This window comes from Miscanthus floridulus, chromosome 8 (genome assembly GCF_019320115.1).
Source record: "Miscanthus floridulus cultivar M001 chromosome 8, ASM1932011v1, whole genome shotgun sequence".
In the NCBI taxonomy this organism is placed as follows: Eukaryota; Viridiplantae; Streptophyta; class Magnoliopsida; order Poales; family Poaceae; genus Miscanthus; species Miscanthus floridulus.
Window position 1 is genome coordinate 159,909,589 of NC_089587.1, and position 72,089 is coordinate 159,981,677.

The window sequence follows — 72,089 nt, forward strand, 5'->3', positions numbered from 1 at the left end:
CATTGTTATCTTCTACAAATGGCCCTTTCTCTGGTGAATCTTTTGGTGATCACCACCGGAAAAATCTAGAGCATAAAAAGGTTTCTGCGGAAGATTTTTAGGGGCAGCGGAAGATCGGTGGCCCCATCGAAGCTTCTGGTGCTCCCCTTCGAAAACCTACGCAAACTCTTCTTTGTCGATCGCTGCCATGTGTCTACTCCTCTCTCTGGTGCCCTTCTCTTTTGTGTCACTGGAAGAATAGGTCATGGCCTAAAGTTAAACCGTTAAACCCACTGTATTCACTAGCAGAGCCTAAACTCTAGTGCCACCTGTTAGACCATGGTGGTTAGGGGGTAGCCTAAGCTTCAGTTCCTGCCCTGTAGGGGGCACAAGACTTTTTCGGTAGTTTCAGAAATGCCTACCAAGCCCCTTTCTCAAACCTTTTTCAAATGTGCTAACTCCAAATAGTGTCACATGGGACAACAACACCTTTAGCACTGTGTTAGCATTTTCAAAACATTTTCAAAGGTTTCCTCTTTCTTTTTCACCACATCACTATGTCTAACACATATGTAGATATTGGAGGTGCTAGGATTGAATTGGGTTCAATACCAAATCAACCTTGGTATTGAAATTGGGAACGATACAAATTCTGTTGTTTGGATGTTGAAATTTCGGAGAGGCGCGGATGTGAGGAAAAAGGGGTGCTGCACGTGAGGAACAAGTGGCAGAGGAGCATCAGGCCTCAGGAGCGTCGCCGTCAGGAGCCTCGGGGTAGAGGAGCGTTACCTAGTAGCGTCGAGGCGGAGGAAGACAGTTGGCGGCTGGCAGCGAAGGAGGGTGTGGGGGGTCATCAGGACAAAGGTGCGTCATCACCCAAGAGCGTCACCTAGGAGCGTCGGGGTGGAGAGGCTGAACTACTTGCCTGTAGAGAGGCTCTTCTTCTGACTATACAATGGATACCCACATGGTCACTATCGAAACTGATTGTTATACAATTTGTCAGGCCTTGAATTTACAAACTAAGATAACAGGTCCTGCCTCGCCGTACAAGTAAAGAAAACACGAGCACTCGCGGATGAGGTTTCAGGGAGCTGGGTTTGCTTTCATAAAGAGATAATAGTATAGGGATGATGATCGATGTTGTAGCAAAGCATGCTTATAAAGTTTTGTCATCAGCAGTGAGGCTGCGACATGTACCTGATTTTGATGTAAGATTAGTGGTAAATGATGTAACCTTTCCTGATTAATAAAGCTCAGTCTTTCTCGCAAAGGAAAACGTGTGGTCCTTGATGAAAATTTCCAATTTACAAGCATCTGGTCAACTTGGCCCTCGAACGGGTTTCAAGTGTGCGTGATTTCTGAGTTGAAGTCGTTCACGTGGACGTACGTTACTGTAGCGGATTGTGCTACGTGGTGGTCTACACATGTGACAACCTAGCCAAAGGTACGGTGCGTCCGTCTGCCTCCATGGAAGGTAGTATAAGTGGTGGGAGGTTGGACCAGCGCCAAATGCTGCTGGTCCATGCATGCATCATGCGCCGATGAATGACCACCAAACAGATGAACAAGAAGCACTAGTACAGGCAAGTGTATGCTGCATGCACATGAGCAGCCAGCCCAGCCATGTACTGTTGCCCTTTTGGCAACAACGTACGTAACGTGAGGACCAGGATCGGAGTGCATGGATAGAGACCAGACCCTCAAATAAACGGTGTGTTCATCACCGATCCCCACTAGCATAGCAAACCAAAACCACGGTGATTTCCAGGTGCATATAGCTCTGCAGGGCACGTACGTACTGCTGGTTGGTATATATAGCTCATCGACGCGCCGGCCCTAGTTAGCTGATTAAGGTCGAATGGACCACCCAGCCTCGCAACATGTACAGCACCTACATGCGTTGCAGCAACAGCTAGCATGCTAGTTGCTAGCTGCTTTGGAGCATATATCAAACATCGCCATGCATGTGGTCCGGTCATCCAGTGCCCTAAGATTGCCAAAGATTCCGGTCATGAGGCGCCGTACGTGCAAAAGCTTGTAGCCTTGCAGCCGATATATACTAGTATGATCAAAGTCAATTCAAATGACGCCGTACAAGTTCCCAATAGTCAATAATAATAGATACTCCCTCGGTCCCAAAATAAGTGACATGCATTATTCTTGTTTCCGAGGAGTCAAACGCTTTTATCTTAGATTAAATATATATAAAAATATTAATCCTAGACTTATATGGGAAACAAATGTTGCTAATATTTTTTACATATCTAGTCAGACTCATACTTCCAAAAAAATCAAAAATTCTCATCTTTGACTAAATATATAAAACAATTACTATAATATTTATAAGGCATAATTAGTATTATTAGATAGATTATTAATAATAAACTTATTTAGAGATACAAATATTGCTATTATTTTCTCTAAATCTAATTAAACTTAAGAAAGTTTGATCCATGGTTCTTATAGCGACAATTAAATAGGGACAGAGTGAGTAAAATATTTTAGAGGGCCGGCCCAGCCAGCTACATACACCACTTTATTAGTTTGTTTATTTTAAATTTGGCCATTGCTTCCGAATCCCAAGTCCCCAACAATATACTCTAGTCCAAAACCAATCTAAATTATGGGTCCCGATTATTTTCTGACGTGGGTTCAAATTTTCTGTTTGGGTGACCAGTGAGGACTCTAAAAATATACTTGGTTTGGCCTAGCTAATACCGTTGGAAAAAATAATCGTCTAATCAGGCGCGACTAAGACCAGTCTCAGTGGAAGTTTTGGCCTTGTTCGGCTGGTTATAAAAAAGCACTGTAGCGGCTGAAAGCTACTGTTCACGGCGGAATTTGTGAGAAAAAAACACTGTTCCGGCTGAAAAAAGAAGCGGATCAAGCCGGGTTTCATGTCAGCCGAACAAGGCCTTTATCTGACTCTCATTTGCATTAAATAGGTTGTCATATAGGTATTTTTTATGATATGGCAGTGTATTTAAGAAGAGAGAGAAGAGATGAGTTTCATATAGATGAAACTCTCTTTGCACGATTACCAACTCTCTATGAGTCATGAAATTAAATGTCTATAAAACTATAGAATGAGAAACTTTGTATTGAGAGTGGGTATTTCATCTAAGTTCTATTTTAATCTACATGGCATAGCAGTCTTGGAAATAATGCCATGAAACCATCCACTGAGACTCGCCTAAGGGCACTCAAAATGCAGAAACTAGATATTAATTGCACTGCCACATAAGCAATTTGTTGATGTGGCAAGTGATTTAATAAGGAGAGAGAGGAAAAATTCAAAAAATTAGGTCTAACTAAGAAACTGGGTCTTCACGGTTATCGATGGACAAGAAACTACTCGTAGCCCATTGGGAGAGCAAACATGGTTTCTATCACTACTTATGCCCTATACTATAGAAAATCTTGCACTGTGAAGGATAGTTTCTTGGTACGATATCCTATGCTATAGAAACTGTTGATAGTTTCTTGCATTGAGAGTGCCCTAAGAAAACGACAAGTATTAAGCTCTATCTATGCGACCAGTCGAGGCACTAAAAGAACCCCTTGACCTTGAGTTCAAGACGGCAGTGGTGGCGGTCTAGGATCCAGAGCCATGGGCGCATTAACAGACGCGGGTAAATGAATCGATCGAGATGAGGAGAAGATTTTGGGAAATGCAATCTTATCATCCTCGTTGACGACAATGCAAGTGTATTAGGCCCCATTTGGAACATAGCATAGGAAAAATTATAGGAATAGGAAAATTGTACGAATTGAGGTGCCTTGTTTCTCTAATCTCATAGGAATTGTAACCATAGAAAAAATACATGAGGAGGCCTTTGGTGGGCAAAGGAAAAACACAGGAATGTTAAAGGAATCTTAGGAGCAAAAATAATATTTCTTTCTTTAATCAACCTACTTAATCCGTTCTACTCCCTTGATTAGGCGCCACCAGCAACCATTAGTCCATTATGTGCTTCGTTCCTCGTGCACAGGATTTTTTTCATGAGCTCCAAGTGGATTCTTTTTTCCTCTAATTTTCCTATGGAATTGAAGGAAAAGGAAAGTTTCCTTTAAATTTTCTATGACCATTTCCTACCATCCAAAGGCTGCTAAAGGAATTCATTCCTATGGAATCTTAATCCTATGTTTTTCCTTTATTTCACCTCCATTCCAAAGGGGCCCTTAGCAGGGTCGTCATCGACGACAAGTGCATGAACCGAAAGGCGACGAGATGATGAATAATGGCAACTGCAAAGCTCATCCGGGGGGAAAGAGAATCATATTGGCAACTCAGCATGGCAAGCCAATTCGCAGTGACCGCGTGATGGTGAGACACAGGTGCAGTGCAGCTCCATCTCTCTCTAAGATCTGCTTGTTCTGACCCTCACCATCTTTCTCTTCCATTCATTATCTAAAAATCCTCTTCCATTCATTATCTAAAAATATTCCTCTTCCATTGCTAGATCCATTGTATATTTATATTTTGAGTAAAATGCATTGACGGTCCTTAAACTTGTTTAGTTGTGTCATCCCGGTCTTTAAACTCACAAATTGATCGTTTAGGTCAGTGGCCGAACTAGGATTTTGATTGAGGGGGTACGGACTAGCCCCGTTCGCGTGTCCTTAAACCCGACTTGATCCACTTCTTTTTTTCATCCGGAACAGTGTTTTTCTCTCACAAATTCCTCCAGCATTCCTCCAAACCATCCAAATTCCTCCAGAATTCCTCTAAGCGAACAGGCTCTAAAGTGATGTAGGTCATCAATACTAGTAAAATGACATAATGATATAATTCGATCACTAATAATAATAAAATAGTTGTAACGATATATAAATGGAACAAGTTATATGTTTTCATTACAGGTTTGCAACTAATTCTTAAACTAAATCTTCACAAGCCATTCCGCGACTCTTGGAAGCTTTTAATGACATCTTCATCGCTTACACATCAGAAAAAGTCACGAGCTCAATAAATGTGATCAAAAAATCATTCAAGTATATTGATCACCCATCTTGTTTCAAGGCTTGGTCTTCACATGGTTCATTGCTGAAAATACTCCGACACTTGAAGTAGCCATAGGTAGGATGAAAAATACTCTCTCAACACGAGTAATTTAAGCAACAAATAAACAAGTTTAAAGCGATTGTGCTTGTTTGTCTCAACAAGTCCAAGAGGGAGCTCACTAATATTCTGCTTATTGGAACCATGTGTTGTTACACACATCAACAACAAATACATTAAGTTGCAAAGAAAGTTAGACCAGATTTGTACTCGTCAAATCTTGAGGATATATAAAACTTTACAAGTTTAATACGTTTTTCCTTGTCATAAAAAGCAAAGGAAATTACTAGATTAAAAAGAAACAATGCAAAAAAGAAGCATGAGACTTTCTTTTCCTAGTCGGATGAACTAGCACTACTTCGGCTTGCTACTTAACAATATATTATACATATATAATGGACTAAAGGGTATACGGAGTATGTGCTTAGTATTTTTGCAGAAATTTTGGGGTACAGCTGTACCCCCAGGCACCTACTGTGCATCTGCCCTTGGTTTAGGTCCTCAAACTTGTTATATGTCATCCTACTCGCTAAATAAGCAAATCGTCCATTTAGATCCCAAACTTGGTTCAATTGTGTTGTCTAGGTCCATAATCTCGTAAATCATCTGTTTAGATCATCAATCTATTTTCAGGTCTCATAGCCAGTACGTCCAAACGGGTCTAGACCCATGCCCATATGCTAGTTAAGGTGGCATGCACTACCGGAGAGAACTACTTTGCCGAGTGTAAAATAGTTTGCCGAGTGTATTCCATCAGGCACTCGGCAAAGGCAGTCTTTGCTGAGAGCCAGACCCAGCGGCACTCGGCAAATAAATGTCGTCGGTAAATTTGCCTTTGAGATTGGCCGTCGGCAAAAATCTGCCTTTGCCGAGTGCTGGGCGCTCGGCAAAGATTGGTCGTCAGCAAAAAAAATTTGCCGAGTGCTGGGCGCTCGACAAATTTCGGCCATCGGCAAAGGTGGCCGGCGTGACAGCGGCCACCTGCCGTCATCCTTTGCCGAGCGCCCCGCCGTTTGGCACTCGGCAAAGAATTTTTTTATTTTTTTTTTTAATTCTTTGCCGAGTGCCACGTGCCCTGGCACTCGGCAAAGACTTCTTTGCCGAGTGCCAAGGGTGGCACTCGGCAAATTAATTTTTTTTTTGTTTTTTTGGTCCCATTTTTTTGTGGGGCCTTGCTACAGTAATTATATCTCCATTTCAAAATTTGGGATAATTTTGAGTTTTTTTACTATATTTCCTTAATTATTTTTGTTTCGTTGAATTTTTTCGAATATTCCAAATTTGAACTGCAGGTACATGCAATAATGGAATTTGGTCATTCAAAAAATGGTATTCATGATGTTTAGCGTATGTTGAGGCCGTATCCAGAAACTCACATGAAATTACGAGCATCTTATTGTCGTAACATGACGAGGTACGTGCGGGAAAAGTGTATTTAAATTATATAAAATCCACGACTTGCGGGAAAGTGTATATAAAATCCACGACATCTCTGAGTTTTAGGCATCTGACGTCACAACTTGCTCGAAACTTTCTCAATTTTTTACCACGGCCTCCGCATGTGATAACAAGACACCTCGACAAGTTTCGTGATTTTCGGACTTCGTTTGGATTTTATATAATTTAAATACACTTTCCCCGCAAGTACCTCGTCATGTTACGACAATAAGATGCTCGTAATTTCACGTGAGTTTCTGGATACGGCCTCAACATACGCTAAATATCATGAATACCATTTTTTGAATGACCAAAATCGATTATTCCATGTACCTGCAGTCCAAATTTGGAATATTCAAAAAAAATCAACGAAAAAAAATAATTAATGAAATATAGTAAAAAAACTCAAAATTGTCCCAAATTTTGAAATGGAGATGTAATTACTGTAGCAAGGCCCCACAAAAAATATGGGGCCAAAAAAACAAAAAAAATTAATTTGCCGAGTGCCACCCTTGGCACTCGGCAAAGAAGCCTTTGCCGAGTGCCAGGGCACGTGGCACTCGGCAAAGAATTTAAAAAATAAAATAATTCTTTGCCGAGTGCCCCTTTCTGGAGCACTCGGCAAAGGCCCAATAGAAAATGGGCCGCTGGCCCAAAATCCCCCCCCCCACCCCAGACCCTATCTTCTCCCCTTGCGCCCCGCACAACAGCCTCGCTCGGTCCAGCCGACGCTCCGCCGCCGCATTCCTCCCAGCCCACCAGCGCCGCCACGCCCGCCCGCGACACCCACGCCGACCCCGCCCGCCCGCGCAAGCCAACGACCCGAGGTAGCGGCCGCTCGCACGACGACGCTTGCACACCGCGCGCGCCCCCCACCGGCCACCCCCGGCTTTTTTTTTTTTCCCCACGGCGCCACCCAGCGCCGGGCCGCGCCACTCCGCCACGGCATCCGGCCCGCCAAGCCGCCACCCACCCGCCAGCGCGCCCACGCCGCACCCCGCACGCCCGCGCACGCGCTTGGCCTGGTAGCGCCGCCCGCACGGCGACGCTCGCACACGCGCGCGCCGCCGCGCCCCCCCGCCGCTCCGCCGCCGCCGACGCGCCCACGTCGGCGAGCCCCCCGCCACCACGCGCCCCCACCCCTACATCCCCCACCCCCGAGCACCCCCCAGCCCGGTCATGCCACCCGGCCGCGTGGCTCCCAGGCGCGCGCCGGTGCACCCATGCCGGTGAGCCCCCGCCACCGCATGCCGCCGCCGTCCACGCGTGCTGCCACCGCCGGCGCGCGCCGCCGTCCTCCCCTGCACGCGCTGGCCCCGTGCGCCCCCATGCTCCCCTGGTCTTGCCGCCGGCTAGGAAGAAGGAGGAGGAAGCAGCAGTAAGAAGAAGAAGGGAGGAGAAGAAGGAAGAAGAAGGAAGAAAAAAGAGGAGAAAGAAAGAGAAGGAAAAGGAAGAAGAAGGAGAAGGAAAAAAGAGAAGAAAAAGGAAGGAGGAGGAGGAGAGGGAGGAGGAGGAGAAGGGGAGAGGGGGAGATGGGGAGGAAGCCGAGGTGGAGGGGAGGAGGAGGTGCCTCGGTCGTCTTCTCCGCGTGTCTGTCCCGCTGACGCCCCTACCGTCACTGAACCACCTACGAGCATGGGCAAGGTATATCCACCCTTTCTCCTCTTGTCGACCTTCGTGCCATTGTGATGTCGGCCTTCGTGCCGCTGTGCTTATCGGCCTTCATGCCGTTTGTGATTGTCGGCCTTCGTGCCGTTGTTTTTTGCAGGTTTTGGAAACCTCCCCGTGCAGGGGAGGTGCTGCCGAAATTTTGAACTTATAGTGTCATGTTTCTTCTTTTGCAGAGCAGGACCTGTTGGAGGTGACTCGGAGGTCCCTGATCGTCTTCATCGGCGTCGCGGGTCTGCCTGCACTGCGTCGACTCACCACTAGCCCGCTAGCCTGACTTCACCGACACCCTAGGTATAAATCACCTCTTTTTCCGCTTGTCTGTCGTCGTAGATCGATGTAGCCCAATTAGGCGTCTCCCGTCCAAAAGAGATATCTTTGGAGGTATGCAGATCTTTGCATATCTGCGACCGTTTCTATTTTGGATTGTCCACGTTTTTTGGACAACCCGTGGATGCGTAGATGGGTTAGTTTCCATGGTCCGCTCCGGTCCAAGATGGTGTTTCGGCATCACCCCCTGTTGTTCTCCGGATACACACTCTCTCTTGCAGGACGTGTATCGGGAGAACAGCGGGAAGGTGCTGTCGAAATTCTGTCTGGGATAGGAGTGGAGCATGGAAACTAACCTTATCTACGCATCCACGGGTGGGATTAGGACCTATCCTCACCTATTAGAGAGTAGGGACACCGCGTAGATGCAATTGATGGTCACCTGTGGAGATGTTATATATGCTAGAGGATGGAGGACTGTCAGTCGATGTACACGGGCCAGACAAGTCAGGGTGATGCCAGCATTGAATGGATGAACAAGACCGATCGTTTCTTGAAGCGTGCATTTGGCAAGGCCACTAGATACCCGAAAATGGCTTTGTGTCCCTGCAGCAAGTGTGGTAACAGGAGAATGCAAAACCAGGAAGTCATGGGTATACATCTGCACAAGAATGGGTTTACGCCGAACTACACCCGGTGGGTCCACCATGGTGAAGCCGATTGTATGAGAGAGGAGGTGGTGAGACCACGCGTCGAGGCTTTTGATGCTGATGCCGGAGTAGCAGATATGGTAGATGACATTCACCAAGCACAGTTTGCTGAAGGACGTGAGGAGGCGGAGATGCAGGCAGCCGTAGATGTGTTCAAGTACATGATGGACTCGGCAGCGAAACCCCTTCACGCTCATTCTGAGGTCTCTCAGTTGGATGCCATTAGTCGCTTGATGGGGTTGAAGTCCGATTTGAACATGAGTCGAGAAGGCTTCGATAAGGTGTTGGCCGTGGTTGGCACCCTGCTTCCAAAGGACCACATGTTGCCGAAGACCATGTACGAGGCACATAAGCTCCTTAAAGCACTGAAGATGTCGTATGAGCAGATACATGCTTGTCTGAATGGGCGTGTCCTATTTTGGGAAGAACACAAGGAGGCAAAGTACTATCCGAAGTGTAAAGCCTCTAGGTTCCTGGAGGTAGAGTCTGATGATGGTGGTGGCCAGAAGAGGCAGCTTAAGATACCCGCCCGAGTCTTACGGCACCTTCCCTTTGTGCCGAGGCTTCAAAGGCTATTCATGACCGAGGAAACCGCAAAACAGATGGCGTGGCACAAGAATGGCAAATGGTACAATCCTGACAAGATGGTACATCCATCTGATGGTGAAGCATGGACTAGCTTTAATGACAAACATCGTCTGAAATCCAATGAGGCTCATAATGTACGTGTCGCGCTGGCAACAGATGGGTTCAATCCTTATGGCATGATGGACACCCCTTACACATGTTGGCCCATGTTTGTTATCCCCCTTAATCTCCCCCCTGGCATCGCCTTTCAATGACATAACGTGATCTTGACGTTGATAATTCCTGGACACCCGAGGAAGAATATGGGTGTGTTCATGGAGCCTGTGATTGATAAATTGATCAAAGCTTGGAATGAAGGGGTATGGACATACGACCGAGCTACAAAGCAAAGCTTCAAAATGTATGTCTAGTACCAATACTGGAGGAGGTGATAAACTTCACACAGCTATACTACACAATGAACCTTCCTAGCGTGCATAATCCACTCCCTCGCTACAATGCTGATGAGAATGAATCCAACCTCAGCCTTTTCCAAGGGCAACTCAGAAGCGCAAGTGGATCGACCAATAAGAGGTTGGATAATGAAGAGTGGCGTAGTATCATGCTATATGTGTTGCAGAACCTAACCAAGGTGAAGCCGTTCATTGAGTAAGTTCTCAACGAACTTGTTTGAATACGCCGACACTATTCTGCATCCAACTGATTCTTTCTCGTTTGCACAGGGAATTTATTCATGTATCCTGGCATCAACCAAGGGGTCCTACCCCATGGCAAACCGATACCCTTCTTTCACAAGGTCCAGGAGCAGGGAGGCCTGATTTCATTTCTTGGTTCAAAACAAAGGTATTGTCCAATTTACCTCGTACCTAGTTCGAGATTCCGAGTTTCGCGTACTTAGTCCGGCAATCTTTCATTCTTGCGCTTGCAGGCCCAAACCGATGCAACTATGAGTGAAGAGTTGAGATAGGTTGCAAATGGCTTCGACAATAAGGTGAAAGCTTATTCAGGTTATGATGTGAATGGATATCGCTTTCACACAGCAAGCTACGAGCGAGCTCGGCCCCATCGAAAAACCACAAACAGCGGAGTTTGTACTCCTGGCACTGATGGCCTCGAATATCATGGCATAATCGAAGAAATCTATGAACTTTCATTTTATGCTTCAAAACCTCTTCGTCTCGTCATGTTCAAATGCCACTGGTTCAATCCTCGACTAACGAAACGGAGCCCTAATATTGGTCAAGTTGAGATTCGACAAGATTCCGTCTATCAAGGAAAAGATGTCTTTATTGTGGCTCACCAGGCCGTGCAGGTTTATTATTTGCCATACGCATGCCAAGGCAACAAGGCTCTTAAGGGTTGGGCTATTGTGCACCAGGTATCGCCACATGGTAGACTAGCTGTCCCAAACGATGAAGATTACAACTTCAACCCAAACACATATGAAGGAGAGTACTATCAAGAAGATGGGCTACTAAAAAGGTTGGTGATAGACTTAACCGAGGTGATCGAAATGGAAGTAGACAATGAAAGGGTCAATGACGAGGAAGAAGGAGATGAGGTGAAAAATGCCAAGGACATAGAAATGCTTGAGCGATTACATTTAGACGATGACGATGAAGGCAACATTGAACCTTCGGGCAGTGTTGTTTATTTGGACAATTTTGATAGTGATGATGAGACATATGGTCCAGATAATCCCAATAATGATGATTACTTCTAATACATGTAATACTATGTTATTTTGTAATCATGTTTTGTTTATTTATTTAGCATCTATTTTTAACACATGTACTAATATGTCTTGTTTGTTTCTTTTTAATTGCAGGTGATTGAATAAAGATGGCGGGCAGTCGTGGGCCAAGGAACGTGAACTTGAGGTTCATGAGGGCACGCGATGCAGATCCGGATGCAGAAGAGGGGTCGTCGGACGGGAGGAGGCAGAGGGCCAGGAGCAGCGGTAGCGGCAGCGGCAGCAGGAGGGGCCGGCCTCCTCTAGTCAGGCCGCGTGACATGTCGAAGGAGGAGCGCCGTACCCTGGACTCCTCGGACGAGGAGGAGCTGGTTTGGCAGACGGACGACGAGGGAGACGAGGCACAGCAGGGCGGCGAGGCTAGAGGCACAGCTGGTTTAGACTCCTCTGCTGTGGCTAGGATCTACTTGTGAGGTCCCTCGAAACTCCTTGGGCCTCCGCTTCTTCCCCTACGCCCAGTGATCCGCCCCTAGGGGGATAGGTAAGTAACTTTAGATTTTATCACAGCTACTTCATATAACCTGTTGAAAATTGTCAGAGAAACTAATAATGTTTGTTAATGACTTGTGCAGGCACTGGCTGGTTGTGTCGCCTGGTGACTCACGCAACCCCAACCACATCCTGGGTCTTGTGTGCAGGCACTTTTACCCCGGCATTGTCACGCACAAGGGGAACACTGAGCTGGCCAAATCGTGGGACCACTACAAAGATGCCCCCGATGCATGTGGAGATAAGCAGGAGCGGGTGAGGAGAGAGTTCTGGGTAAGTCTCGCTCGCACAACTTTGATCAATACATCGCATTCATTTGACTTTTTTTGACATAATAAATTGATACATTGTGTCTGTTTGCGGACTTTTTCAGATGTGAAGAGGGACAGGAGGGCAGGGCGGAGAAGGTGATGGTGAAAAGTGCCAGGAAACGAATCACCGACATGCACTACGAGGAACGCCTCACTTGCATCGTCAAGTACTACGCCATGCACCTTGGTGAGAAGATCACCAAGACACAGGCAAGACAGAGGACGCTGACCCGGGAACAGTACATTGAGGTAAATGAAGAAGAATAATACTGATTCGTTTTGAGATTAAGTAGCTTTAATTTGGTCTTCTTACATCTCAAATTCTTTATGACATGTAGATGATTCCATGGTGCTGCGAGTCGTATCGGGACTGCTGGGTGATGATCGTGGACAGGTGGTTCACGGAGGGTTATATCCAGGACCACGAGGCGGGGTGGGAGCGGCGTATGGCAGCGACAGGCCCCACACACCATCAAGGCAGCCGCAGCCTCGGTGTGTACAGGCAAGCATGGGTACGTGAATTTTTAGTATTCTGACGCTCCATTCTACATGTTTCTTCTAATCATCTTGTTGTCTTTCTCGTAGTCGGCGTCACATGGTGGCCAGTCCATCTCCAATTTCATGGCATATGGTCTGGCCCGCAAGGGTAAGGCGATGTCCGCAGTCACCTTCACCTCGGATGACCCGCCCGAGTCCTACAGCATCCTGAGCGTCCACACCCGCATCAGTTCGTACGCGTCGGAGGCAAGGTCGGTCCATGGGCCAGACTAGGATCCGAGCACCGACGACATCGATGGGACGATGGTCATGAGGCTCGGACAAGGCAAGAAGCATGGGCGGTACTGGATTGGCGTTGGCACCCTCGAGCCCAGCGAGATTCCCTCCCTCTCCTAGATCCGAGCACAGACCCCGAGCGGAGGCCCGGCCATACGCCAACAGCCGTCCCCTTCATAGCAGCGGGTCGACGCACTCCAGGTTAGTCCCGTTTAACACTTCGTACATTGATCTTTAAATAACTTAGTTACCTTTGCATTACTGAAACATTCGATTAAAATGTTGTAGGCCGAGAACGAGAGGATGGCTCAGGAGCTGCGGGACCTGGCGGCGAGGACAGAGCAGGCCGAGCGGGAAAGACAGGCCGAGCGGGCCGAGCGGGAAAGGCAGGCCAAGCAGCTAGCGGAGATTACGACGTTCCTGCAGAACTTTGAGCAAATGCACAGTGTAGCTGTGCCGCAGTTCGCTCCACCGCTGCCGCTAGTTATAGCTAGTCCTGTGAGTATGAAACCAAATTGCTTCGACTAGTGCTTTCATTAGATGACCACTCTAACAGATGCAATCTCTTGTCCTTTATGCAGCCTCCGTCGGCGGGTTCGAATAACCCTTCTCAGGCGCAAGCAGGCGACGACACTTTTCCTTCACCAGGCACTCAGTTTCCTCCCCACCTGTAGTTTGTATCTCTTTTTCACCGCTTGATGGACATGTGATGCACTATGATCGACTATCGACTTGTTTCGATGGATATTGGACCTATTATGCTTGTGATGTCGTGTATGTGAGATATTGTGTGATCGACATGTGATATATATATGCGGTATTGCCTTTGTGATGAGATGGATGTGATATATATGTGCTATATTGTGTTTGTGATGTCACAGATGTTATATATATCTCTTATATGCTATGTTTGTGAATATAGAATAAAAAAAATAGCCTCTTTGCCGAGTGCCGCCCTGACTGGGCACTCGGCAAAGAAATTACAAAAAAAAATTAAAAAAAAACTTTGCCGAGTGCCGACCTGGCAGGGCACTCGGCAAAGAAATTATAAAAAAATCTTTACCGAGTGTCTCCCCGGCAAGGCGCTCGGCAAAGAAATTTTGAAAAAAAAAATAAAAAAATCTTTGCCGAGCACCTCTGACATGGCACTCGGCAAAGCATGTGCTAACGGAACCGGCGCCGTGACGATCACTTTTCTTTGCCGAGTGCCGAGATTGCACTCGACAAAGACTTTGCCGAGCGCCCGATAAAAGGCACTCGGCAAAGAATTCTTTGCCGACGGATTTTTTACCGGAGGCTCTTTGCCGAGTGCTGCACTCGGCAAAGGCTTTGCCGAGGGTAAAGTAGCCTTTGCCGAGTGCATTAGGCACTCGGCAAAGCGCCTTAATCCAGTAGTGATGCTGACATTTGTGGCCTCATGTTAGCTCCATATCCATCTCCTCCCTCCTATCTCTCTTGTAAGCTCCCTGTCCTTCTATTCCATCGTGAGCTCACAGCTCAAGGGCGGTGTGGCTTGGGAGGCACAGCCAGGGCAACGCTCGTCCATAGGGGCCCGCTCTGACAGGGGGCTCGACGCGGCTAGGGGCACAGTTAACCGTGAGGTCCTGGGACACGGTCAGGGCTGGTGTAGAGCTATTTGAACTAGCTGTGAGACTCGAACGTAGATTATATTGAGAACCTAAATAGCCGATTTACGAGTCTAGGGACCAGCATGACACGACCAAACAAGTTTAAGGATCTAAACGAACGATTTGTAACTTCAGGGATTGAGATGACACAACCTAACATGTTGGAGGATCTAAACAAGTGATTTGTGAATTTAGAGATTGGTATAACATAGCCGAACAAGTTTGAGGACCACCAGTGAACTTTACTTTTCTATTTTTTCTTCAATTAGAGGATGATGTGAGCTCCAGATGTTCCATTTGGTTCAAAATTGATGTGGTGTTGCCTGATTGAAAGGGATTGAGTTCATGCTTACTCAATCTAGTTGATTGTATGGATTCGGAGCTGAGCATCCTCGCTCCTTTATGCCGGACAGCATATGCTGCGGGACAAGGAGGTTGCAGCTCATAGCTGGCTTTCTCTTCCGGCTCATTTGGAAGATGAACGGCTTCAAATTTAGACAAGGAGGACGGGCTATTTCCCGTCCAGTGAACCAAGCTGTGGCTGCACGTACTACAGCAGGTTTCCATTCTGGCATTTATCCAACCAACATTTAATTTTATAGGGGTAGGTAAGAAATTTCAGTTGTATTCTTGTGCAGTAATAGTTTCATTCAACCGGAAGCTGTGTTTATAGTTATAGGTGTAAACAACCACAAAGCATCCAAACAGCGCGCCAACCCAACCTAGCTATATGACATCGCTAGCCACGCTGGTTGGTTCTTGACAAGCCATATATATCAGGAACCTACCAGAAACATGTATGAAATTAACTTTCGGAGTACACTGGATATAGAGATGTTCGTGCATGCACGTAATCATTTGGAATAGAATATTTCCGAGCAGACCAGAGACACCCTCTAGACATACATACATCACGCTAGCTGTTTCAATTTTATCGTCGTTGCTTCCCAATCCGACAGGTTGCCATCTCGTACATATGGACGTGATACATCACTAGGGCAGCTAAAAACATCACTCTATATATATGGCTCTTGTCTAAAGTAGAATGGTTTGAGATGAAATTTCAGAGTACTTTTCTTACACGTACTTACAGGGACATTGCAAAACAAAAGGTGCAGGTTCTGTATGGGACATATTGCATGTTGATGGATTCTTAGGGCCTCTCCAACAAGCAACAATCTAGCCCAGCTACTAGCTATATATTAGATGCCAACTCATCCACGCTGGTCTCACATGTAAGAAATTTTTAATTCCTACCTTCTCTCTTCTTTAATACTATGTTGAATCTATGCTGCTAGGGAGAGAAGTGCGGCTTCGACCAACCACCGTGCTTGCATTCTTCGGTGACGCGCTCCTAGCTAGCGACGAAAGAAGCGCTAAGACGGACTCCAACGACGGTAACCCAAACGTGACACGTATTTGACAGTTTAGGTAACACACAGTGAAAAGCTCGCGGACGTAGAATTTCGCGTTTCCAACAACGGACGCAAAAGTCCAACGCACAAGGCCGAGCGCCGCCAGCTCCTCGCCGTGGCGGCCGCTCCTCGCCGGCGGCGCTGCTCCGGCCCCAGCCTGGTCCCCGCGCGCCTGGTCCTCCCTTTGTCGCCAAGCAGCACCACGGCCATGCCCTTCCTCCAGCGAGCCCTCCGCACTGCCTCCAACCGAGTCCCGCGAGCGCCCTCCGCGTCGCCTCCAGCGGATGCACTAGGGGAGCCGGCCGGATCCGGGGAAGAGAAGGCAGGGGCGCCGGGGAAGGAGCCGGCCGGCCGGATCCGAGGAAGAGAAGGCAGGAGCTCCTCCGGCCGTGCCCCTCCTCCCTAGGCGCAGCACCTCCAGCCCCGCCTCCAGCGCCCCCTCCGGATCTACGCGCAGGTGCAGACGATGCCGGAGGAGCCGCTCCCGCAGGGGCACGCCTCGCCGCGACGTCGCCGGGGATGTGAGCCGCTCGCTAGAGATCCACACAGGCTCGCCGAGGGAGCAGATCCGCTCGCCGCGACCTCGCCGGGATCCGCTTTTGCAGGGGCACCAGGTCGCCTACCCCTGCTCCCTCCGATGGTGGCCAGGCGGATCCGGGCTCCACGACGGCAGCCGCGCCTCCACCAACCTCCATCGGCCCCGCCCCTATGCCGGGGCCCGGCGTCGGTCGCTCCTCCCTCTCTCTCTCTCTGCGGTGTTTTGCGTCGCTGAAAACGACGACGCTTTTTTGCCTTCTCACTCGGTTCCTACGCAAAATGGGTGTCGTCTTTGCGTCCTCCGTTGGAGTGTAATTTTAGGACGCAAAATACTATGCACGAGGTACTTTGGGTATAGGTCGTCATTTGCCTTCTCCGTTGGAGACAGTCTAACGAGTCATTTTTGCGCTCTCTCTCCTCTCCACGTCACTCCGAGCCAGATTTCGAACCTAGTCAGTTAGCTACGTCGGTGGCTGTTGGGGACGCCGCTTATCGTAAGTTCATCAATGGTGCTGAGGCCTGTAGGCTATGCTATGTACGCCAATTATTCCATGAGCTATACGTACATATATACACGTACACCATTCATGGCGGACGAATTATTGAAGCCGGCGGATCGAATTCATACGTCAAGGATTTTCTGTGGGTGAGAAATTTTTGCACTGTTGCGAACGTGCCCGTCCGGAATCGGTACCGGCGGTATGATGGCGACGATGCTGCCGGATCGGAACAAGGACGACTACACATCATTATGCTCATGCACGCGATGCCAAATGCGAGCAGCTAGCTGTGCCGGACTATGGGCGCGTTTAGTTCACGAAAATTCACTGTAGCACTTTCGTTTGTATTTGATAATTAGTGTTTAATTATGGATTAATTAGGTTCGAAAGTTTCGTCTAGCGATTTCTCACCTAACTATGCAATTAGTTTTTTTCATCTATATTTAGTACTCCATGCATATATCGTAAGATTCGATGTGACATTTTATGATGAAAATTTTTGGAAACTAAACGGGGCCATATCCCTGCAAGACTGCGCGCGTACGCGCGGACGGACGAGTTTGTGCAACTTGCCACAGGCTAGATAGCTGGTCCTGAACTCCGATCCGTCCCGTGTGTAGATGCATGTTGCTACTCAATGCTCGAGACAGTGTAGTAGGCCTGGGCTGGGAGAGAGTAGTGTGTACGTACAAATGACGACGACACCGTTTGAGAATTTTACAGAGATTCTTCCTGCACCATTGTACGCGACACAGAACGCCGGTTTCTGTAGCCAATGTACGTAGTATTTGCAAAAGCACAATACTGAGTTACTGACACCCTAATCTGCTGCACACATTGTGCTCCTTGCGAAACTCATGACGAGTTATGCCAAATTCTCTCCGTGTGCCTTTTCTTTTTCTCATTTTTTATTTGTGCCATCGAATATCACTACCACATAACCGAATTTCCTTGGCGGCCAATAACCGCCAAGGAATATAGAAAAACTGCTAAGAAAATAGTTATTGACAGTCAACCGTCAAGCATGAACCACAAGGCTGGATGGTAAGAAAAATATAATTTTCTTGGCGGTTAGCCCTCAAGGAAGATTTGCTTGACTGCCAACCGCAAAAAAAAAAATATAGACATACACTAAAGTGCCAAGACGACAAGAAAATGAGTCGGCAGTCAAGGAAATTCATTTTCTTGGGGGTGACTAACCGCCAAAGAAAATATGTCAACCGCCAAGAAAATATGTCAAAAAAAAGTTCAAAAATCTCAAAACCCTACGGCTATTGAGTTTCAAACTCACAACCTCAACCTTCACATGGTTACTTCCCTACCACAAAACCTCAAAATCATTTGTGATTGAAAAACTAATGCAATGCTTTTGTATTTAGTCTGGTGAATTTTGTAATGCATATTTGACACCCTAAATAAATTCAAATGAAAATTTTTGAACGGAAAATTTTGAGATCTTTTTTAGCACTACAACTTTGATTTAGGCCGTTTCTCCATCCAAGATTATTTAAAAAAATCATAAAAGTTGCATATTTCCTTGAAGGCCGAGTGGAACCACCAAAGATACACATTTCCTTGGCGGTTTACTACCACCCCCAAGGAAATGATAAATTTCTTGGCGGTTGGATTTCGGCACTCAAGGAAATCCTGGACCTCCAATGCAAGAAATTTCCATTTTGGTGTAGTGTATAATTTCTTGAACTGTGAGAATTGTTAAAATCAGCATTGCATGTATGCAAAGTTGGTGTGCTCCGGGCAAACAGATCGCTGCTGAAATACCTAACTATTCATGTAATAATAATGTAACGATGAAACGCGTGCAGTGATGACTTACCAACAACCTTGCGGAGGTTCCAATCATGACCTGCATAGAAAGACGATGTACTACAAAAGAGGCCTAAAAGTTTTTAGCCCATATGAAAAACGGTAGTACAGCCCATGATTTGACTGGGAATCCATCAGTTCAGAGCCTCAGCCAGAAAGATGAGCTGAGATGGGCAGCAGGGCCCGTGGCCATGCGTTGCCACTTGCCATCGACTTCCATATATCCTTTAATTTGGGCAATTGGGCTATGATTGCGAGAAAAAGATGTCAACACCAAGATCTGCAGATCCTGCCGAGTTGATGGCCACTCGGCATTACTATTTTCTATTTCCGCAGATGCAGTAGTAACTTAACTTTTGTTTTTGCACATGTAGTAGCAGCCAAGGAACCTTTAGAGAGCAGTGGCGACGCTGCCGTCCGCGTCGCCCCGTGCAGCGGAAGAGCACCGGTAGTGCCGCCACCAAGAAGATGGTGCTCATGATCATCGACGGCGTCGTCGCTGGAGGGGGCAGCCTCAAGGGCGGCGGCGGCGGTGCGAGGCTATCGGCTGTTGGTCCCTTGCTGCCCTACACAGTTAAGCAACAAGTTTACCAGCACACTCACACACTATGGCTAGATGTAAAAGAAAGGGTTGAGCTCAAGAACACACACAGCATCGCTGAAGACCGTGAGCTCCGGCTCACCTTCCTCTGTTTTGGGGTGCCTCACTGAAGAACGTGAGGCGCAGCCCACCCTTGCCGCCGTGCTTGGGGAAGATGATCGCTTGATAAGCGTCCTCTTGACGTAGCGCAGCAGCCTCTTCACCGCTGTCCAATGATCCTCCCACGGGTCCTCCATGAACCAGCTGACATACCCGACCGCGAACGCGATGTCCGGCCGAGTGTGTGTGAGGTAGCGTAGCCCGCCGACAATGCTCCGGTAGTATCGGGGTTATAATCCCCAGGTGTCTCAAGGCACTGATTAGTTAGCAGGCTGAGCGGCCCACGATACACTAGCTAGTTAAGGCCTAAACGACCGAGGCCCAGCTAAGCCAAGTGAACCAAGTTGGACGCCAAGGCCAGGGTCAGCCACGACCTTTCCCTTCTGCCTTAGCCGCATGACGCACAAGGGACTCACGACCATCTCCTCCTATGTTTGAGTCGTTCGCTTCGAAGTCGCCCGGGTTGACCCCCTCTAGGGGGAGGCATCTTGCCCTCTGGCTGCTGCGGAGGCGGTTGGGGACCGACGGGTTTGATGGCCAACGATTTATGGGATGTCTCTCGACGAGGCACAACCAAACTCCACGTCAATTGGGGAGAATATCAGGTCCCACTCAAATTACCCATTGACCTCGATGAGGCGCACAGCTCCGACCACGTGATTACGGTCGACAAGCCTCTCCCCACGTGGAGTAAAACCGAAGGTGCCTACAGCCAGGCATCACGACCTCTCGGGGTCGAAGAGGACGCCAGGGAAAAAGGAGTAGGTCCCACGCGACCCCGATAAGGTTAGTGGCCAAGCCACGATCATCTCCTCCCCATGCCTCGGGTCATCGACCCACTGCCATCTCAAAATCTCATGAACCAGTGGAGGCTGGCAGACCCATTGCGAGAGATTAACCACACCGGTGGCTAAAAGACTCATGAAAGTACCTCCGCAAGGAACGTGCTCATATTTATGTGGACTGCGCCCTAGTCACACATGACAAGAGATGCTTTAAAACCCACGCGGTAATCCTCGGCTAACGAGGGCATCCCGGATCGTGCTGTTACCGGGGTAAGTGACCACGACTCATCCACCACCGAGAGGCCCCAAAGAAAACAAGCTTGAGGGATCATCGCAGGGAAAACGCTCAAGCAAGGGTTGACTTTCCTATGACGAGAAGCAACGTCTGGCCCAAAACCATGACCTGGGGCCTACGACCTTGACCCCGGCCATGGTCCTTGGAGCTTGTGACAACCTCAAAGAAAACAGACATAGAAAAAGGGGTCTCTCCTTCTTAACTTCGAAAACAGGCGCAGCCAAGCCGCATATGAGAGATCAAATCTAGAATCACCACACCTGTGACATCTCCAGTAAGCCCTGGGAAATCCTACTGTTGCCACAGAAGGACAAGGCGAAGAAAGCCGTGCTAGCGTTCCTGTAGCAGCATGGCTCCTAGGGCACAGGAGCATAGGAGGAGGCACGGAGGTCGCACCAGCTCAAGGACGCCTAAACAGGCACCCGAGGGCTTTCACAAGCACAAATGGGGCGCAGGCAAAGAGCTTTAGAGTCAGGCAAATCCCATCTCACCCAAGATGGGATTGCCTAATCCCCATAGTGCATGCACATCACGAGCACATCCTCCACCGCTCACAAGTCCCCTTCTAGCACCAATTGCTGGAAAGGGCGACACTGGCTCCGGCCACCACAGACGACCCCTAGTGGGACGTATAACGGGAACCATGCAGGTCTCCTCGAACCTTTCTCTCCATTTTCTCATTCCCTCAACACCTAGTCACAGGCACGAGTGCTTCAAATGGTAGAAAGACCTCCATTTATAGGCCAGAGATGGACTAACAACCAGAGATCCCCGCGCCGCGTGGCGAACCACGGGAGGTCACAGCCAGTGTCAGATACCCACGTGAGGTTGGGAAAATCGAGACTCTCATAAAGGCAAGGCCGGTACAGCATCGACGAGACCACTCGGTCCCGCCTAGGTCACAAACCCTGATACATAGCACACTGACACGGCAGGGCTTAGCGGTCATGTACCACATCATCAAGGTGTCCTAATGGGGCATAACACAATGGCCACCTACCGCATTGAACGTACCATCCCGTAAGGGGTCGAGCGACGAAGCTCAAACAAGACACGAATTATGAACCAACACTCAGCATGCACACATCACAGCGCTTTCACGATCACTTCGTGATCGCAAAAACGCTTAGGGACTACTATTGGGGTTATAATCCCTAGGTGTCTCAAGGCACCGATTAGTTAGCAGGCCAAGCGGCCCATGATACACCAGCTAGTGAAGGCCCAAACGACCGAGGCCCAGCTGAGCCAAGTGAACTAGGTTGGACGCCAAGGCTAGGGTCAGCCACGACCTCTCCCTTCTACCTTAGTCGCATGACGCACAAGGGACTCATGATCTATCCATCGCCCCGACCCCTAGGAGGGACAGGGAGAGGTCAAGCCCAACCAAACGTGCCCACTCTAACAAGAGTAGGCATGCCACACTAACCCCACAAGGACCGAGGGGACAACAGTCACCTCGATCCGGTCAGATGCCATCTATGTGCCACGCAGTTCAGACAAGACAATATCGCCCAAACGGTGAAGACCGGTACAGTGCCCACCGGCCAGATACGGCCGAACAAGATGCCTATATGATTCTACCCACTATGGGATGGGATCCACGATAGAGGCCTTGACTTAGAGGCCATCCATACCGATGGGAGCCATGACCCTAGAGCTCAAGATCATGGCCACCTACTCCTCAAGACAACCAGGCTATCGGTGGCCTGGGGGCGGCTACCAATTTTGGTACGACGCCCCTAGGAAATAGGAGGCGATGACGAAGGCCATAATGGAGAACATGTCACAAAAGGATGACTAGCACACCACCATTGTGTCTATAGTGTCGCCACGGTCAGCACAATAGAACCACGCCACACCTTACCGCGACGTGGGCACAAGACCATGATGACAACCACATCCAGGCGTACTTCACAAGACAGTGTAGCTTGCAAGCCAAGTTAGCTAGGCTCCTCCCTCAGGCTCATGACCCCTTGGTCAGGAGAACCTTCTTCTTTGTACATGCCCTGGCCCCGAACTCTATATAAGGGCAGCCATGGCACCATCCCAACGGATGAACTCTCATTCACTCATTATTACACCGTAGAAGGGCAACTAAAGCTTCCCTTTGGGTAGCCTGTCTCCTAGCTCTAGCTCTCCTACCTCTTCCACCATTCTTGCATCCCCCATTATAAGAACTTTAGAGCATTCAACCAATGAACACGCACTCGATCATCTCTGAGACTGGACATAGGGCTCTGGCCTGAACCAGTATAAATCCTCGTGTCTTTTGGATGCTACCATCGTCTTCCTAAAGCAGTGTGGCAATCATATAAGTTTACTAGTCAGTTTACAAAACACCGATAGGTAGCATGTCGCGTCCACCTTCACCGTGGTGCTGTGCCTTGATAGCTTTAGCCGCTCTTCCATTAGAGTCACGCATGGCTTGCACTCCGCCATGACGCCACTCTCTAGTAGTTTCTCTATGTAGGTGAGCTGACCTAGGGAGATACTCTGCTTTCCCTGCCTCACCTCGATGCCGAGGTAGGAGAGTGTGATGAGGTCGCTCATCTTGAAACAAGCCGCCATCTTAGGCTTGAAGCCGTCGATGTCCTCTGCTTGTGCTGTGGTAACAATCAAATCATCCACGTACACGTCGATGATGAGCTCCTCCTTCTTAGTCGCCACGTGTAAAGCGCGTGCTCTGTGGCACAGTGGGTGAACCCAAGCTCACCCAAGGTGGCGTTGAGCTTGGCATTCCATGCCCATGGGGCCTGCCGGAGCCCATAGAACGCCTTGCGTAGCCTGATCACCTTGTGCTCTGCTCCCTTGACGGTGAAGCTCGGAGCTTGCTTGACGAAGACCATCTCCATGAGCTCACCATTGAGGAACGCCGACTTGACGTCGAGGTGGTGGATGCGCCAATCCTTTGCCGCTGCCATGGCAAGTAGCAAGTAGACTGACTCCATGCGCACCACCGGAGCAAATACCTCCTCGAAGTCGATGCCCTCGCACTGGACAAAGCCACGGGCAATGAGCCATGCCTTGTACTTGACGATGGTGTCGCGCTCGTCCCGTTTCACCTTGTATACCCATTTGAGTCCAATCGGCCGGCAGCCAACCGCTAGATCAACTAGCTCCCATATCCCATTGTCCTCAATTGCCTTCATCTCCTCCAGCATCACCCGCCACCAATTGGCATCGCGCTTGTGGTAGAACCACCTAATTTAATGCCTCTCAGGAGTGCTCGTCTTCCATTAGACACTAAGCACTCAAGGGAGAACACCAAATTGCATAGTTCCATCGGGCACACCCTAAGGGAGAACCCGAAAATCCATATTTTTCTATCAGGATCACAAATGAGAGAATAAAGCTTATAACATGTAAACCATTTCTTACATCACTTTTAATACAACATCAGAGTATAATATTTATTGTTATAACAGCGGAATGTAATCATATTATCAAAGTTATGAACAATTTAATTGAACAGCGGAATATAAATATGTGAATAGAGTTATAGCGGATTGATATATAAACTATGACAACAGATTATAAACTTTCATTTATAAACACATTTAGTAAGAGTTATACATAAAGACTATGATCGCAGCATAAAGGAAATCATCTCTGAGCCCACCAGGAGGAATCCACACACAAGAGTCATCTCTAGCATCCACCTGCCACCTGCAACAAGGGGAAATGAAACCCTGAGTACTCAGTTGTACTCAGCAAGACTTACCCGACAGGAGGAAAAAAAGACTCCAAGGATATGCAAGGCTATCTGGCTTGTGGGTTTATTGCATCCTTATATTCGATTTTTATTAGCATTGCATTAGTTCATTAACTAACCATTCTATGTAAGCACATGTGCTACTTTCAAGCAGGTGGTAAGCAATTAGAGTTCCTTTTTCCATCCTTCAGCTTTCAGTTCTTACTACGGTGCTAGACCCAAAACAAGTCGTACCGAATTGCCCGACGATTCGTGAATCAATGCCCTCAACTGGGTACCCCAAAAACACATGCCTCGCTTGCACCCTGGGCACAAGCAGGACCAACCCATCACCCTCCTATCATGGGGTCTAGGTCCCTGTCCAAACTTGGACTCCAAGCCCCCACTCCTAAGTCCCAGACTTAGTGCGGTGCAAGGACCTCTGTCATCCCCGCCTCCAATCAGTCGGTCCGGAAAGAGCCAGAACCCACGATAAGAGAGCAACAAGTCTTCCAAGCGTCCATACCCAAGTATGTACCTGGGATAATAAGTTTGTGACTTGCCTAGAGTCTTATGCAATGGCCGGTCCTTAACCGACACAGACAGGGAATGCAGTGTAACCAAGCTCTGTCCCGTTGGCCGCAGGACACAACCTCTTACACCCACCAATACCCCAAACCATATCCCTACCCAGTCACCATTTTTTCTTTCCACCATTTATATGTTCCAAGTGATAATAATACAGTAATATATTTTCTATCTCTCGCGAGTGACAGGCAATCACTCGACTTCTACCAGAGTCCTATAGCATAGCAATCTATACGATCCTATCATACTAGTAAGACTCATGGGATAAAGATATATATATATATATATATGCAAGTGGGTTTAATTCAACTCCTTAAAACTTAATGCAAAAATATAATTTAAAGTGCAGCAAAATATGGGTTATGCATTGGGCTTGCCTGGGTAAGATTTAATCAGAAGTTAGCTTTCCATTTTGGTGGCACGATCTTTGGCATCATCTTTTTAGCTACTCCAGTTGATACCATCGATCCACCGTCGTTGTTCCTATTATGATATGCAATGCGATGCAGAGATGATGCAATAGTTAATTAACACGACAACAACAACTCTTAAACAGAGTACATACTATGAACTAACAAGCTAGCTCTAATGACTAACGTACTAATCTACGTATCAACATCATCGAGAAAGGTGTCATTTCCTAAATAGTATTTCAGTTATACAAACCCCGTTGTTTCGTTATTCCATTCTCTCGATTTAATCTTTATTCGAAATAGGGCATCATTATCTACCTAGTAAACTAATTATTCTGAAGCTATAAAAATTACAGTGAGTAGCTAATAGTATTAGTAATTTACTGTAAAAATTTTAGAGCTAACACTATCACCGATTTATCACGAAAATTCCTACCAGTTCTCATTTTAATAATATTAAGCATGTTAAAATAATTAGAGAAATCCTAAAAACATACCGAACCTATGCAAACAAAATACACTATTAGATATATCATGATTTTAGAAACTTAACAAAATTAGTTTCATAATTTTTGGACAACTACACAAATTTATTTTGATTTTACAAGTTTATTTCCAAACTAATTTAGCAATTGCTTTAGAAACTAAAGGCCAGCGGTTTGGCATGGCCCGCAGACACATGCACGGCCCGATGGATGGACACGGCCCAGTGACGCGGTAAAGGACGCGGCGGCCCAGGCGGAAGTGGCACACGGCCGGCCTAGGCGTAGGTGGACCAAGGTTGGAAGAGCGACTTGGTCCTAGGCGCGCGCGTGCGGCCTAGGCGGCAAGCGGACCGCAGCCCAGCGTGAACAGGCCGGCCCATGCGTGGATGAGCGTGGCCCAACAAGCCAGCCCACGTGGCTAGGGTAGTGCAGCGACGGTACTTTTGCGATGAGGTCCCTGTACTTTCTCTAAATCAACTAAGACCCTATTTGTAAACCTATGAGTCTAGCATTTTTGCAAAAAGAACAAGGTAAAAGGTGCTATTTATGCTTGAGTCCTTTTCTACCTTTTCATCATCCTCAAAATAGAGCATGGACCGAGGAAGCAGAGCGCCGGGGTATGAGGCGGCACACCGGCGATGGTGCTGACGCAGAGCTACAGTAGCCTCGCACGCGCTCTAGGTAGGGCGTGACTCGGCTCAAGGCGGCCCACAGTGGTGGTTTGGCTAGGTGTAGGCGGCAGTGGCTTGGCCACATGCGTGGAGGTCACGGCGGGCAACTGCATGACAGCGGTGGCGAAATTGGTTGCTCCACGGTGCCGGCGGACAAGGCGCAGCTCACCGGGGCAGGGCGCAGCGGCCTAGAGGACGTAGACGTGCACACCTCAGTGGCGTAGACTGAGGCAGGGCATAGCTCGGTGGCCACACGCGGCCGCAGTAGGAGCAGCGACCATAGCGCCCTATGGTGCCGAGCCACCGAGGAGGAGGAGGACAAGGCCTTGCTTCGGGCCCTAGCATGGTCGTCCGTGGGGAGGTGCGGCTACGGTGGGGGCGCACAATGCGGGGAAGAAGGAAGGGCGACTGAGCAATGGCGGAGGAGCGGGGAAGGGGGCGACGCTACGGGCACGGAAGAGGGGCAGCGCCGATAGCTATGGTCCAGCGCGGAAATAGGGGCTCACACGCGCCTCCGCTGCGAGGGGAGGACCGAGCAAGAGTGAGCGGGGAGGGAGAGCAGAGCTGAGGCGTCGGTGCACACGCGGAGGAGCGGAGAGGGCAGCACTGCGGTTCATGCGTGCGCTCATGCGAGAGGGAGGGGAAAACCAGTCTGGCTCAGGCTTGACCCTGTCTTGGTGCATTATGGGGAGGAGCATCCCCATGTGCATGCAGATAGCATCGCAGCGGTGCAGGGCCAGGACACGACGCGAGACGGCAGGAACACAGCACAGACCGAGATGACTCAACTTGGCGGGACACGAAGGTAGACAACGGCGCTGCAATAAAGACAATAACGCGATGAGACAACGGAGGCAGATTGCGGTATGGCTCCGTCGGTGATATCTAGCAAGCCCGTGTACACAACGACATGGTCCGACAATGCGATGCGGATGTGAACAGCGATTTGTTTATAAAAAAATGTTTTTCACGCTTAATGAAATAAAAAGTCATTCGCTATTCATTTGCCCTCAGGCATTTTTAAGCACTAGTCCATACGTCATACTAACTCATAGAAACAAAACATCTAGGAACTAATTAACCCATTGTTCAATATAATTCACCAAAATTGACACTTTTAAATCCAAGTTAAATTTTAAAATCCAAGACAATCATTTCGGTAAATCCTCTTAGGTCTAAATCTCGGGGCTAAACAAGATCGTAACACCAGGGGTGTTACAGCGCTCGGCCACCGCAAATGTGGGCGGCTCCTCCGTGCTGACAAGAAGCAGCTCTGGATCATCGAGGATGAAAGTGGCCAGCCTAGGTGCTCCCACGTCGCCAGCGATGTTGTCCACCTGGCGGAAACGCACCTCCTTGCTGTCGTGGAAAGAGTCCACGTACTTGTCGATGTCGGTGGGCGGAGAAGTGAACTCGAGCGGAGGTGTCCCCTGTCCTACCAAAGCAGGGAACTGAGGTGGAGGCGAGTGCACCGCTGCCGGTGGAGACTACTCACATGTGCCCATCATGGCCGGACTTGGCGGCTCCTCCTCGGCCACCTCAGCTATCGGACCTGGTCCGTTCGCAGCAAGCTCTCCAATGCCAGCATCTCCTCCTTGGATCACCAGGTGTTTGACGACAAATGTGTTGCTGACGCCACTGGCTTCCCTATGCCTGAATCCTCCCAATCCTAGGACGCCATCTCATTGAACACCACATCCTTGGAGATCACCACCTTGCCTCCCTTAGGATCATAGAGCCGATAGGCCTTGATTCCTTCCTCGTAGCCTAGGAGCACCATGGGTGTGCTCCTGTCCTCTAGCTTGCTGAGGTGAGCCTTGGTGTTCTTCACATGGTTGACGCAGCCGAACATTCTAAGGAACAACATGTTTGGCTTATGCCTATGCCAAGCCTCGAATGGTGTCATGCCCTTTAGGGCCTTGGTGGGCGCACGGTTGAGGATGAACACCGCTGTGGTCACCGCCTTGCCCCATAACTCCGCTGGCATCTTCTTGGCCTTCATCATCGACCTCGCCATGCCGGCCACCGTCTGGTTCTGCCACTCCACCATGCCATTCTGTTGTGGCATGTACATGTGGTGACGCACCACCCCTTGATCCGCGCAGTACACGGCGAACTCCACTAAGGTGAATTCACCGTCACGATCTATCCTCAGCACGTGCATCTTCTTCCCACTCTCTACCCCTGCACTCGCCTTGAACCTCTTGATCTCCTCTGCCGTATCGCCCTTGCTCATCAAGAGTTGTAGCCACATGTATCGACTGCAATCATCCACGAGAAGGATGAAGTACTTGCACTCGCCGTGCATCGCCGGCGTGATTGGCCCATAGAGGTTGCCATTGACCAGCTCGAGGGCCTCTGTCACACAGTACTTTGTCGTCTTTGGGAATAGCAACCTCCTCTGCTTCCCGGCCAGGCAGCTGTCACACGGCTCGCCTGAGTGCTCGATGCGAGGCAGCCCTCGGACCATCTTCTCTAGCTTGCCGAGGGTGTCGAAGCTGAGATGGCTGAATCGGGCGTGCCACAACCAAGGCTCCTTTGTGCGTCGCGCCACCAAATAGATGGGTTGATCCACTTTCAAGTCAAGCAGGTACAGCTGGTTTCGGGACCTCTTTACCTTGGCAAGAAGCCACTGCTCCTGATCCCTATGATCCTAAGGACACCATCCTTGATCGGCACCTCGCCCCCACGCTCATCGAGCTGTCCAATGCTGATGATGCTTCAACACAGTTGTGGGATCTAGTAAACATCCTTCAGCGCGTGGTGCTCACCGTTCTGGCACCAAAACATGATGGTGCCATGGCCCCTGATCACCACCCTTGAGCCATCGCCGAACTTCACCGTGCCGGTCATGTTCCCATCGAGCTCAGAGAAGGCAGCCTTGTAGCCGGTCATATGGTTGCTGGCACCGGAGTCCAGGTACCACCTCTGCTCCTGCTCGTCGCCCACTCATCTGAGGTGGACTTGGGCGCGCAGCTCATCGAGGTCAATGGTCTTCGAAGCCTTCCCCTACTCCGCCATCACCACCTCCTCTACTTTCTCCTCAGCCTTGACGTCGTGTAGTTGAAACCTCTAGTTTAGTTTTGGTTAATTGATGAACCCCTAAGTGCTAAACCTTTGCTCAAAGTGATCATGAGATAGGGTAGCACATTCCAAGTGATGGAGCAAATGGATGAAGATCATGATGGTGGTAATGGCCATGGTGATGATCAAGTGCTCGGGCTTGAAAAAGAAGAAAGAGAAAAACAAAATGGGCTCAAGGCAAAAGTGATTTCCATAGGGTCATTTTGTTTTGGTAATCAAGACACTTAGTGAGTGTGATCACATTTAGGATAGATAGTTGTACTATTAAGAGGGGTGAAACTCATCGTGAACTGCGGTTATCAAAGTGCCACTAGATGTTCTAATTCATTGCATATGCATTTAGATTCTAGTGAGTGCTAACACCCTTGAAAATATTTGTGAAAATATGCTAACACATGTGTACAAGGTGATACACTTGGTGGTTGGCATGTTTGAGCAAGGATGGAGAAGTTTGTGAAGTTGAGGAGGTCACTGGTGTGATCGGATGTAGGACCAAACCCTGGACCTGCACATTCGATTAGTGGTGCAAAGAAGGGCGCTGCATCGGTCTTTGACTGGATGCTAGTGTAAGGAGATGATCTGACATGATGGCCCCACGTCCAGTCAAGTGCTGACGTACGCTAATGTCGGTCGCGTTGCTTGGCGCGTAGTGGAGAAGAAGGACCGACTCTGGGCTGAGTCCGGTCACACCTAAGCGGACATGTCCGGTAGAAAAAATGTGTCTCTGGACCCTTACTAAAGTGACCGAACTCCACATTAGTGGCACATCCAGTCATACTAACAGCTCGTTTGTTCGTTGGTTTGGTGGCGCACGGGGCGTGTGAGCGGACTCGGCGCGAGCACGTCCAATCTCGCTAGCAGTGCGTCCATCGCCACTCAAAGCATTGAGGAGAGCAGCCGACCGTTGAGATCGCATGGACGAGATTGAAAGCAGGGACACATGGATGGCTCCCTACGACCGGATGCTGGGCATCGCGCGTCCGATCGCCCCGTGTTTTGTGCAGTGTAGAGCCTAACGGCTATATTTTGTTGGAGGCTTTATTTAAGGCATGTGGCCAGCTTGGGCTCACTTCCTTGGCCATTTTCATTGACATAGCAACCTAGTGAGCTAAGCCAAAGTCCTCCCACTCATCTCCATCATTGATTCATCATCTTTGTGAGATTGGGAGTGAATCCAAGTACATTGCTTGAGTAATTGCATCTAGAGGCACTTGGTGATTGTGTTTCGCTACGGATTTCTCTTGTTACCCTTGGTGGTTGCCGCCACCTAGATAGCTTGGTGCAGCGAGGATCATCGAGCGAAGGAAGGAGATTGTCTCTGGCTCCGATCATGGTGATTGTGAGAAGTTCTTGACCTTTCCCTGGTAGAGAACCAAAAGGTACTCTAGTGGATTGCTCGTGACTTGTGTGATCCCTATCTTGTGTTGGTTGAGAGGCACCCAATTGCGGGTGAGGCGTGTGATGCCTATTAGCGCGTGAACCTCCAGGTAGGTGAATCACCACAATGGGGACTAGCTTGCCGGCAAGCAAGTCAACCTCAATGAAAAATCTTTGTGTCATCTTGTCTCCAAGGATTTCTTTGGTGTTCATTGATATATTGTGATTGATCACTTGCCACGGCGGTATAACCCTCCGACCTCTCTTGTGCATTTACTTTTCTAGTGTAGCTAAGCTCTTTAGTGTAATTAGTTTTGAGAGCTAGCTTGTGTCTTGTTAGTGGTTAGTGAGGCTCTTTAGTTAATCTTTGAGAGCTCACTAACTTAGAAGTAGTGACTTAGCCCTTTGTGTGTGACATAGAGACTATTGCAACTAGAATTATGGATAGGAGGCTTGCATTTTTAGTAGGCTAGCGTAATACTCGCTTCGCTTAATAATTGTCTAACATCTTGGCTTAAGCGTTGTTGTAGAATTTTTAATAGGCTATTCACCCCCCCCCCCCTCTAGCCATTAGGACCTTACAGCAGTGCATAGAACGATGCCATCAGGAGAGTGGCCTCATCATCATCAGCCCATGCCAGATGTGCCTCGGCCTGCTTCTCCTACTTGCGGCTTGGGCACTCCTTCGCCCAATGGCCTGTCTTCCCGCAGCGTCGGCAGGCGTTGGGGTCAACCTTTTTCTTCTTCTTCTAAGAAACCTTGTCGCGGCGCTTGTCGTCGCCACTACGGCTGGAGGAGGCTTCGTCGGACTTCTTCTCCTTCATCTGGGTAGCCCACTCTTTCTCTGTCAGCAGTAGCTTGCCACTGTCTGTCATTGCCGTGGCCTGCTCCATGCGCTCGTCCACCGCCCGCAGATGGCCGGTCACATCCTCAATGGTGAGGGTGGGTAGGTCGAGCATCGTCTCTATGGAGAGAGCGATATGGATGTACTCCACCAGCACGAAGTGGGGGTACTTGGAGACCGCTTCCTCTTCATTGATGGTGACGCCGTGGCTCCCTAGCTTACTGATGAGCGACTGCAGGCGGAGGGAGAAGTCCTCCACCGATTCACCGTCACAGAACTTGAGGTTGGCATACTCCTGCTTCAGCAGCTGGGCCATCGCCTTCTTTGCGCGGTTGGAACCGACGCGCATCACCGTAATGGCCTCCCATGCCTCCTTAGCAGATTTCTTCACCCCCAACGGCTCCCTGTACTCCGCTGGCACGGCAGCGAGGAGTACCTCCATCACTGATATGTCGTCTTCTTCGTTGTCGGTGCCCTTGTCAATGGCATTCCAGAGCCGTCGGGCTCTAAGCATGAACTTCATGATCACTGACCACTCGCCATAGTTGGTGTGAGTCAGTGTTGGCCAACTGGTGCCGCTGACCTCCCGCACCGCGCGCACAACGACCTCCTATCATGACTGGACATCCCAGCAGCACTGTCGCCTCCAGCTCTGTTGTTGTCATTTGTCTCCGAGCCAGGTGCCATCGCCGACGATTACTCTGGCGACACAAGCAAACCTGGCTCTGATACCACTTGTTGGTCCCTTGCTGCCTTGCACAGGTAAGCAACAAGCTTACCAGCACACTCACTCACTATGGCTAGAGGTAGAAGAAGGGGTTGAGCTCAAGAACACACACAGCACACGCACCAGCTCTGAATCAGAGCTCTGAAGTCTGAATGTGGCAACTGAACTGATTTGTTGCATTGCCTTGTCATAGTATATATATAGGTGCTAGTACCTCTATCAGATACATAGTTGTTTGTGAGTACACCAACTACCTACTCCTAAGATACAAGGCTTAGCTCAGCCATCTCTATACTACATGGCTGAAGTAAGCCACTACTACCATGGTCTATTGCCTTACTGCTACAGCAGCAGAGAGTGGACAGCTAGGCTGACCAGCTCCAACTCCTAATCTGCAGCCAAGAGAGAAATGGGGAGCAGCAGATTATGTCTTACATCGGCGTCATCTCAGAAGACGAGACTGATGTTCCATGACTGCTGCCACGACGATGACGAGGACGAGGAGGTTGGAGAGGACGACGAGGAGGAGGATGGTGGCGCCGGCAATAACGACATCAAGTGGTGCTCCATGTTTCAGGACCTCAAACCCACATGAAGATAAAGTTGTTGGTCTCCTCTCCTCTAGTCTCCAGACTCCGTCTGCTGGAGTTTGATGTTGCTGCATGAGTCGGTCGTCATGTCTTTGCTTGTGGACTTATGGCGCGTGCCCTTAAACCCGGCTTGATCCGCTTCTTTTTTCATCCGAAACCGTGTTTTTCTCTCACAAATTCCTCCAGCATTCCTCCAAACCATCTAAATTCCTCCAGAATTTCTCCAAGCGAACAGGCCCAATTTTAACATCTCTCCTCGTGGTGTTTGTTGTACTCCCTTCCCTAGGAAGAGAACATAGTACTAGGTAGAATGTGTGGTTCGCAATGTTGAGCAAATAATATAAAAAAATGTGCAATTTCCTCCATCAGTTTTGCAGTGTTAAAACTTAAGCAAGAATCAAAGGCCAGCACTGCACAAAATTCCCCTCGCCATTGGTAGAGTAAACAAAATGTACTACAAGTATGTGGCCATAGTGGGGCAGGCCCGTGGCGAAGGGGGCACCGTCGGAGAAGACGAACTCACCGCCCTCCGTGCGCCAGAGCTACTCATGGAAGGCGTCGAGCTTCGCCCAAGCTCGAGCAACCGCTCCTCCTGCTGCGGGAAGGAGAAGTCCTTCCCATCGCACATGTCATCCATGGCTAGGGTTTCGGGCGTGCGGCGGCGGCCAAAGGTAAGGGATGGGATTCATTCGCTTGGGAGGGGAAGGCGAGGGTTTAGAGGTCAGCTGAAGCTCACGTGCGGGTCCGAACGCACTTTCTGTCTAATTTATGTGGTAGTATTACTGGCCCCGTTCGCTGGTCTAAAACTTGGCTGAAAAACACTGTTTCGGCTGAATTGTTGTGAGAGAAAAATACTGTTCCGACTGAAAAAAGAAACCGAACAAACCGAAGATAGGGTAAGCTAAACAGGCCACTATTTTCTATTTCCACAGAGTAGTCGTCAAGTTACCTTTTGTTTTTGCGCATGTAGTAGCAGCCAAGGAACCTTTAGAGAGCAGCGACGACGACGCCATCCGCGTCGGCGCCGTGCAGCGGAAGAGCACCGGTAGCGCTGCCACCAAGAAGATGGTGCTCATGATCACCGACGGCGTCGTCGCCGGAGGGGGCGGGCTCAGGGGCGGCGGCGGCGGCGCGAGGCTGTCAGCGTCGTCTAAGAAGGCGAGCCTGATGTTCCATGACTGCTACCACGACGATGACGAGGACGAGGAGGTTGGAGAGGACGACGAGGAGGAGGACGGTGGCGCCGGCAACAACGACATCAAGTGGTACTCCATGTTTCAGGACCTCAAACCCACGTGAAGATAAAGTTGTTGGTCTCCTCTCCTCTGGTCTCCGGACTCCGGTTGCTGGAGTTTGATGTTGCTGCGTGAGTCGGTTGTCATGGCTTTGCTTGTGGACTGGTGTGAGAGAATTTTAACAACTCTCCTCATGGTGTTTGTCGTTCTCCCTTCCCTGGGAAGAGAACATAGTACTAAGGCCATGTTTAGATTGCAAAAAATTGCAACTCGATGAATAGTAGCACTTTCGTCTTATTTGGTAAATATTATCCAATCGTGGACCAACTGATTTCCAACTAAACTATATAATTAGTTATTTTTTTTACCTACATTTAATGCTCCATACAAGCGGCTAAAAATTGATGTGATGGAGAGAGAGTGAAAAAACTTGGAATTTAAAGGTGATCTAAACAAGGCCTAAGTAGAATGTGTGCTTCGCAATGTTGAGCAAATAATGTCGAAAATGTGTACGTAATTTCCTCCATCGGTTTTGCAGTGTTAAAGCTTGAGCAAGAATCAAAGGCCAGCACTGCACAAAACTCTCCCTCGCCATTGGCAGAGTAAACAAAATGTACTGCCGATGCATGACGAACTTCGCTTGCCAAGTCTGATGCGGCAACGTACCTTCAGAACCCTGTATGCCTGACCATTGCAATTGCAAGACCATTTTTTTTACTCTTCATACTAGGTTATACAGTCGCAATTAAGTAGTAGAGCTAGATCAACGTGCAGAGCTAGATTATGACCAAAGGAAAAAAAAAAAAGTATAAGCATCGAGCAGGCGACATCGTCATAGTAATTACTCATTTACAATGATGTCTTTCTATATAGGCGACATCGTCATAGTTATTACTCCTTTACAATGATGTCTTTCTATATAGTACGCAGATAGTTCTGTAGTTGCCGTTGTTTTTATGCAGCGCAGTTTCAGCAAAAAAACGAAATGACGCTACACTGGGGCCGTCATCACCGACTCAGGCATGCCCAGATGGGAAGCCCCTTGCGGCCGATAGGTCACCCCTGCCTCGACGCAATTCTCAAGTGTCTAACTCGACAGCTAACAGACTTTGGGAAAGGAGCTTGGTTTGAGAACTGAGTGGCCTTTCATCTTATCACTCGTCGGTTTGTGGAATGCAATGGATTCATTCATCAAAGTCTGATGGACCACATCAATCCTCAAGAACCAAACACCCAGGAGATTGCAAACATACTATATGCTCAAAATTCACATGTGCCCAGGGGCACAGATACATATCATGGTATAACCTTTAACAACTGATGAATGTGAATACATGACTTTGGTGACATGCATAAATGGAACCAAGCTGTTTAAGCATATTGCGACAAAATAATGGGTGAATCAGTCAAAATTTGGATGCTGCAAACAAAAATTAGGATCGACTAGCCAGATAAAAATCCCCTGCACTTAGAAAAACATGCTTCCCTAGCTGTAAACTGATTGGTGGATAACCTTCAATGCAGTCGACCGTGACCGTAATCTGGAAGAATGTAGACACGCTATAAGCAAAAAAAGGAATACCCTTTCTGAAAGGGAAGGAAGAAGCGTACGGGTTGACTGCTTACCATGCCATTTCCAGTTTGGAACTGGTTCTTCAATCTGGAAAGAGACCTTGACAGAAGATACACTCTCAACGCCTCCACATGATTGCTGTTGCCTGTTTCATCAGAGTATGTGCATAAATTATTCAGACTGTCCACAGGACTGCACAGTATCAAAAGTTCAAAACTGAAATAGCTAGTGTCTGCATGGGCAGTTCACAATTTGTACTCTGGATTCAGCAAGATTTACCTGAGGCATGAGAAAGAAGATCTGGTGACAGAATTGGGGTGGACCTTGCAATGCATATGACAAATAACATGTCATGTACATTGTGCGACTCCTCACCAAGTACTACCTGCAAACACCAGTTTGATAAACTCTAAATATTGCCCGTGTAGTCCTAAATGACAGGCTCAAAATGTAGATCAGACATGCGCAGCCTGTTGATTTGTGCATCAAATAGCTTGTCAAAATTGCAAGCTAAGCCAAGCAAAAGGAGGATTTTTTTTGGTACTTGGGCATATTATGACAAGAAACTTAAATAAATAAAAAAAGACCCATTGCCATGGAACAAAAGGACATTATCAGAATACAGGTATCTCCAAACGCAGTATACATTTTTTCTTGAATACACCTGAGAGCTGTTTATCATTCATTAAAGAAAAAATGGTACAGAACCAGTTCAAACCCATGCAAAAAATACATAAGACACACCACTTGCTAAAAAAAATGCAGTATACTCCGTACTAAGCAACAACCAAAAGCAAGTACTGGTGAAGAACTGAAGATACCAAGGTTGCATATGGTTGAGTAGGATGCAATATTCGAGTTGAATTTGAAGATCAACGGTGCAACAAAAAGGATCGAGGACTGAGGATCGAAACTTACAACATCTTTTGGTGCCATTTCCTTTGGAACAATTGGCGAACCAAGTGCGTCTCTTATATACTGATCCTGTACAGAATAAAGTAGTTTTCATGAAAAAGGTATTCCAAAACAAGAATCGTGTTGATCAACCAGTTATAACTTACATGTGACTTCAAAATCTCTTCCAGTGTGTTTTTGTCATTGCCCACAGATTCGTAATACACATCAACTGGATCAGCAGGTTCAAGCTGAGCAGTCTTCCGTAATTTCTGAATCCTGTTCACAACCTGCAGAGGTACTTATAGTAACCATATTAGAATATAAATTTAGCTAATAAGCAATCGAGGTCGTGGGCAACCTTAGATATTTTTTATACTGAAGTTTCAGAAACAATATTCTAAAACTTGTACAGAAATAGAAAACTCGTCAACTACCTCTCGAGCCACTCCAGCTTCAAACAATGACTGGTCAGCTCGTAGATCTAAAATGACTAAAACATCACCTATAACAAAAGCAATATAGGGATGTTAGCAGAAAAGATTAGCCAAACTAACTAGACAAAGTAGCATATTCATGACGAACCATCTCCTGCAGCATCAATCTCCTTCTCTGACACGTTTTCAGGACGCTTGAATTGTCGGATGACCTAAAAATAAAAAGTCTACAAGTAAAATTTGTAGAAATGGTGAAGATGCAGAAAACTGAAATAAACAGCTTGTGAGGTCTAATAGAAACATGTTGCACTGAAGTATTCCATGCCCAGTGATGAGCATATGAGGATGAAAGCGCAAACATGCCACCAACCCTATAACTCTAAGGTCTTCCTTTTTGGGACGTAGTAGTCTTCTAATCATACTAATTGAAAACAATTTGCTACATGAAGATATTTTTTCCAGCATCCAAGCACTGGGAAATTGCAAGTCTTAAGCTTATACAGTCACCCAATGTTGTGTTGTAGACAACTGTTATTGCCATCAAACCAAGGACTGCATGTATATGGAACATTACCTTGATATCATCTAGCTTCAAGCAATGACCGAAGAATGAAATCTCTCCACTCTTTTCAAAGGCCAAGATCTCTTCCTGAGTCATCTTCTTCACCGCATTTGATACTTTGCCCATGTCTTTTCCAAGTCTTTTTCCTAGCACGCTATGAAATACCACAAGCATTGAGAAGTGGGTGCAAGTGTGCAATATTTGTGCATTGAACTAATAATACCTGAAATTAGGCTCGGCTCGCAGAGAAGCGTACAGCAAGGGATCATTACATGGAGTGACAGTCTTAACATTGATTTCCTCCATGACATACTACATGGAAAGAAGTAGATGTAGTCAGCATCCACCAATGAAGACCAAAATTTAATGAAAACTAAGAAAAAACTTGAAATGAATGCGTCTGATTGATGACCGCAAAACAATTCCATAACTTCAGAATGGGAGACAAGCTCAGCGACTATAGGTTTCAGTCTAACAAACCTCTTTTAGTTTGCCAGTGATGTCTTCAAGAAAGTCATTGTCTGGATGCACAACCACCATCTCCCTGAAACACAAATCAGTCACCACATGACACAGTTGAATGCTAATAAATGCAGTATGCATTTTTCCCTCTTTATATTTTAAAATGTTATGAAAACAAAAATTTAGTATAAAACTCAAATGCTGTAATTCCATCTGATTTCAACAGCTTCAATCATCTTGATGTTTATACTTTGTAATATACACAAATTCTTCAAGTTACATGCACAGGAATGCAAAAAAACACAACTCAAATTATAAACCATATTATGAGAACCACTACTACAGCCAAGATTTCTCACATTTCATGCTTAAGACTGTATTATAAGCATAATCTGCCAAAGTGATTCACATCGTCACAGAAAACATGCACATGCACAAATTTAAGGAAGCCTAGACATACTTGAGTGGTGTTTTGAGAGCTTTGTTATGCCGCTCACGAATATTACGTGCAAGATCAATGATGGTCACCATCCTATTTACACTTTGCTCAACACGCTCATCTCTCTGGCAATGTAACAAAATCAATCAAACAATTAAGTCATAAGCCAATCTGCTAAAATAAGACACAATAGAATGTTTAGATGAAAAATTACCTCGCCAGTTGTGGAAGGGAACTTGCAGAAGTGAATGCTCTCCTCAGATTTACTTGACACCTTCCGCAAATTTTGATAAAGAACTTCAGTAAAGAATGGTGTAAATGGAGCCATCACCACGCATGTTGTTACAAGAACCTGCATTTTCATAATTCAAGTATCTTATAAGCAACTGGAGAAAGAACCAGCAAAAAACAAAAAACAAAGTATGCATGATTGGGAGAGCTTTAAATATTTGAAGGTACAGAAATGATGAAATGGCCCTGTTTGGTACAGCTTATCTGGGAAGCGCTACTCAGATAAGTTGTACAAATAGAGAAAAAGTGCGGTCAAAATAAGCTGGTCTGAGTCAGCTTCTGCTGGTGGGAATAAGCGCGGCCGGAATAAGCTGTAAAAAAGCGTGTTCTTTGGCTGGTTTCAGCTTATTTTGGCCATAAGCAGCTTATAAGCTGTACCAAACAGGCCTATTTGGTGTCCAAGATTGTTTCAGATATTCAGATTAACATCTCACATTGAAGCAAAACAACAGAATCACCACAATACCACCCTAAAAAAGGGCAGACCCAGTGCCGGAGGCTCCCACATGAGTAGAGTCTGGGGACGGGAAAAACCGAGGCAAGCCTTCCCCCCGCAAAATCTGCGGAGAGGCTGATTCGAACCATTTTCACCCTAACTATACAAATACAAATTATGTATGAGCTTGCTTTAAAATACCATTTTCAGTAATACATAGACACTTTGCAGCAGCAATGAACAGATGAAGCGTATGCTGCTGGATATATACATACATGGTAGAGTGTTGAAAGAGAAATTCTGCAGTCTTCTTCTCCAGTACGTCCTTTGAATCGTTTGCGGTTCAAACGCACATATATGTTAGTAAGGTAGTCAATGTATTTTACCAAATACGGCACAACCTGCAGGGGTAATTACATCAAATGATCATAACACAGAAATACAAGGGAACTAATATCCAGAAAAACTGTGAAAACATTCAACCGTGTAAAGCCGATATGCATCCATCTCCTGGTGAACAAAGCTAACTAGACTTTCAGTTGCAGAGTTTATCCAGTGATCCAACACATTGGATGACTTCAGAAGTACCGCTTGTTCCATCGGAGAAAATGAGGCAAGACCCTCAACTTCCAGTCTCTTTGCATTTTGGACAAAGAATCTGTATGCGTTATACCATGGGAGGAAGACATCTTTCACCTGATAAATTAAAGCATGTCAAATCGTGGGTCAAATCAGGGGTCATGTTCTTTTCCTCAAGATAGCAATTATCGATAGCTTTCGGTAAATGATATCATGTGATCTATGCAGACCAGTAGCCTGGCCAAAAGATAAGAAGGAAGCACAGAGCTTTCATTAAATCAACTTACAACAGCAAAGACACCAGCACGTTTGAATCGTAGAGACTCTGCACGTACAACTGGAGAGTTTACCAAATATAGTCGCAGAGAATCCTGAAACAGAACAAATTTCATTCTAATTACTAATTCCAACACCGAGTCTGTTGCATGTATCTTCCGGTAACAGCCAGACTTATTCAAAGCAAGCAGTCAAGCACCACATACCGCTCCAAACTCGTCAATGAGATCTTTGGGTGGAGGATAGTTCTTTTTACTCTTGCTCATTTTCTTACCATCCTCAGCCAAGACAAGGCCATTGCATATAAGATTCTTAAATGCAGGCTTCCCAAACAGTGCTGTTGATAGAACCATCAAAGTATAGAACCTGCAGTATGAAGGCACATCATAAAGCTGAAATACCCACTATTAATAAGTATGGAATGAAGGCATGAATAAAAGTGTATTAGTCATGATTACATGCTTTCAGCACCATATACATTCTAGACCCAAAAAAATGAGATTCTATTCTTAACAGCCTTGGGAGGAACTAATCTAGGATTAAACAAAACAGAAGTATTAAGAACTAGATCAGATTCAAAAGTTTAGATCAATGCAGGCTACACATTTTGTGACAAGGACATGAAGTGTAAAGGACATAAGTATAAACTGGAAGAAATTAAGAGCCTTTTAATGAGAAAACTTGATGTGCATGAGCATGACAAAGAAATGGAGTGAGGTCAAGCACCTACTAAAAAATTCATCTTTTCTACACAAAAATGAAGAAGCAGAGTTTGGTCAGCAATGTGTGTTGTGTACATATCCAGGTTCTTGCTAGTGTCTAGGTTCATAATCATTAATGAGCAGATTTCTAGCTAATAGTTAAGGAGAATAATAGGCAATCATCACAAGTGTAATGCTGTATAACTGAGGCTATTACAGCAATGTTTGTTGCCATAACTCTGCTATATAGAGAGACCAAAAACCAGAACAGCTTTAAGTAATTGGTAGAGCCAGAGAGCAAGTTTTAGGAAGTAAATGAATTCAAAACAAATAGACCTCAGCTCTTGATTGATCCTTCAGGATCCGTACGAGTAGTATGCCATAAGAAACAACACGCATAGCATATAATCATGAAATATCACCACAGGCCATAATTGAACAAACTGAAGGAAGAAAATGAACCCTCCGATCATCACTGCCTAATGAAACTATTATACCACTCCATATTATTCTGAAAGAGAGTAACAAACCATCCACGAGTTTGATCCAAACCCTCTGCCACAAAATTGCCAGGAAAGTTCTTTTCAAATAGTTCCCGATTCTCAAATGGATAGTGAATGTAGGCATATGGCATTGACCCACTCTCGAACCAGCAGTCGAAAACCTGGGTAACAACCATAATTGCTTAGTGAACCATTTCAAAACTGAAGACATTGATATGCTCCAAAACATTCGTGGCAATGGTATTGGCAAGCCAAGTTTTCACACATAAAAAAAAGGGTGTACGCACTACGCAGTGCTGAAAGCTCCCACACAAGGTGGGCCCGTGAAAGGGAATTTCTTAAATGAAGAGCTCTGATTAAGAAAAGGCAAAAATAGATGTAACCAAACAACCCAGCAGAGATTAGGTTCATTGTTTCAGAAATCTTGGAGCGTCCACAATGGGCCTATGCCGGTCCTATATGCATCTGGTTCCCTCACACTGTGCACCCAAATATATAGAGAACTCGCTCCCTTGGATAGAACCCGCTCCCAAAGAATAAAAATTAATGCTTCTCTCTCACCTTCGACTTTTGCCTCCTGGGCATCGCGGAGGAGCGGTCACAGATCCCACAGCCGCAATGACTGCGCTCGTGCCACTGCATCTTAAACCGGCCGGGTGGGGCACTACGACTGAGCGGCGCGGCAGTGACTTTGCGCTCGCACCGCCACGTCCTCCCTCTCGTGCCCGGTGCCACCACATCCTCCATCCGCCCGGAGCCGCCGCGTGGCCAGGTGGGGTGGGGAAAGGGGGCAGCCATGGGAGAGAGCAAGAAGGAATCCAGCTAGGTTGGGAGAAAGAAAGGGGCGGTCATGGGAGGGAGGGAGAATCGGAGGAGCTGACGCACGGGTCAAGAGGAAGAGAGGAGAAGGCCGGCTGATTTTTTTTATTCTCATGGGTCCCACTTACGGATCCTATACACTGACTATTTTAACAAGCAATGTCAAATCATTATAGAGAACTAGGGTTGGATCTATACATTGCGGATGCCCTTACTGCACATCACTGCTTTCAATCAAAATTCAAACTTCAAAAGGGAACTTACATACTACCAACAACATCAGCATAACTAAGGTAACCTCTGATGCTACAGAAATCAAAGCAAATATAAGAAGGCATTTCTCACCTATAGACAACTAAAAACTTTGATTGATATGTATTTGGTTAATACTCCGTCCAGACACTAGTATCAACTAATATTGTTAGGGGATGCATAATTTGCATCCCCTAACAACATGTATTAGCGACTGGAGGGAGTATTCAAAACACCAGAAGCTTGTTTTCTTGAGACGAAATTGCAACAGCTAGTCATATTACAGATTACTAGCAGCATATGTTTTGCACTTGAATCATCTCGAGTCTATTACGCCAAAATTTCATTTCCACCTATCTCCCATCTAAATATCTTAATGCCTAATGGAAACCAGAAAGCTAAAAACAATAATCATTAAGTACAAAAAATGTACCGAAACATCAGTGTAAAGTAAGATGTACAGCACATGCAAATAAGAACCAGTACTTAAGGATCCAATGAAACTTACATCATCAACACGTTTGAGCACCCCAAACTCGGGTCCTCTCTTAGAGGGAATTGTAATATCATCAACATAGTGTCGGTGAAGATCCGTGACCTGATGTTATATTTAGAAAGAAAAATCAAAGGTTAGTACGACAAGTCTAGAGAGATATCAGGATAATCTTGAAATAACGTCTTTATTGTTAGCCATAAGAAATGTCTAAGCACCAAAGAACGAGAGAATGTAACCATTGTTGTCTTCAATAAAGATACTGTGAAATCACAAGAATGTTTATCCAAATAATTGAATTTATCTTGCAAGTACCAAGAGAGATGTTAACCTTGACTCCAGATAATTTTTCAAGCTTCTCGATAGAATCCATAACAACAATTTCTTCACCATCTTGACTTATCCACAATGGAAGTGGAGTACCCCAGAATCTACTTCTGCTAACAGCCCAATCGCGAGCACCTTCAAGCCAGTTGTGAAATCTTTTTTCCTGCCGGAAACCATTGTTAAAGAATAAAGCAAGTTAAAACAGAAACCTTTCGCAACATCCTTCATAAATATGTTGTTGTTAAACACACGAAGTCTCCAAACAATTTCATGATGATATTTCAGGTCAGGTATGTATCTATGTATCTATTGCAAACAATATGACAACAGGAAGTAATATTGGAAACATGGGACAAAAACAGAACTCACATGGCAAAACAATTTGTGCCTTGTCTAAGCTAAGAGCGGACCAAGCACATATGCAAATGATTGTGAAGTACACTATCCCAAGACAGTAAATGGAATCCACTAAGATACACAAGTACAAATCACATGTCGACCAATCTCAATCATTGGGAATAAGATCGTTGGGGCTTTGTGTTGGATTATCATAATGAGGAAGCAGTCCAAAATATATTGATTTAATGCTCACCAACACAAGTTCTAAAGCGCATGCCAGAGCCAGACCAAGTTTCTGAACAAATGACAACACTGCCTGCAAAATTCCTCAACTTTCTAGTCTTCGTAGCGGACTAAGCGATAGCTCAGGTGGTGTGGCGGGTCGTGGTCGTGCCCACCGGCCAGGGTTCGAACCCCGGTCTCGCACCAAAAAAAAAACCTCGCTGTGCTCGCTGGCTTCGGCTGCAATTCGCGCTGGCCGGGCTACGGTGCAAGCGCCGGCCCGTGTTGCGGTGTTGCCGGCCCAAGTCAGCTCGGCCCTTTGGGCATGGGCCAGGGTTCGGAGGGTTTCCTAGGCCGGTTGCCTCGCCTGGATCTTCTTCTCAGTGCAATGCTGTAGGGACGGTTCTTCCCCTACCGGTCCAGTTTTTTTTTCTAGTCTTCGTAAGGTTTAGTGACTGGAAAAACACTCCATCAGCAGCAATCTGGTCGTTCTTGAAATTCCTGACACACATTTGGATGTTATGTTACCATGGAAACTTTTTATACTAGTTAAGGTCCTTCCAAGAGTTCCTACGAAATTGTAACAACTAGCTATACCTTCACAGGATTTAGTTCAGTTAGAGCATCTCAAAGAGTGCCTATATTCAACATGTACTATTGTAAAAATATAAGGTTTATGCACAAAAAATCTCCTCCAACATACTCCTACCCAACAACCTAAATTTAGTGGAACCCTAAATCATCCTCCTAAGTCCTACCTCAAAGTCACCATCCATCCACCCTATCTTTAAAAAAAAGTAGGAGGTTGATTTTAGGGAAACTGCTAAGGGGAAAAAAAGATTTAGGGTGGATTTATGTTTAGGATGGCCCTATATCAGAAAATCGGATATCTAATATTATGCGGACTCTTGGAAATGCTCTTATGCAGATCCTCATCTAGACTGTAAAATTTCAGGTACTGACCACTTATTCCTAATGGTTCATTATGTTGAATCCCTGATCAAAACCCTCCTTGTTTTTACAACTACCTTTAGACAATCCGGACTGAGTTCCATTTATTTACAACAATAGCCATAGTGATGTATTTTAGATGATACTTAAGAATTCAAAAGCTTGCGATTAGATAGCTGCGACAAACAGTGCACACTACCAAAAGAAGGGCGTTTTCAGACTGGTAGCAGAGCTTGTGGAAAGAAACTAGAATAATTCATTCTTGATAAAACTGATGCACCTATATTATTTACATATAGAGCGAGCCCTAGCAATCAAATGACTCAAATGTAAATAATCAAATCTACACCCTCTGCATATTCTTTTTCTCGAACACGCGGAGAGCTGCATATCATTATATTAAGAAGAAGAATAAGTAGTGTAGGCAACTCATACAGCCCCTTGGAAGGGCATGACCAGGACAGTGGAAATTCACTGAACACAAACTAAGTATCCCTCCGCTTAAATTAGTGGACGTATTCATTTCGTTAGGACAGGACTTCGAACAACAATTACTCAATTAGTATGCCATTAATGTGATACACCAAAATCATAATCACAAATATTTTTTCAATACAAAACTAGCTGCATCAAGTTATATTGCAAAGTCATGTATTACTAATGAAACTGTTGGCCAAAGGCTTGCCCTAACAAAACAAAATACACCTACTAAAACGGAGGGAGTAATCTGATGCTCTTAGTTAATCTTATCTTCAGAAAACTAAAATCCCTAATTCAGGAGCTATGTTTGGTTGCTACACACCTACTGAGCCTGGTTGAGCCTTGACCCATGCCATAGCATACATCCAAGGATTCAACCAATCTTATGTTTGACTAGGTTTATAGAAAATAGTATCGACATCTAAATCAGTTTACTATGAAAATATATGGAGTGATTAATCTAATGAAGCTTATTTGTTATCATAAACATTAGTACTTTTTTGTACATATTTGGTCAAATTTCAGATTGGTTGACTCCTCGAAGTGTGAGATGTGCATTTATTCTGGGACGGAGGGAGTACATGTCTCCATGCGATATACCTCCATAATCACAAAATACATAAGCTCTATGGAGATATAGCCGTGAGATACCCTCATAACCATCTAAATTCCATGGGTCTCAAAATACGGTTAAGGGCTATGAGGAGCGCCTGCACACGGCGTTTTTCCATACAAGGTTTCATCATCATGGCACTATCAGGAGCAGAAAGCCATAAAATACCTTAACATAGTCAGGCACCCAGTAAGTCTCCTTGTTACATTCCAGCAACTGGTCCTTAATCTTCTCAACCTTGACAAACCTACAACAAATCTATTTCAGGCTACATCCCTCAAATAGAAACAAGTATTGCAGAAGGAAGACCATAATGAAAATAAAGGGCAGATGAGCTGAGTAACATAGTAGCATATACAACAATAATATTAATCCCAACCAAGTTGGGGTAGGCTAGAGACGAAACCAAACATGAGCCACAAACAAAAAGGAAAAACTCATAAATCATTGTGTATAAAGCATTGTTAATGGTAATATTCCTAGGGGATAAAGAAAACGAAAATGGTTCAAAAGGATGGTTTATTGTGTATATGGCTCGCTATAATAAGGTAAAGAAATCATAAAGTGATCAACACATGTGGTAAGAGAAGTTGGTAATGGGGAGGCTTGTCAGGTTATCAGAACAAGAAGATGCATTGGTACTAACTTGAAATCAAACTGAATGGCAAAATCATAAATTATCAGCATATGAACAAAATATATATGCACAGTAGTAATAGAAGGTTACCAGCTTGGAACAGCCCGATAAATAAGAGGAGTACCCGATCGCCAACAAAATGGGTAAGAGTGCTCAATACTCCCTTTACTAATGAGTCTTCCTTTATCCTGTTCATGTTGTTTATCACTTTTCAGAGTACAATCCTCAGGAAGATAAAAAATAGTGGGTCATATTAGCATTGAAACTGAAATATTTTAGCATTTATCTTATCAGACAAGTGTATGAAATCTTTAGGTAAAGTAGTGCTGATTGGACAACTAGAAGCAAAGGTTATAAAGACTGAGATGAGATATTAGTCCATGGAAAGCTGAAACATCAACTTGCCTTAACAGCATTGATGATATCCTTGTCGGCTTCTTTGACATATCGCCCTTTAAAATCAGATATTTTTTCAATAAAGCACCCGTCATCATCAACAGCGACAACAAGTCCAGCAGTCTGCACGTGAAGCATCGGAAAGGATAAAAATAGAAGGAAAAAAAAAACCTAAAGCAAGGTCATGCTTGCATAAGCAGAAACAGATACAACGTACAAAAGATGCATAAAGTCATACTAGATAACGACCATTCTTCCAACTTGGGAAATAAGAATAAGAAATCAGATAGAACCATTGCATCTCATCACCTAAGAGATAGTTTGCATCAATCAAAGAAGCATGACAAGTATATCATTCATGATAATTAACAATGTTGTGGCAAAAAGGTAATTCAAGGCAAACTGCAAACATGATATCATTCATGATAATTAACAATGTTGTGGCAAAAAGGTAATTCAAGGCAAACTGCAAACATTAGGAAAATACCGAACTAAGCTCTAGCTCTAATCAGATTCAAATTCAAATGTGCATAGTATGTACTTCACTGATGTTTTAGGGGGGGAAAGAGGGGGGTATACATTAAAGAGAGATGTTAGAAAAAACAAGTGTTCAGGCATTCAGCATTTATGTTGTATCTTTAGAATTGCAGCATGCTGATCGAATAGTGGTAAAGGGTGGAGGCAGGGCACTACCATGTCCCTTTCCCAAAATTGTCCTACTGTCTGATCATCATTGGTTTGATAGTGTCATTTTAATTAAATAGATAGGGCTATTCCCCCAAGTTTCTGAAAAGGAGATTGCTGGTTTACTGATCTTCCCATTTCTCTCAACCTTGAATACCTTAGCCTTAGCGGCACATCAGTTAGTGAGGATATACATGAATGAATTAAAGAAGAATAAATCCAACCTCAAATATGCCAGCAGCAAGGCAAACACGATGGTCATCTTCACCAAAAGCAGGAGCACAATGGACAACACCCGTTCCACTATCATCCGTGACATAGTTATCCGCAATCACTCTGAAGGCAGTCTCTTGAAGTTCAATGAAAAAATCAAATAGAGGAGTATATCTGTAACCAGAGAAAAAAAAAAGGTAACAGCCATAAGAACCAAAAAGCTCCAGATGCATACTCCAGTAATTCTTTGCTATCACATGAATTTGATATTCTCAAACAATCTTCAGCAATTAAGATTGAAGAGTGGTAGTGCTTGGTAAATGAATAATGTCCACAACCTACAATACTTCAGTCGACTGTGGACAGTGGAGTGGAACTGTTGTTGGAGTAAGCTAGCTATATCAATGCAAGATATCCAAATGCAGAATGTTTCTAAAATTGCAGAGGGATGTCCAAAGTCCAAAGCTATATGGAGTTACAACTTAGCTCAAAGAAGAAACACCTTACAAAACAAACCAGTTGCTAACATAAGGATAACAGGAAGCTAGTCTAAGGAAGACCATTGTATTCCAGTCACAACTTGAGTAAATAGAATTGGAAATTCTAGTTCACAAGTTCTAACACTGAAGTGCTGGGAAGTGATGATAAATGTAATATAAATCACATTAACATAATGGTGTGGATATCATATCCTATGAAAACAACTCCAACTACAAGATTGATCTAAATTTAAAAGAGAAGTACTCACTTTAAGCCAACCAAGGATGCCCCAGGAATCTTTGCCAACAGCTCATATGATTCCTTGTCCAAACCATCCTGAACAGCTTCAGCATTGCTTCCCTTTGAAGGTGCCTGCTTCTTTCCTGAAGCTTTGGCCTTAACGGGTAACTGCCCAAGCCTAGATTCTGCAATAACATATACTGCTCCATTTGATTTGTCTTTAACCTGTTTGTACACAGTAAATGTCCTCAATGGAATGTAATAAACAGCAGTTTACAAGTAAAGAAGTGTGGGAACAGTAAAGAACTGACAAACTGGGGTGGCCTGTAGACATGCAGCAGAATAGGAAGACAGTGTGCCAAAATTACAAAATGAAAAGGAAAAATAGGGTTCAAAAACAGCAAAGTACCAACCTTTGCATACATGAGATTGGCATTGACACACAGCGCTAGGTTACTTGGAAGTGTCCAGGGTGTTGTCGTCCATGCAACAAGAGCTGCATTGTCCGCATCACCAATAATAGGGAAGGATACCATGACCGCTGGGTCAGGAACAGCCTAGGGTACAACTTAAAAATCAGTTACTATAAACAGCAACAATAAAATTAGCTAGGTCAACTAGGAAGCCAATAACCAACCCTATAGTCCAGTGCTGCCTCAAAGTTTGACAGTGCAGTTTTGCATCCTGTGCTGTAAGGCATGACCTATACCAAGAACAAAGATTTCATGAGGTTTTAAGGAATTCCCTGCAATACAATGAACAAAAATAGGAATTCCCTGCTATACAATGAACAAAAATAGAACACAGATCCATTTCCTCATTTTAGAGAGGATAATTTGTATTGCCAGATAGTCTATTTGTTTATTGTTTTTCTATTCAAGAAGGATTAAAAACAACACATTAGCAGCAACTACAGTGCACAGATTACCCTACAAGCCACACATAACTCCCAAGATTACAACCACACCACACCCCTAAAGAAACATGTGTGCTATCACAAAGCCCAGATCAACAAAATAAAAATGACATTCTCTTATCTTACAGAAGCAATATTTAAAGCAAGCTAAAAGTTCATATATAAAATTATTGATCTAAACGATCAAAGCAGCATGTCAGCATAATAACAGTAAAATACGCAAGGAGATGTACTTCTCGCATTGAGACACAGCAGAATTTGCAATGTAGTCACTGTGCAGACAAAGACACTGTTAAGTTCCCAATCTACCATTACCCTTATTCCTATACTACATTTTCTGCTCCCTCGTGAAGCCATGTCACTGTCTTTTCATGTCCGTCCGATTCGGCACCAAGGGCACAAGGGCATCACCGGACACAACATCAACGTCCACGGCTCCACCCAGCCTTCCACGACCTCCGCCGAACCTTCCAGCAAAAAAAGGTCCCGTCCTCTCTTCCCCATTCGTGGCGATTCCTCCTCCTGCACCCCCTCCAGCAGGCAGTCCACCCCCCCCCCCCCCCCCCCCCCCCGCCCCCGACCCGGTCGAGCCACCGCCCCTGCCTCCGGCGCCGACCCAGCCAGCCCAGCGCTGCCGTGCTCCGTCCCGCCCCCCCTGGAGGTTGTACGCCACGACCCGGCTCGGCCAAACCCAAGGGGCACGGCCCCACCGCGGCAAGCACTACCAGTGCAGCCTTGGCACCGTCGAGTGCAACCTGGGCGCCTGCGGCCTCCCCCGCGGCGATGCGAGTCTCGACAGGCCATTGCTACCCTCGGTGGTCCCGAACTCGCCGTCCGCGACATCTCGGTGAGTTCGCTCGGCCTACTCCTCTTCCGCGCCGTAGTCCTGCTCAGCCTCTCCCTCAGCGTGTCGTAATACTTCTGCAGGTTTTCCTCTTGCAGGGACATCATAGAGAACGGAGCATCTGGGTGCCGACAATTTAGCCCAATGAGTAGTAGTTCCAGGTATTTTCCCATGGACATTTTTTTTCTCAAACAAATGATAGATATTTGGATAAGAGGATACAGAAAAGAAAGAAATAATGTGTTAGTGTTGCTTGCTGTGTTCTTTTTTTTTTGTGACTTCCTATGCCTGTGCCTGAAACTTTACATTAGCAGAGTGCCGTTGATGGGTGCCAGGTTAGTTTTCGATCCTTGGATGCTTTACTGAATCATTGGTTGTTGTTGCAATTTTAGTTGACGCCAGATTTTTTCATTCCTTGGTCTGCACGTGCTCAATTTTAGTTGACTTATGAATTGTCACAGAACTAAATTGCTTCCAAGATCAGTCCTATTATTCTATACTACTAATAAGTTTTTTTGTTTGGGCAATATGAACTCCCATTAGAAATATACACAATAAGCAGAGAGTTCACCTCCTTCATTAGCTGATAAAATTGATTTATTCTTCTTTCTTCAAAGTTTCGTGTAGCATTCGATCAATTCTACTCATGTTGAGATTATCTCTACTGTCAGTGTCAGCCCCACTAATGTTGAAATTAATTCTAATGAGCTGAGCTGCTCATCCAAACTGTGATTGAACAAGAATGTTTAATTGTTTTAAAAGCCTATTCTCAAATGTATCTAAGGACACAGCTGCACAGAGATTGCAGAAAGAACATTCTGAGAGCACAAAAGTGATGCAGTACCAGTGGTTTTATTATTGACCAAGAATGTTTAATTGTTTTAAAAGCCTATTCTCAAGTGTATCCAAGTACACAGCTGGACAGAAATTGCAGAGAGAACATTCTGAGAGCACAAAAGTGATGCAGTTGCAGTGGTTTTATTCTTGCTGCACTAATTTCACCGAGGGTTCAGCTGCTATTGCTTTCCTAAAGTTTAGGAGTTCATAACATGCCAGGCATTTCTACTTTCCTGTACCTATTTGGCAATTTCTCTCTGTGACAATGAAAAGATCATACTTTGCCATTGACATATAACCTCTCAAGCCATAATATTTGTGAAATGTTTTCTCCCCTCCTAAAGGCATGTAATTTGTGTAACGATACTGCTAGACGTGTAACTAATGTACATTTGAGGTGCCACAAAGCGGTGCTTCACTATGCTGTACATATGTAATAAACAAATTAATAAATATTGTCCTGTCGTTGTGTGCTTTGCCGTAGAGACTTATAGTAGCACCTCAAAAGCACAAACAGATATAGAAGCATGCAGCTACTGCGGGTGCGGCGAAGCGTGCCTTCCTGTTTGTTGTACTCATAGAGGACAACCATCTTCATTACATGTTGCTCACATTCTTTTCTTGATTTTCAGCATAGCAACAGTGATTAAGACTATGATGCATACTCCTCAATGACGTTTCTTATATAAGTACATATTCATCAGTTTCTTGATAATAAGAACTTTGAACGCTCTGGCAAAATGTTGTCCTCACAGCTGTTTTGTATGTGCAGGTGTAGGTGGAATTTTCTAAAAGCACCGTCAAGGGCTTCAAAAGTTCAAATTAGATTTCTGATGTGCCTATGATGTATTCACTATCCTGAGATACAAGAGCGGAGGCTAATGAGGTTTGCTAATTTGAGTGTCCTTCTGAGATCTTAGCTGCAAAATCTATTGCTTTCCAACATGCATTGCATTTCTTACATGCTGCGAAAAGGTTTGTTACTGCAGGATGACCTTCACAAAAATAGGCATACTTCAGATGCTTTAACTGTATTAGCATTTTTGCTTATTGCTCTAAATGCTTTTTTTTTACAAAATTGTTTACAGCCCTCTGCTGCGTGCTACTTCAACCGGCCCTGTCCTCTTCACCCGAACCCACTCCCTCCATCCCCAACCTCTATCCGAGATGTCGTCGACCATCATTTTCTCGATGCCTCAGTAGTGAGCTGCAGGTTGCATAGTTTTGTCACCATTGCCGTTTGTGCTTATTGTTTGCTAATTGACATTTATCTTATGCCTTATCCTTTTCTACTACAGTGCCTTCAGCTTCCCAGATGTTTTACTTACAACATTTTCCAGATATTCTAAGCATGAGCAAGAAGTAAAGAAGTGTCTTTAGTTTGGAACAACCACATTGTATTTTGTTATGACAACATTGTGCAATGTGATTAAATCTCAGAGGTGCCAAGTGTCTTTAGTTTGGAACAACCACATTGTATTTTGTTATGACAACATTGTGCAATGTGATTAAATCTCAGAGGTGCCAATATTCAAGAACACCGTATCTAATGGATTCTACTGTTTCTTATGACAAAACTTATGTGTTAGAGCTTACTAGCCCGCGCAGTGGCACGGGGTTCCTGCTAGTTCACTGAAAGCTTGTCAGACTAAATCCATCGAATCCTAAGATTGTCAAACTTTGTACAACTCAGAATTATGAGAATCAACAGACTCGAAAAATAGCTACGAGTGAGGTTAGAGATGCGACCTTGAAGCCCTTATAGACGAGGTCCTTCTCCCAGAGCTGCCCAAACACCCACCAGACGCTCTCCATGAAGTTGATGTCCATGGTCTTGTAGTCGTTCTTGAAGTCAATCCACCTCCCCGTGCGTGTGACCATGGCCTCCCACTCGGAGACGTACTTGGTGACGATGCTGCGGCACGTCTCGTTGTACTTGCCGATGCCGAGGTCGAACACCTGCTGCCGGTTGGTGATGCCGAGCGCCTTGTCGATCTCAAACTCGACAGGGAGGCCGTGACAGTCCCACCCGAAGCGTCGCGAGACGTGGCGGCCCCGCATCGACTGGTGCCGGGTGACCACGTCCTTGATGGTGCCGGCGAGTATGTGGCCGTAGTGGGGCAGGCCCGTGGCGAAGGGGGGGCCGTCGTAGAAGATGAACTCCTCACCGCCCTCCGTGCGCCGGAGCTGCTCGTGGAAGGCGTCGAGCTTCGCCCACAGCTCGAGCACCCGCTCCTCCTGCTGCGGGAAGGAGAAATCCTTCCCCTCGCACACGTCGTCCATGGCCTCCACTCCGACGGTCGCGGTGGCGCCGACGGGGGCTGGGATTCGAGCGGTGGCGCCGAAGGGGGCTAGAGTTTCGGGCGATGGTGCGGCGGCGGCGAAAGGTAGGGCTGCAGTCGTTCCGGATGACTTTGCTCCACCGTCACTGCACATCTGGCCGTTCCCTTGTATCCGACGGTGACCAGGACTCCAGAGCATGTGCGCTGCCCCCACGCTCTGCTCCTGGGCTTCGGCCCAATATCAGCACGGCATCGGGAATTTTCTGGCGCGATATTTGGCCGGCGCGACTGCGTTTTGGCGCGAGTGTTGAAGGCTTGGCGCGGAGATCGGACTTCTTGGGAAGTGGATTTTCCAAAAGTCCCTGCGGCCACACGGGTTATCCTGGCCGGGTACAATGTGCTTGCGTCAAGATTCGCACTCAATAATGAAGAGGCAATACATTTCAGTCAATTCAACTGCAAAGGGCAAATAAGGAGCGATAAATGTTGAGTATAGTTGACCAACGGGCCAGCCTGGCTCGCCACGGCACGGGTACAGGCACGGGCCAGGCTCGGCATGAACAGTGTCGGGTTGGCCCGGCACGCCGTGTCTTTCGGGCCTCGTGCCTAGCCTTCGGCCCAAGCACGGCACTACGGACTGTAATTCGTGCCGTGCTGGTCCGTTAAGCACGGCCAAAATTGCGTGTCATGCCAACCCATAGCCCGGTGATCTCAAAACCTCTCAAAAAGATTCACTCATCAAACACTTATCAAATTCCACAAGTCACAACTCAAACAAAGGCATAATCTGTCAAAACACTCAATTGTTCTAACTTCTAAATCGAAACACGGGCAATCTCAAATCCAACAAAATAAGAAACAGAGCCACAGAAGAGAATTTAAAAGATAAACGAGTTGTTTGTGCAATGTTGTCTTATTAAAAACCTTTCTAAGTAAAACTCATTCTTTTGAGAAACCCTAGAAATATAAAAAGAGTGTGGCACAGCTCTTAATAAGTCTTACGTCATTGTTCAAAGGTCTCAAGTCACAGTCACATATGACATAAACAAAATGGAGAAAACAGATTAACAGAGCACTCTCTCCTCTTTCAACACTAATTACCAGCAGTCCTAGATGTACCAACCCCAGATGAACCAGTAGTACCAGCAACCCTATCTGCATCTTCATCGAGATACAGATTCTTGAATGAGCCCTCCAACTCTTGGTTGTCAACAGCATGTTGTAATCTTCTTTCTCCCAACTACCAATCCTTTATGTAGGCCAGCATGCCAGCCTCTCCACAGTTTCAAGCAACAGGCGACATCGCCGCTCTTCAATTATCCTTCCTGTCAAGGTGAAACATGATTCCGAAGAGACAGTAGAAACAGGAGCAGACATAATATCTCGAGCTATTATAAATATGATTGGATATGTTAGTTTGTGGTCACGCCACCAGAAAAGTAACTCAAAATCATCCTCATATGCAGTGACATTGTTACTGTTCAGATAAACTGAGAGTTCACTAATAGCACAAGCGGGTGAAGATAAAGTGAGGGCATAGGCAGAGGAAGAACTAACAACATATCTAGGGCCTCCAAATATTCTTTCGCATGCCTGTTTTTTCTTACCTGTATGGCTTACAGGCTGTGCAGTCCTTTGAGTCCTAGCTGCACCAAACTTTCTCTCATATTTGTTAAATAACTTGTAAAGTTTAGCTTTCACATCATTATAATATGAAGTATAATCACAACTAGTGTTCTCTTTAAGTAATTTCAGGACTCTAAATAAACCTCTCATCTTAGCTCTATGAACAAGAATGAATGCAATGAATATAAAAAAGGTATATGCTGTCAGTATTTAAGAAATTTAAGCTTCATAAGATATACAATAGCAATTAGATTTTGATCTTTTTCACTCGCATGTAAATGAGAAGCAATTTCTAGTAGATGGTGCATGATAAGTGGACTAGTTGGACAATAGACACCAGAAAGAACAACAGTGGAGATATAAAATAGTTCTAGAAACTCTAATATATTTTCAGCTATATACCAATACCTTACAGGCAACAATTTCGAGCCATAATTGGAATTAATGAACACAGAAAAAATATGCTTATATGTAACCAAGTGTTTAAGTATAAGATATGTAACATTCCATCTAACATCTATATCTAAGCCAAACTTTATAGGTCTAACACCCTTAGCAGTATAGTAGTTCTTAAAATAGCAATTATTTGATTAGAGGAATTTAAGAAGTTAATAGCAGTTCTAAAATCTTCTGTGTAAGGTTTGAACCTTTGTAAACCAGATTTTACAATTAGATTAATGATATGACAAACACAACGTTGATGCATAAGACTGTACTTATGCTTAAAAGGATCAAAAGGCTCAGGTGTAGGATCAGGACCCAAATAACCAGCAACATAGGTGTCAAAGTTTCCATAGCCTTATCATTAGAAGAAGCATTGTCTAGAGTTACAGAGAAAACCTTATCAATCAGACCAAACTCCTCAACCACACAAACAACTTTTTCAATAATATTTTCACCAGTATATTTCACCTCAATCAACATAAACCCAATAATATTTTTCTATAACTCCTAATCAGCACTCACAAAATGAGCAACAACACTAATATAATCTTACTTAGCATTACTAAACCAAATATCTGATGTTAGAGCAATAGAGGAAGCAACAGACAACATAGAATTCTTAAGCATATTACAACGTTCAGTAAACAGTTTACTCAGATCTCTAGTGATGGTCTGTCTAGATACTTAACAAACCTAGGTTTATGAGCACGAACAATGTAATCCTCTCACGCCTCTGTCTCATTAATACCTAACGGCAAATCAAGCCTAGCAATCAAACGACACAATTCAGATCTAGCAACATCAGGTTTATAGTCCCAGTTATACACAGAACTATGAGGATTGTAAGAAAGCCTAGAATGAACCCTAGCAGCTTGATTAGTTTTCTGCCTATAAGATTTCTGGTGCCTCTTCAAGTGCCTAGTGCCGGCATTAGATCTAGTAGACAAGGTTTGTTTACACATTTTACAGATAGTTTTAGTGTAAATCTTCCTAACATTCATATCTCGTCAAAATCGTCCCACACAGGTGATTTACGTTTGCCAACACCAGGTCCATAACAATATCTTTCGGTTCACCAATCTGAAATGTCCCGAAACTAGCATCCTAGCTGCGACAGTGGAGCAACCCAGTACACTTCTTCTACCAGTTCAAAGTAGATGGATTCGGGATGCACTGCGTCGATAGGTCGTGGGGTGATTCAGGAAAAGGCTCCAGGAGCGGCGATGAAGGAGCGGAAGATGTGGAATTGGAGGCGAGACGAAGCCAATCCGCGCTTCCGAAGGCCTCTATAGATACGTGCAATGTAGAAGACCACAGACTGCGAGGAACTCCAGGGAGCGAAGGTGAAGCAGAACAGCGTCACCCGCCACGAGAACCAGCAGATGTTCGGCAAGGATCCACTAGTTCAGCTACCGAATTGGAGGTTCAGGTAATTGTTATTTATGAGACCTTTGATTATAAGTTTGGATTCCATTTCGGAAAGTATAGATTTTAGTACAGTAAACCCTACGGATTGTGCAGAACACAGCAACAAGAATACCTTCCGGTGTATGCAAATGTCGTCTAGGATGGGGAATCCTCTATCTCCAAGTAAGTGGGTTCCTACATTTCCTAGTTACTGTCGAGCAATCTCAGATAGTCAGATCTTATGGAATAGAGAAATGATAGTCTAGTATGCCTACGAATATCTAGATAATATCTTTCGTAAGTCCAAAATAAAAGACATGCCTGCTCAACTAGTAGAGAACTAAGATCTAAGTTTGGATATTGTATTATGATTTAGCAACTTGGATTCGACTATAAAAGACTTGCTTAATCGTTTTTTGCTGAAACTGAATTCAAGAAAAAAAGATAAACATTTGTCAACCTGAATTACCTGAATAATTCAGTCATGCCAACCTCAAGTCTACTATGCAAAATATATACTATAGACTACAAATACTCAAGATGCAATAGTGACAAAAAAAATGTATTATTGTCATGAAGGAATTGGCGATTGCACGAGTCTAGAAGTTAATGCATGGATTTAGCAGTGGTACAATAAGCATATTGGATTACCAAGAAGACCTTCAAATTGGTGCAGCAAGTTGTGTGCTGGAATGTCAACTACGTGATGCAGAAAACTGTGTACAAGACAGTTATCCAGAGAGCGATGAGGACAATGAGCATGAAGACTGTAGTGATGCAGCTAGTTGTGAAGATAGTGAAACTGACGACAACAAACAGACCAGCGATGGAATTGGAGTAGTGGTGGAATTATCATTTAGTACAAGCGAGAAAGATCTTGAATGTTTTGATTGGGAAAAGTTTTACTCTACTGGAGATCTGGTCAGGAAAATAGATTCTAGTGAAAGAGCAGGAACTGAGGACATTCAGAAACAAACAACTACACAAACACTCGGATGGAAGAAAATGTGCTTTCTGAGTTACAAGCCAGGAATTTAAAAACTGTTTGTTTATTAACAATGCCAAACTTTACATGAACTTGCTTGCCTTTTTTTCCAGAGGAGAGTTCCAACTCTGCAACCGGGAGGCATTCAGGAAGCCACGGGGCATGGGAGCAGTAGAACGATCCATGAGGCGATATTGTGAGAAAAGGGAAGGAACTATATTTGAACCATACTAGTCCATCGTGCGCGTCCTCGCGTGTGTCCGTAGTTAGTTGAAAATGCAATCGCAGATCTAAATGTGTCTATATATTTTTTCAAGATCGGAGCATGGAATTAGGCTAAAGTGCTTGTGCGCGCATATGTGGGCAAGCAAGGTGACCAAATATAGGTTACAAAACAATTACATTCTTTGATCATGTAATAAGCAGCTAACAAAAAGGGTACACCGTTTCGATCTTTATCATGGAAATATGACAGGTTAATACATTTCACATGTCACAATAATGATGAGTCAGGCAACCAACATGGTTTGTATTGCTTTTCATACGTGAATTATGTCTAGCTCAGATGTTTGTTCTTCTGTCTATGTTCGTCAAAGCATGGCATAGATAAGCCAGGATTATGCATATGAATGAAATAAAAATTGATCACATAGATATAGTAGTATGTACCTGGTCTCAAAAGGCATAGGAGGAATAAGCATCATAGCAGGAATCTAAAAATCCCCAAAAATCCAATGGCCGATGTGATGCTTAGGTGGTACTCTTTCGGGGTGCCAAGTTATAACCTCCACTGGTAGCTCTGCTACTCACAACTATGTTTCTACTATCCTGGAAGCAACACACGATCACAACGCCTATGTACAGAATAGACGAATATTTTGGTAGCCAAAAACTGTGTGTGGAAATTTTACTGAATGGAGCAACGACTAATAAATCTGTAGTTTGAAGCTCAATTGAAGGAAAAAGACGTGATCATAACAGAAAAGCTAAATATAATAGAAAAGTCCAGCATGCCAGCACAAGCACTTTCTCAATAAAGCTGAGGGTCAATGAACCATAGTGTAGGAGGCAGGGAAAAATGTCATGCTTCATATGGCCAACGGTGTAGCACAAATTCATTTAAAAAACAACAATCGTTAAAAAAAACTACTCTCCATTCGAACATATGAAGTTGTCAAATATGCATGGAAAGGGATACAATGAACATAGAATTTATGGATGCGCTAAAATACAGGGGCAATGATGCTACAAATAGCGGACTGTATTTATCAAAGTAAACAAACATGATGCATAATATATAAGCAAAATAAGACGATAATCCTAAAAACTGATTTGAACAAATTATCTATCTTCCAATAGTTACTATAAGGAAATTCCATATTTACCTAAGAAGTTATCTGGTTGCAACAGTTTAACCACATAGTTCAAAAATAATAGCATACTCAGTCATTGTCCTTAGGATTCAATTACAGTTTGCAATGAAACCAAAAAATAAATTTGTAACAGGCATATAAGCTATGCACCTAGCTACAAAGAAGACAAGAATGATTAAGGAAAGAGTAGGAATCAGAATAACTAAAGAAAGAGCAAGAATCAGAATACCTTAATATTGAACCGTAGCAATTTTTGCAGATAGCAGTGAAGCGCGGGAAACAAAATTGGATTGTTGTCAGGAAAAAGTAGGTCATCATTGCATATGCCAAAGTGCTTCAGTTCATTAAGAATGCAAAACAGGACCATGCATATGTAATGGTTCGTATCACCCCATAGGCCAGATGCCTCAGTTAAAAAAAAAAGTGGAATAGAAACATCATAAAACAGCGCGTGGCCACCCCCTACCCCCGCAGCACGGCGGCGCCGCGTCTTGAGAGATGGAGAGAGACGAAGCGGATAATAGAGTTGGAGGGGAGAGAAGCAGCGGTGTGTATAGAGGACATAGGAGCACAGGATATTTTTAGATGGCAGAGTGGAAAACGCCGGGGTGAAACACAACCATGAAACTGGAAAACAAGCAGCCAAAACTTTTGACAGTAACGTGGCCACCTTGAGCGCACGCCAACTGTAGCCGAAATGCAGGAAGCAATATATTGTCACTTGAGACCAGAAAAAAGATCATAAAACAGTGATAATCATGACCGCATCTTCTCATATGGTATAGTTGAGACGAAGATATTTGTTTCCAGCAACATTGTCATTGACATGTGGTGGAAAAAGGTAAAAATAGAAATGACATGTAAATATTGTCAGGTTTGGCATGTGGGAATGCGTCACTAGCAACTCTGCAAAGATCATAAAAGAGTCGTAATCATGACTGCATACTCTTATTTAACTCTGCAAAGTGGCTGGGATTTGCTCGAGGACAACCCGTTCATGTTGGCAAAAATCACTTCATATATTTCAGAAAAAGATATCTATCTCCAGCATCATTGGTAGCTAGGGTTTGGTCGAGCACGCGCGGAGTGGCGGGAAGGGGCAGCGCGGGGGAAGCAGCGCTGACGGCTACCGGCATGGCCCAGGCGTGCCGCTTCTTGGCCGAGGACGTCCACCGTGGGGGCCCACGCATGGCTCTGCGCAGCAGGCCGGGGGCGCCATCGCCCTGCCAGCGAGGCGCGCGGCACACGGCCATCCGGTGGTGCTGGGCCCAGCCAGCACACCGCCCTGTTGGGTGAGAGGGAGAGGGAGAGGGAGAGGGAGAGGGAGAGAGGGGAAGGGAAGGTGGACATGGACGCGGCGGAGGCGACGTCTGCGGGAGCAGAAGCGTCGAGGTCAGAAAGGAGAAGAATCGAGAAGGGGAATTAGAAGCCGAAGCTGGGTATATATTTGGTCTTGTGAATTCGGACGAGAAGCCGGAGAAGCTAAAGGAAAGAAAAGAGGAAGCCGGAGAAAGTCACGAGAAGCGGTAGAAGCTGTTTCCGAAGAGAATCCGCTTTAAGCAATAAGGGCCACGGGATGGAGGATCGGACGAATGGGGTCATTCGGGCAGACGTGGATGCTGTTCCTGGCAGCCAAAGTAACCTACTTTGATAAGAGTAGATGTTGGTCTAGAGTTTGATTAAGAAGCAGAGGCATTTGAGTTTTACAACGTGTACTCATGGGAAGTGGGATTTGGGATTCGCAAAGGAAGCCTTGACTCAGATAAATACGGCTATCAGACATCTAGGGTCTTGGTCTGCTAGAGATGGGTAAAATAATGCCATGTAAAATCCAGTCCCAATCACAAGCTAGATATGTTTACTAGTCAAAGAAGATAAAAATAAATTCCCCCTCAAAAAAGAAGATAAAGGTAAACTGCAAGTGTTCTTACATCTCTACTATAAGGGACCAATCAAAACTATACTAGGTCTCCTAAAAAAAGTCCTCCGCTGAGAGACTACAACCATTGTGCACCAACGAAATTGTACCCAGGATTACCGTATCATTAAAATCTATGGCTCCTAATCATTTCTCACAGGCTTCAACTTGATCCAATGGCCAACGTTATTTGGATCTCCCCCACCCAGGCTTCAACGCACGCCTCACACATCCCGCAGGCTACGGTAAAATGGAAACCAATGGAAGTCAATCAAGGCAAATATAAAAGTCAATCAAGACAAATAGGAAGGAGGGATCCGTGACTCCGATCAGGGCAATTTCCAGAATTGTCATTATAATGGAAAAACCCACGGCGAGTTCGGCCCCATCTGACGCGCCCCTTCCAAAATTCTCCGTGCCGTTCTGGTATTGCGTCAATAAGGAATGGCGACAAACCTGCCAACATACCCACTCGCATGTTTCCGTCAAGAACACGTGGGACCTGATTTGGTGACCCCACGCGTTAGTAGGAGTAGTGGAGCGTCTGCAGCGTGGCTAAACCTAGAAAGGTCACCCCTTTCTTCTCATAAAATACCAACGGCGGCACCCTGGACAAGGAAGCAAAACGGGTCACTTACAGTTCGGACCCACAAAGAGGAGATCGATGAAGAGGTTTAGCACATTTGATATCAAAGAGAGGAGTTAGACCACTGTGTTATAAAAGCAACACACTACACGCCCTGACCGAGTTTATAAAATAAACGAACCGACTTGACACGTGATTATAAAAATAAAAGGTCATTATGAAATAGAACACGCAAGCTAGAGACAATTAGTTTTGTCCTAATTTTTAGATATATAGCTTTTGCTATGCACCTAAATATACATTATGTCTATATACATAGTAAAAACTATTTCTTCCATTCCAAATTATAAGTCGCTTTGATTTTTTTGGTATATCCATTTTATTATGCATCTAGATATAATAATATGTCTAGATACATAGCAAAATGGATGAACAAAAAAAGTTAAAGCGACTTATAATTTGGAATGGAGGGAGTATGTATCTAGAAAAGTTGGAACGACTTATAATTTAAAACAGATGGAGTACTTAAAACTACTTGATAAATCAGTTGATTATGCCAAGAAGAAATGCTTTTTTTTCTTCTTTTGTCCAATAATTTTCATTAGTTAGCTTTCTAATACCCAAAAATCATCTTAAGAAAGAAAAACAGGATGAGAGAGAGGGAGAAACCGAGGAACAACTAGATAAATATCCATCGCGGTTGCGCACATATATTTACGACTATATCTACTATTTAATTTTTAAAAAGATCAAATACAATTTTTTTCTTTCATTTATCAAAAGTGAATTATAGAGTTACTTTAAGAAGCTATATCTACTTTAAGAAGCTTGGTACGACATCTTTGATTATTTCGGATGAAGTTTGCATGAAGTGCCCATGAAGATCTCCAAGACATGTTTAAGGACTTAGGCATATTGTAAATTATATGGTTAATGCGAGAAATAACTTTATTATGCCTTGTTACGTGTAAATGTTTCCCGGATTATATATACATGGTCATATACAATTGTGTGAAAGTTAAACTCTGAAAAAAATCGTTGTTTGGTTGTTTCCATGTACATCTCTGAATGAAAGCCGTAGCGTTAGCACGGACACTATACTAGTCTTACAAGTGTTCTTTTTGAATTTGCCACATGCAGGGTTTTGATAAGCGTGTGAAAACAAAGACGAAAGGATGCAACTGCAAGGCGATGATTAAATTGCACTGGACAGAAGATGATGGCTGGTTCATATCAACATTTGTAAAAGAACATAACCATGAGTTATCAGCAACAGATCAAGAGAAAAAAGAATGGAACTCCCATGGAGACATAGATCAGGCAACAAGGGACATGATAAAATATCTACGGGAAAACAATATCTCACTCAGTAAAGTACATTGCATAATGGGTAGCATGTTTGGCAGTATGGACAACATTCCTTTCACTAGGAGGTCACTGAGAACTATCTGTGCACATATTGCAAGGGAACAGCGGGATCATGACATAAAGAAGACTTTGGAACTATTTAGGCACATGCGTTCTGAGGATCCCGGATTTCAATTCAGTGTCGATCTTGATGAGAAGGACCAAATAAAGACACTGATGTGGGCACTAGGTAGAAGCAGAAGCAAATATAGTTGCTTTGGTGATGTTGTGACATTTGACACTACTTGCTGCACAAATCTATACAAGAAGCCTTTTGGCCTGTTCGTTGGGGTCAATAACCATTTCCAGAGCACTATTTTTGCTGGGGTATTGATGAGGGATGAGACAGCGGAAAGCTTCGAGTGGGTATTTAGGGAATTCTTGGCATTAATGGGTGGTGTCCACCCACAAACTATACTAACAGGTAATAGCCGCATTCAGAAAAATATTTTTTTAAAAGAACACGGCAAGTTTTCTAATCATACTATCTGCACATTATTGGCCGTCCTTAACTCCTAAAATAACCGCCAACACTTGCATGAAAACCACTCAAATGAACACCAAACTTAGTGATATGGTTTATAACTAACGAATTCCACGAGTTTTGGTGATTCATCATTTGCAGGAAGGCATTTGTGGAAATACCCAATAAAAGGCTAAAGAACAAAGAATACATATCGGTCTATTCAAGCCCAAAGGAAAGAGGCCCAATCGCCAGGCAAATCAGGGCCCGAATATGAGGAGAACAAGCCCAAACCCAATTCAAGCCAACCCAACTCCGCGCCAAACCATGATGGCCCAAGCCACAAGGATCACTGGAGATCACCCATCGAAGAGGGGCTCGATGGGCCCAGCTAGGGTGCGTCCGCACCCCCAGCTGGCCCAAACGGCCCCATCTCGCGCGGGCTGCCACTTACCGATGTCCCATGGTCAGTTGCGAGGGTTTGGCGGTGCATTTCAAGAATTTGGGACCTAAGTAACACCAGGATACGTTTAAAAATATGAAAATGCATTCTAAGAGTTTAGGAACCTACAGTATAACCCTTAGGAACAAGTTTACAGACCACATATGTATTTTACTCTATTTGTTTCATCAATACAAGGCACATTTCATATACTCTAATGCAAAACATGTGTTGTGCAGTATATACCCATAGGAACACTTCACTATTAGCTTTGCATGGTTACACGTTGTACTAAACATAATCTTTTAGATAATATAGTGAGGAGTGGTGTGGTCATCTTTCAATAGTTTCTTGCTATATATGCACATAAAACAAGCCAAGTGTAACTTAAGAAAGTGAAAACCTCCACAACCTAGATGTGCACTAAAGTTTTTCATGATTCTACTCTAATAACAAGTAAGTGCGATAAGAGAATACAAAAATAAATATGTACAGAGATGCAAACAAAGCATGACAACTCTTTCAAGGTATGTTGGCCCTAGAACTCCTTGAACACCCTCCTCCCACATAAGATTCAAGATGCACACTAGGCTTAGTTTAGACCAATGGTGTTTATCCTTATCCTAATAACTGCTTTGATCTTTGATCTCTTCACTTGGTGGCAAGGGCAAACATATATGTGGGTGTTTGTCCACAGTAGCTCTGGCAACCTTCAAACAACTGTGTATGGTGATATTTGTTATTTATAGAGTCAACTCCAAAAACTACCTGACAGAGATAGAGCTACATAAATTTTTAAACATTGTACAATGTTGTATTCAATCCCCCTTTCTGAAGATTTAGAACGAATGGGAAACAACACCGCAAGATGCTTTGTCACAATGCAAATCTAATACCAGATTAATTCTATGACATACCTCACATAATGGAGTGTCCTTAGTTGAAACTTTGGTTCTTCTCCATATGTTTTCCCCTTCAACATTGTATTCTCTGGTGCCTAAATTGCATGATGCGGTACACCACCTCTCAATATGATGTTTTTTTTTTAGCTTGAATTGAGAGGCTATAGTAGCTCCTCTGTCTGAACACTATGTGATTAGGGAGATTTATCTATACCATAATCTTTCTCAAATCTAGATTTCGTGGCTTCTTTTCTTTGATGCCCCAAGTTTTTAATTTTATATTTAGTACTAGCTAAGCATAGTGCTCATCATAAACTAGGTAAATAATGTAAAGACTCTTGGCCAACTACTAAATTTAGACTCTGTTAGTACTATATCCAAAGAGAAACGAAGTTGTCTTACTAACACATGACACTCTAAACCCTCTTATATCTTCATGTACCTCTTTTTTTCTTTGATTGTATCCTTTGATGTGTTTGATTTCCCAAGTGCACCACCTAGCATTCATGTGACAAGAACCTTGCGCACTAGCGAAAATTGTTGGTCGTCCCATCCATTGATGTGTTTACATTTATCATAACAATTACCTAGACCCTATGCTAGAGTCATCATGATTATATGCATATATATTTGTATGGTCATGTTTGTTTCATCTTGTATCATGAATTCTATCTCCAAAAGCCAATATTAAAAAATGTCCATTCCAAGAATTGATTCTATAAACAATTCTATTGCTGGTCTTGTTCCACTTGAATCCACTATATGGCGTAGATATACGGATGGCAGTTGAACCCAGGTGCTGCACCGCCATGATGTGGGCATGGGTGCCAAATTTCACTCTTGGGTTCCTACAAAAGCCCAAAATATAAGGGCCACCCTATGTGTCCAAGTATCCCATGTTCAGTTGCCAACAACATGCTTATATATCTTAGATTTTTAGTCTATTTCAAGAACTTCTATATAATTACTTCATACATGTGTGTTAGACGACTAGATGTGGGATATAGTGCCTATTTGGTATAGATTATATGATGCTTATGGTCAAAGTAAACTGGAACTATAAGCCAAACATCACCCTTTTCTATACCTTTTTTGGACTCACTTTTCCCCGTAACCCTCATTTGTACTAATTAAAATGTGGAAGCTATGTTAGACTAGTTCGTGCTGACCACACTTTTCTGCTATTTATGCAACTTCTTAGGAAAGTTATACCAAACATGCCCATATATAGAGAAGCAGATTAATTGCTTCTTTTTAACTTTCTATACTTATTATTAATGCAATTGTGATGTACATTACTTGTGCCTTTAATACACTAGGGGGTTCTGAAACCCACTAGTGACCCATGGGTGTGGGTGCAAAATTCATCCATAGGATGTTACGAGGGTGTATGATAAAATATTGTTTAATAAAAGCTTCTGTTTCCAAAAAATGATAAAATATTGTGGGTTTGTCACGAGTGGGTGTTTATTCCACTGCTGTCATAGAGGTGCTTGTACAGGTCTAAAGGGTTGAACTTAGTTGGGTTTGTAGGTTAATGGAGTTATCGCTCATGCACACATTGACTCAAGCTTAGTGACTCAAAAAACACATAGGAACCAAGACACATCACCCAAGGAGTGGTAAAGGAGGACCCTGAGACCCAAAAGGATTCAAACCTCAAAGGCATTTGGATACAAAAGGATTCAAACTTCCAAGTGTTGTAAGGCCTAGAAATAAGATTCAAACTAGTAATTCAAAACATGGACATGAAGAACTTAAACATCAAAGGTGTTCAAAGGCTTAGAGAGTTCAAATCTCCTTGGCTTTAGAAGATTCCATAAGCAATGACTAGGAAATATGTTCTTGCGTTGCTAGGGTGAAATTCATACAATGAGGAAACATGCTCGTTGCTATAGGTGAAATTTATACAAGGGAACATGCTGAACCAAGACATCCTTAGCTTTGGGTGGTAGCAGGCTAGCAGCTTCAAGCTCCTTTGGCCCATATGGGGGAGGTGCGGGGCTCCCTGAACTTGGAGCCTAGGCCATCAATTTTTCGTAGGTGAGGAGCATATCCACTATGGATAAGAATGTTGATCTATTATTGTGGCACCTTTTTCACCACCGTACCATTTGCTATGACCCTTCGCTTCACCCATGCCCCCTTAAGTGTCGTCCCACATGGATTTTGTGTCCGTCCATCGCGCGTTGCGATTCGTGCTAGCTCCCCCTCCGCACACGGGCTGAGCTATGGGCTGCGGCGGCCTTTTTATTATTTTTTATTTTTTTAAATCTTGGGAGTCGCGCCATTTTGTATTCATTTCTCTCGAGACTGGGAGGAGGGTGGGGAACCTGCACGGCGGATGGGGGGCGGAGGGTAATCTGCTGGTGATTTCTAGGGTTTGTGAATTTCTATTCAATTCTATCACTTCTGTTGTGTGAATCCAACCTTGTTATTGTGTTCTCCGTCTCGTATTCACACCCCTGTGATCTATTGGCGATTTTTGTGCGACATTTATGTGAACTACCTCTAGAACCTGCTCAAGTAAGTGCCCCCTCCCCACCCCGTCTCCCTTCCTCCCTCCTCGATTCGCTTCTGTTCGTCCTCTGGTTACGCGCTCGCCTGCCGCGCTCCGCTCATGGATTTTCCTCCAGGGAGCCTCCAATCGTGGGATCCAGGTCGATGAGGCGGCCCTCTCCACTTAATCCGGTGAGGCTTTGGACCTATCCATCCGTGTGTTTCTGTGGACATTCTGTTATGTTTTTTCTCAATTTGATTTCGTTGTCTTTGGGCGGTTAGGCGATGGTTCACGGCGGCAGTCGCCAATCAAACACCGTCAAAACTATAAGCCTTAACGCCACCTCATCATTTCTGATTTCATTCTGACAACGAAAATCTTATCCTCAGACTGAGGATAAGGTATCTCGATAGAGGCTGGCAGGCTACAATGGCTGAATCGCCGGTTACTCTTCCTGTCAGTGCTAGTGTCGTTTCGTTACCTCATTGACGACCCTTGTCACACCCAATTTTAAGAACAAAAGAGGATGTATAAAAGTCTTATGTGTACCCCAGGAACGGTCGCACACATAAGTGGATAAATTGTGAATTGTACCAACACAATGTTTATTACATAGCGAATAAATATTCAACACATAGTCTCAAATATAGATATAATAGCTGCTAAGATAACTCTCTTGCGGAAGCTCCAACAGGGACGTCAACTGGTGAACACCAAGCCTAATACTCATCACGATAATCTTCAATCCAATCTTGATCTATTACCCATCCGGGATTTTTCCAACATAAAAGATAAAGCAAGGCATAAGTACATGTCGTACTTAACAAGATAACTAAGGGTTCATGAGGCTCAAATAGCTGACACTGGTTTACTGCGGTTAGCATTTAAGTCGTCATCAAGTTTAGCATTTATTAACATCAAGGTAGCAATAATCCCATAACACATGATCAATGAACATGAATAATCAATATCTTAAACAATTAACATAAATGATCATCTTAACAAGTAAAAGTCATTATCCCTTAATGTAAGTGTTCCAAGGTCACTCGTATCCATGAGCACGGCTAGTATACCAGTTTGTTAACTCTGTGCAGAGGTGTACACTTTCACTGTGAGTCATGATTTCCAAATGTATGGGTTTGCAAGGTCCAAAACACCGAAAATCATATAAAGCCACCTAAGAGCTTGTCTAACCGGCCAGGGCCGCAGGGTCATCAGATATAGGAACCCCCTTCCAATAATATAAAAGGCCGCTTCCATAGCTAGGCTCAATAGGACAGAGGCTGTCCTATACCCAACTCGCAGACCTCTAACCAGCTAGAAAAGGGTTTCTCACGCAACTAGAGCCAGAGCCATATAGCCCTCACAGCTGTACATTAATCTCGGATAATCAGTTACACGACAAGTCCTTCTGTTGCTAAAAAGTCATCTTGTTTATGTTTATAGCATATTCATTAATCAAGTTTCAAGATCATGATTATTATTGCGCTAGCAAAGTTACTACCCAAATGCAAACCTCCCAAGGTGACAAGGTATAAGGTATTCAATTGCTAAGGCATCCTATCAAGGGTATCAAGGAAGACACATGCATATGTATTTTAGTGAGCATCATGAATAGGACAACAAGGATGGTCCTTAGCTATACTTGCCTTGATCAAAGTTCTCCTGAAAGTCTTGCTGGTCGTAGAAGTTCTCTTGATCACGAACGTAAACCTCACCGTCTGAACTCGATCAACAACACCAAGCAGCAACATACAGTCATCCGAGCAATCATGCACGAAGCAAACAAAGGGCTATAGTTAGAACAATACGCCACCAGCAAGAAAACAGTTTGAAAAGTTCATAAAACTATTCTACACGTTGCTACAATCACACAGACGCGAAGATCACGAAAAACGGAGTTACAACGAGAAAGTTATGATTAAAACAAGTTTCCCTATTAAAGAAATAGATTAAATCTAAACTCGAAATTTAAAGTTCAAAAATATGGTGACAAATTATATGAACAGATAGATCTCGAAAAGATGAATCTAACGCAAGTTGAATGGTCCAATTTGGAGTTAAAACGATTAAGTTGTGAGCAATTAAAGGTAGTGGCAAAACTATAATTAGATGGAACTTCAATTTGAATCTGTAAATTGGAAAATACGTTTTCCAGAGATGAAAGCGTAAACCAGGGAATACGCTTTGGATTGCGGGTTCGAATCCCAGAGAGTTCAGGGGCTCTATAGCCAAAAGGCCAATCGAAGGGGTATCAGCCGTCTAAGGCCGTTGGATCCAATCTAGACGGTCCAGATTAGACCGGGAGGGTGAGGGGCGGCACTGCCGACCGAAGAAGAAGGGGGAGACGGCGGCCGACATGAACGGCGGCGACCGAGCTCGCCAGAGTTGGTGGTTTAGGCGATTCCAGTCACCTCGGAACACGAGACCGGTACCAAACGAAAGCGGAGATCGAGGGGACCTCACCTGGCAAGAAGATGGAGACCGAGGGAACCCGAGGCGAGCGTGCGGCTTCGAACGGTAGCAACGGTGTCCCTGCAAAGGTCGTCGACGCGTTGTGAGCAACCGGGCGCAAGAAAAAGAGAATGGAGAGGACATGCAGCCTCGCAGATGCAACGCGAAGCCCATCTGCTGGCTTACGACGGCGGTGAAGCGGTGTAGCGACGGAATCGACGGCGCGGCGGCATCTACGGTTCGCGGCGGCGCTGGAGCTCGGGAACGAGGCGCTGGTGCTCGGTTTTGTTGTGGGGGCGTGCGAACGCGAACGTGCGCACTATTTATGGACGCGAGGATGTGCGGGTTGCACCAGGACGCGAGGAGACACGTGGCTCGGTCGGTGCCATGTTCGACCCGAGTCCGGTTCGAGGAGGAAGACACCGCTGACGTGTGGGCCACCTTCGTCAGCGAGACAGAGAGAGGAGGAGGGCTGCTGCCGCTGTGGGATACCGTGAGCTGGGCCTCGGCCTCCTTGGCCCAAGAAGAAGAGAGGAGGAGCGGGCCTGCTCAGCTTGGCTACTTGCCGGGCCAAAAGCCAAGAGAGTGAGAGAGGTGAGGTTTTATCCTTTTCTTTTTATTTTCCAGAATTTTGAATCAACCTTTTCAAAAGGAATTGGAAACTCTTTTCAAAAGCTACCAAAAACCAGTCAAACATAATAAAATATGCATCAGCATGTATGCAGCAACCTGTTCCTAAGCTTAGGATAAATTTTAGTTTCACAAAGTTATTTATTTTACTATATTGACATGCTCAAAAAATTGCACTAAAATCAATTTCAGCTATTTTAAAATGATGCAAAATTTTGGGTGTTACAACCCTTGGCTGTTGAATCAACGTGTTGTGGGTTGCCAGTTGCAGGCACCAGGGGCGTTCACTTCCTGTGCCGAGAGCAGCACCGTGGAGATGGGCACCGAGAAGTCTAGAGTGTATAGCACTAACATGACGTAGACTATGGGGGTAGGTAAAGAGAATGTTTGCTTCTGCGTGTGCTGCTAAGAGAATGTCTGCTTCTGCGTGTGCTGCTTGTAGTGTTAGGCCTTGTTAGACGCTAACTGCTTTATCACATTTTGGGCAAATTGATTGGTGACTTGATGAATTTATAGCCAGGAAATAAAATATTTCCTAGACTCCTACGTGTGTCACAATCAGAGTGTTGAGCTGTCAGTGTGATCGGACCACATGTGTAACAAACACTCACTCTCCATTCTAGTATGGCAGTTTTCTTTCCGTCTGCTTCCTAGATTCGAACACATTTTGGCGATTATGAACAGTTGTTCCTGAGTGTTTAACTTACCATGTCCAGTCTGCCAAAACTTGATACTGCGATAGTGCTTCAGATGTAGTTTTGTTGCAATAACAATTATGTTCCCGCTTCATGCTTCAACATTATGCTTGCCATCTAACCCTTGTGATTGCATTACTCTTTTACTAAGTTTGGTCTATTAACTTCTCTGATATGTGTTCCTTTTTTCCTTGTTACTATAGCGTTGACATATAGACATGAACTTGGAATGAACTACAATTTCATACGCCCAGACTTGATTGTAGGATCTTGCTTATAGGTGCTTGTCACATCCTTCTTTATACAGAAATATCGCTCCATAGTCCCTACCTCTGTCTGATTATCTGCATTCATGTGTAGAGCCCACTTGATGTTGATAGGCTTCGGAAGATTGGTGTAAAAACTGTATTCTGCTTGCAGCAAGATTCAGATCTTGAGTATCCCCACTAATATTTTGTAACGCATAATCAACTACCTTTACCAATCTTTTGATTTGAAACCATCAATTTCATAAGCCCTTTTAAGGGCTCAAATTTGCTAAACTAGACAACTCGTTTAGCAGTTGTAAAGTTAATCCCTTCATTTCAGCAACAAACACAACAAAATAGTCACCCAGTCTTTGTAGTTTTGTTATGAATTAATAGAT

General features: G+C 45.0%; 3 protein-coding genes across 3 annotated transcripts; 2 read left to right on the forward strand and 1 right to left on the reverse strand.

The window, feature by feature from the left end:
* The first annotated feature begins 8,888 nt into the window (after positions 1–8,888).
* LOC136470076 (uncharacterized) lies at positions 8,889–9,971 on the forward strand. Its single transcript, XM_066468042.1, has one exon. The coding sequence runs from the start codon at positions 8,889–8,891 to the stop codon at positions 9,969–9,971; it is 1,083 nt and encodes a 360-aa protein (XP_066324139.1).
* Positions 9,972–34,171: 24,200 nt separating this feature from the next.
* LOC136473848 (uncharacterized) lies at positions 34,172–34,595 on the forward strand. Its single transcript, XM_066471493.1, has one exon. The coding sequence runs from the start codon at positions 34,264–34,266 to the stop codon at positions 34,495–34,497; it is 234 nt and encodes a 77-aa protein (XP_066327590.1). The 5' UTR covers positions 34,172–34,263; the 3' UTR covers positions 34,498–34,595.
* A 1,095-nt stretch (positions 34,596–35,690) lies between these two features.
* On the reverse strand, positions 35,691–53,825 carry LOC136477437 (isoleucine--tRNA ligase, cytoplasmic-like). Its single transcript, XM_066475598.1, has 27 exons — positions 53,079–53,825; positions 49,370–49,435; positions 49,146–49,289; positions 48,761–48,957; positions 48,024–48,186; positions 47,125–47,238; positions 46,810–46,907; positions 46,251–46,329; positions 43,482–43,640; positions 43,166–43,255; positions 41,614–41,747; positions 40,589–40,748; positions 40,394–40,477; positions 40,011–40,223; positions 39,803–39,928; positions 39,015–39,152; positions 38,822–38,925; positions 38,380–38,443; positions 38,123–38,211; positions 37,912–38,053; positions 37,486–37,549; positions 37,338–37,405; positions 37,068–37,190; positions 36,925–36,990; positions 36,286–36,391; positions 36,060–36,151; positions 35,691–35,974 (listed from the first exon to the last, which is right to left on the reverse strand). The coding sequence occupies exons 1-27, from the start codon at positions 53,808–53,810 to the stop codon at positions 35,867–35,869; spliced, it is 3,723 nt and encodes a 1,240-aa protein (XP_066331695.1). The 5' UTR covers positions 53,811–53,825; the 3' UTR covers positions 35,691–35,866.
* Positions 53,826–72,089: the final 18,264 nt, after the last annotated feature.

What these genes read in the sequence shown, in the direction of transcription:
- LOC136470076 (XM_066468042.1), top strand. Translation starts at nt 8,889, where the DNA reads ATGGAGGACTGTCAGTCGATGTACACGGGCCAGACAAGTCAGGGTGAT.
- LOC136473848 (XM_066471493.1), top strand. Translation starts at nt 34,264, where the DNA reads ATGGTGCTCATGATCACCGACGGCGTCGTCGCCGGAGGGGGCGGGCTC.
- LOC136477437 (XM_066475598.1), bottom strand. Translation starts at nt 53,810, where the DNA reads ATGCTCTGGAGTCCTGGTCACCGTCGGATACAAGGGAACGGCCAGATG. An exon ending in TCCCTTCCACAACTGGCGAG is followed by an intron (nt 38,926 to 39,014) that starts GTAATTTTTCAT and finishes TTACATTGCCAG; the next exon opens with AGAGATGAGCGTGTTGAGCA. An exon ending in TCACTGGCAAACTAAAAGAG is followed by an intron (nt 38,212 to 38,379) that starts GTTTGTTAGACT and finishes CTTTCCATGTAG; the next exon opens with TATGTCATGGAGGAAATCAA.